The 72,089-nt window shown below is 42.9% G+C and overlaps 1 protein-coding gene across 4 annotated transcripts; it reads left to right on the forward strand.

Moving 5' to 3' along the window:
- The first annotated feature begins 11,419 nt into the window (after positions 1 to 11,419).
- LOC126035314 (arrestin domain-containing protein 3-like) lies at positions 11,420 to 46,606 on the forward strand. Of its 4 annotated transcripts, XR_007504894.1 has the most exons (9): positions 11,444 to 11,950; positions 17,389 to 17,470; positions 27,619 to 27,766; positions 29,014 to 29,116; positions 29,607 to 29,863; positions 30,889 to 31,051; positions 34,191 to 34,345; positions 34,598 to 34,700; positions 36,143 to 46,606. XR_007504894.1 is itself a non-coding variant. In XM_049793795.1 (8 exons), the coding sequence occupies exons 1-8, from the start codon at positions 11,671 to 11,673 to the stop codon at positions 34,607 to 34,609; spliced, it is 1,200 nt and encodes a 399-aa protein (XP_049649752.1). In that variant the 5' UTR covers positions 11,420 to 11,670; the 3' UTR covers positions 34,610 to 36,017. The 4 variants fall into 4 exon arrangements, 3 of the variants coding, with proteins under 3 accessions (XP_049649752.1, XP_049649751.1, XP_049649753.1); XM_049793795.1 differs by lacking the exon at positions 36,143 to 46,606 and having other exon boundaries at positions 11,420 to 11,950; positions 34,598 to 36,017; XM_049793794.1 differs by lacking the exon at positions 34,598 to 34,700.
- Positions 46,607 to 72,089: the final 25,483 nt, after the last annotated feature.

A 72,089-nucleotide genomic window follows, 5' to 3' on the forward strand; every position in this document is an offset into this window, starting at 1 on the left:
ATGATTCTCACCATCATCTATATTAGTTTACATAAAAATGCATACTATGTCTATTAAATTTAACCTTTCTAACAATTGGTCCTTCAGTCACACCATCTTATTAATATTCTTATGTTAAAACAATCATTGGTTAATCTCACTTAACTCTACTGATTGGAATCCTCGATAATTAGATCGAGGTGGGAAGGGTAAGGGGTTTCCAAGCAGCAAACTGCTGTCCATAATGGTTTCCTTTAGTTTCCTAAAACAAAACACTACAAATCAACAAATCTTTGTCAAAGTTTCTGTGGTTAAATGATTTTAGACAATACTTGAATTCTTATGGTTACACATAGTACATTTTCTAAAGTTCCCATGACTACATTTCAAACTTAACACTCCCATACCTATGCTTCACAATTTTCTACTTCTTAATCAAACCAAACTCTTTTATGTGATTAAATTTTTATTTCTTTACCAGTATATTTGCAACAAAGGGATGAGAAAAGGAAATCACAGGATAGTAGCGATTATAATTTCTATTACTGTAGTATGCATTGCCGTTAGTTGTGTTAAAAGTATGACCAATACATCGGTCAATGATGACATGCATGTGGTTGAATTGTGACTCAGGTCACAGGGTGGATTGTATGGATTGTCCAGCTCAGTTCACAAACAAGTTTCACCATGTCTAGTGCACACAGGTGACTCATGGAGGGTTACAAAAGCAACCCAGCCTCAGATTGCCTTGAGGCCCTGTCTCATGGGGAGCTGTGTAGACAGCTTAGCCCTGGGCTGTCTGATAAACCCTAAACTAAACAGAGCAGTGGCTGCACCATTCAAAGAACCAAAACCTGAACTGAGCCTTGAAATCCCTTAACAAATAGTATGCCCTGAGTCTCAATCCAACCACTATTCAGTTGCCTGAGGAAGAAGGAAAAAAATTTAAAAATAAATATGGGAAAGGTAAAGGTATCCTGTGCACTATTTTTGGAGCATGTCTAACTTGTGCACAGGAGGAGGCACTGAAATCTGAGATGGCAAAGATAATGGGTGCAGCCAATCTCAATGAAGCTACAAAATTCAGTGCATTAGAAACTGAAGCTTAAGTGACCAAAACTGCTTTAGAGGCAGAACGGAAGATAAATGTGGCCTTGAATGGTCATAACGGACAAGTGGAGGTTGAAAAGATGTTTTTGAAAGATGAATTAAATTCTGAAAGGGAGAAGAACAGAAAATTGCTAGAAAAATTAACTTTGTTGCTATGAAGACCAGCCCACTTGCAGCTCAAGAGCAGGGAGTGAGAATTTTAGCCCAATCTCAAGGAGAATGAGGGGACAGCTGCGGGAGCATAATAATGGACTCAACAACAGATCAATATGATCATAGTTGAAGACCCTTTACTAGAGCATCAGACATCATTTTTATACATTGGTTACATCCGTACATGCGTTTAGCTATTTTACTATTGGTTACACACATTATTCACACGCTGTCCACGCGCCTAGTTACACTTAATGATTGGTTATATCAACACTGTACACGCGCATAAACATAGGACATAATTGGTTATACTAACTAAAACATGCAAAACTTGTCTCAGTCTAATTGGTCAAGATAAACTGCCGAATTGAGGTTCTTTGTGCCAAGTTCCCTTTATCGTGGAATGCGCACCTGTGTTCTTCTAATTGGCATCTTTCTTTTTTTGTCTTCTTGTTTATTCTGTTCAAGGCCTTCTAAAGGTGTCTGGCATGGTCTTGTGACTGTTACCTAAATATGTGTCCACAGACAGCGTCCCATTATACAAGCTCCCTTTAAACAGGCAATTGGGGTGGAGGGACAGCCAGTATTTGTATATGTCCCGTTCACTACCTCAGATCTATTGAATTGGAAGCAATCAGTGGGGTCCTACCGAGAAAATGGAGATGGAATGCCCACAGAAAGAAAAATTATATTTGCTGAATCCTCAGGAAAAGGGGGGCCAGAATCAAATACTAACCTAATTATGCTAGGGACATCTGATACTGAGTAAAGGGGACCGGGGAGAATATTGAGATTTCCCCAGCCAATCCCCTGGTTCCCGTAAAGCTGGGGAAGGAAGTTATAAATTTCCTGATAGATAGTGGGGCAACCCATTTGGTAGTAACTAGCTGTAAGGGGCCTTTAAGTAAAATGTATATGCCAATTGTTGGGGTCATGGGAAAGCAAGCTTTTAGGCCATTTTTAAAACCTATGGAACGTACAATTGGAAATACTACTTTGACTCATGAATTTCTATATGTGCCAGAATGCCCCCTCCCATTTTTGGGACGAGATCTAATGTGTAAACTGAAAGCACAACTAACATTTTTTGATAAGTCTATTCAGCTACACATGCCTGAAGAGACAGCTCAACTGTGTCTATTGACTGAAAAGAAACAAGAAGAGACCAGACTCCCAGAGGAAATTTTGGATGCTGTAATATTTCTGGTATGGGCCTCCAAGAAAACTGGACGAGCCAAGAATGCTGCTCCGGTAAAAGATGAATTTAAACCCAGGAGCCCAACTGGTAAGAAAGAAACACTTGAGGGTATTTTTCAGAATGGCCGGATGGTGCTGGCTATGGATTCCTAATCTTGGACTGATTGCTAAACAGTTATACACTGCTCTAAAAGGACCTGAGGGAATCTTGGAATGGACAGCAGAATGCTGTACAAGTTTTGATGGAATTAAAAGGAAGTTGATGGAAACTCCTGCTTTGGGACTACCAAATTTAAGAAAACCCTTTGAATTATATGTACATGAGAGACAGCAGGTGGCTCTGGGAGTATTAACACAGAAATTGGGGAATTAAAAGAAACCAGTGGGATACTTTTCCAAACAAGTAGATGAGATAAGCAAAGGTTGCTGCCTGCTTGAGGGCAGTAGCGGCGACTATAACCTTGATTGAGGAGTCTCGAAAACTGACACTGGGCCAACCAATTACCATGTTTGTACCTCATGCTGCATCATCCCTCCTTGACAATAAGGGGCATCACTGGATTTCCCCAAGTAGACTAGCAAAATATCAAGCTGTGTTACTGGAACAAGATCTCCACTTTGAATCCTGCCACCTTGCTCCCAGTCTCAGAATCTGATGAATTACAACATGATTATCTAACCACTACTGAACAAGTGTATTCCAGCAGACCAGACCTACAGGATGAACCCCTGCCTGATGCGGAAGTAGAGCTCTTCACTGATGGCAGCAGCTATATGCTGGAAGGAAAATGAAGAGCTGGATATGCAGTGGTAACAAATGCCCAACCACCAGAGACTAAGGCACTGCCTAGCAACACATCCACTGAAAAGGCTGAATTGATAGCATTGACGCGAGCTCTGGAATTAAGTCATGGAAAAAGAGTTACTAAATATGCATTTGGGGTGTGTCCTGGGTTCAGCTGGGATAGAGTTAATTTTCACAGGAACCTGGGAGGGGGCACAGCCAGGACAGCTGACCTGAACTAGCCAAGGAGCTATTCCATACCATGTGACATCATGCTCAGTATATAAATGGGGAGCAGGCTGGGGGGTGCTCTCAGCTTTTGGTGGGGGAAGTGGCAGATAGTTGGGTCCCGGGTGGTGAGCAGTTGCACTGTGCATCACTCATTTTGTATATTCTTTTATTAGTACCGTTGTTGTTGTAACTTCTCTCTTTGTGTTGTCCCAGTAAATTGTCCTTCTCTCAACCCTCGAGGTTCTGGTTATTTTTTTTCTTTTCTCCTTTCTGATTCTCCTCCCCATCCCACCGGAGGGGGGTGGGAGGAGTGAGTGAGCGGCTGCATGGTGTTTTGTTACTGGCTGGGCTGAAACCACGACATCCAGGAAAGCAGGGCTCCATCATGTGTAATTGTTGGAGTGGCGGAGGAATGCACATAAGTCGACCCAATATGAGTGATAGAAGTGATTCAACTTTATTTGCACGGCTAGCTCATATTTATACAGTTTGCGATAATTATGCCTACTAGTCCTAATATGATTGGTACATTGCTAATGTTTATTCATTACTAAAACACACCCACTTGTGGCTGGCAGCTATGCGTGTTCAGTAACTTTCTCATGAGAACTTCTTCAAAAGTTACTTGTGAAGTTATGCCAAGGTCACACTGTTTTTACCTTTCTCCCGATAACGGCAAGACCAGCTGCTGTTTTTCTCCTGCTATCAGTAAAGCCAGCTATTTTCGGCCAAGGCCTAATCTTGTTGCTCAAACTGACATTCTTTCACACAGAACTCTGCTCGCACAACTTTTCCACAGGCCCATGTCCCTTTTCAGCAAGCCAGCTCCCAACATGTAATGGTTACTTGGGAAGACTAATGCCATCACTCTGAACGTCCCCCCTTCCTTCTTCTTCCCAGCTTTATATACTGAGCATGATGTCATATGGTATGGAATATCCCTTTGGTCAGTTGGGGTCATCTGTCCCGGCTGTGTCCCCTCCCAACTTCTTGTGTACCCCCTGCCTACTCACTGGTGGGGTGGTGTGAGAAGCAGAAAAAGCCTTGACTCTGTGTAAGCACTGCTCAGCAGTAACAAAAACATTTCGGCATTGTCAACGCTGTTTTCAGCACAAATCCAAAACATAGCCCCATACTAGCTACTATGAAGAAAATTAACTCTATCCCAGCCAAAACCAGCACAGCTCTGTAATAATTCATGTACAAGGATGGGTCCCCAAAATTTCTTACCACTACCATTTTGGTGTGGTTTCTTAAAATATCAGAGAATTCGGGGGCCAAAGATACAGCTTCACACTTTCTCAAAGTGAAATGAGATCTGCTTGTTCTTTATTTCAGTGCTGATCATGTCGATGTGCTGGCAGTTTACAGGCACATAGCGTGACTTATCATACATCACCGTAACCTCATTGTTATTACCGTCAGTGAGAACACAGCAGAATAATGGAACTAAAATGTCTCTGAGAAGCTGGTGCTATACAAGATCTGTATAGAGGTAGAGTGAGTTAAACCCACTGGTTATGTCCACCACAAAAGGAAATTTCTTAGCAGCAACATCCAGAGAAGCCCCCAAAATATGTGCTAGATCCCCAGTAATAGAAAAAGTGCAAGGCTTTTCATCCATTTTGAGCTTTGTTTTTCTTGACAGGGTCATAGACCAGGCCCACTGCTGGAGAATCAATGGCTGAAGCTTTGTTTTGGGGGTTAATAAGATGGTTCATACGTTCCATCAACATGGAGAGGGACAGATTTTCCTTAAGTATACTACCATGTCTTACCCTGCAGCACTATTTCAAAGATGGTGTCTTCATTGATGTCATTCCAGCTGTGCGGGTACTGTATTTCTGCCAGCCCCACCTCCCACTTCCTTGAGAACTCCAGGGACGTCACCAGCTGTACAGTAAAGTTTGAGCTGGTGTTTTGTGGGAAGACAGCTGGCATTGCTGAGTAGCGTGATGTAGAAACTGCCACCCTTCTCCCTGTCCGTGCATCTGTCCCTCCATCCCCCCGTCGTCCCCCCACCCCCGCACTAGATGTCCTGAACTTGGAAGGCTTCTATTCAGCTGCTAAATTTCTGGGGCCAGCAACCCCACTTCACCAGCAGCTGTTTCTTTCTTCCTTTCCCTTTTGCAGCAATTGTATTCTCAATTTTGTAGATTCTGTCCTCATCAGGATTCACTTTTTGAAGTTCTTAAGGGTAAAATGTCCCCTCAGTTGTTTCATGACCATAGTCTATTAAGTGGTATACAGGTATCTGTCCCCTTCTCACAATTTCAGCTACTATGAAAATTCTATATGTGAAAGTCTGCTCATAACCTTTCTCAAATCTCTCTTTTGTTCTAGACACCCTGATGTGGTCTCCCTTTTTGAGCAGAGGCGTAAGTTCTTTAATTTTAAACACAGACACATATACGGTTTTCCAAACCCTCACAGAGTTTAAATAAAGGGTTCATGTCCACAGGCCTGGCTCTGATAGTTCTGTGGAAGCTATGGTTATATCTCTTTATAAACTCCGACAACACATCAATGTAGCAAAAATTGTTGCATGCTGTAAAATATCTCCACAACTTGGTTTTGAGCATCCTGCTAAAACACTCTATGACAGAGGCTTTTACTTCATTATTATTAACAAAATAGTGAACATTGCACTGCTTTAACAGCTTGTTTAAAGGCTGGTTTAAAAATTCTTTTCCCTGGTGAGTCTGTAATTTCTGAGGCTTCTGCCCCCTGCTAAAATTTGTTTTAAAAGCCCCAGCTATTTCAGAACCTGGTTTGCCTTTTAGACCAATAGCCCAGGCATGCTTGGATAATGTCTATCACCGTTAAGAAGCACTTAACACCATCGTTGTTTCTGGAAAACTGTTGCATATCCACTAAGCCTGCCTGCTACTGTGCATCTACCTCTGCCACAATCATCCTGTTTCCTTTAAAGTGCTTTCTTGCCACTTGGTTTAAGCTCTAATCATCCTGGCTTGCAAGCCAGGTTGCCACTTGGCCTCTGCTCAGAACAGCAATTCTCCTTTTAGCACCTTCAAAAAGGGGATTTCTACCCCTAAAGCTTCCCACCTCCCCAGGAGCATAGTAAATACCTTTTAACAGAAGTGGCGGTGTAGACTGTGGACATACGTACACAGTTGTTTCTCTCACATATTCACACTCCTCTCTCTCACAGCTGCTGTGCAGCGTTTTTTTACCCTTTCTTAAATATGTTATCACAGAGGTGCTACCAATGTCACTGATTGGTTCAGCTTTGGCCAGTGGCAGGTCTGTCCTGGAGCCAGCTGAAACTGGCTGTCTGACATGGGGGCAGCTCCTGGTGTCTTCTCACAGAAGCTACCCCTGCAGCACCCCCCCCCCCCCCCACTACCAAAACCTTGCCACGTAAACCAAATACAACAAGATGTAAGGAGAATGGAGGGGAATACGGAGGGGCAGGTGTGTCTTCCTCTGTAGGGTTGGAAGGGGGTCAGGGTCTGGTCTGGGGCCAAAAATGTCCCTGTCCCAGTTATCATCGTCTTGGTAGATGGTGGCCCTAACTTGGGCTGTTGTAATAGGACGATCGCTCTGGGCCTTGAGGGAACTGGGCCCCACTGGGCCAAGGGGGCTTACTTATGCTCCAATAGTGATACATGGGTTTGAGAGGCCAGGCAGTTGGATCACCGTTCTGCTGCGTCCCTCTCGTCCTCTTGGCTAGCTTCTTCCTCCCATTCAAGGGCACCATGCAGCCCAGTAATTTAAGCTCAGGCAGCATCTAGGGCACAACTCAGGAGGCTGATCAAGGCACCTTTGCCTTTACCCTGTTTGCAATGGCTGGCCTCATGCCACTGTTCAAATTCATCCCTGATAGCCTGGTCGTTCATCCAATTATCTCGGACCCAATCCTCTACCCAGCAGGGAGAGCTCCAACCTCACTCCTTTCCTAAAGTCTCCATCAGGTGTTGGAAAGACTCCATCCTGCCGACTATGCTAATTAGCGTGGTCCAAACAGTAATGGAATCTGACAACACATTATAAACCAAACTTTACTGAGGCAGTAGGAAAGATGAGCATCAATGCGCCCACGCAGCGACTCACCCAATCACTGATGGCAAACACAGGATCGTAAGCGATGCCATGGCTCCGGCAGACTATCAGGGACACAACGTCCGGGTCATCTGACAGCAACAGCCAATCACACTATATCTTTATAAATGTATATAAATATCTTGTCCTAGTTTCAGCTGGGATAGAGTTAACTGTCTTCCTAGTAGCTGGTACAGTGCTATGTTTTGAGTTCAGTATGAGAAGAATGCTGATAACACTGAAGTTTTCACTTGTTGCTAAGTAGTATTTAGACTAATGTCAAGGATTTTTCAGCTTCTCACGCCCAGCCAGCGAGAAAGCTGGAGGGGCACAAGAAGTTGGCACAGGACACAGCCAGGGCACCTGACCCAAACTGGCCAACAGGGTATTCCATACCATGTGACGTCCCATCTAGTATAGGAACTGGGAAGTGGGGGCAGGGAATTGCCGCTCAGGGACTAGCTGGGTGTCGGTCGGCGGGTGGTAAGCAATTGCACTGCACATCATTTGTACATTCCAATCCTTTCATTATTGCTGTTGTCATTTTATTAGTGTTGTTATTATCATTATCAGTTTCTTCTTTTCTGTTCTATTAAACCATTCTTATCCCAACCCACGAGTTTTGCTTCTTTTCCCGATTTTCTCCCCCATCCCACTGGATGGGGGGGAGTGAGTGAGCGGCTACGTGGTGCTTAGTTGCTGGCTAGGGTTAAACCACGACGTATCTATATATAGATACACATATACATATATGTGTTCTGGTTTCAGCTGGGATAGAGTTAATTGTCTTCCTAGTAGCTGGTATAGTGCTATGTTTTTGAGTTAGGTATGAGAAGAATGTTGATAACTGATGTTTTCAGTTGTTGCCAAGTAATGTTTAGTCTAAAGTCAAGGATTTTTCAGCTTCTCATACCCAGCCAGCAAGAAGGCTGGAAGGGTACAAGAAGTTGGGAGGGGACACAGCCAAGGCAGCTGACACAAAGTGGCTAAAGGGATATTCCATACCATGTGACATCACGTCTAGTATATAAACTGGGGGGAGTGGGATCGCCGCTCAGGGACTAACTTGGCGTCGGTCGGTGAGCAATTGCATTGTGCATCACTGGTATATTCTAATCCTTTTATTATTGCTATTGTAATTTATTAGTGTTATCATCATCATTATTATTTTCTTCCTTTTTGTTCTATTAAACTGTTCTTATCTCAACCCACGAGTTTTACCTTTTTCCTTCCGATTCTCTCCTCCCCATCCCACTGGGCGGGGGGGAAGTGAGTGAGCGGCTGCGTGGTGCTTAGTTGCTGGCTGGGGTTAAACCACGACAATAAGGATACATAAAAAATAGTGTATCTATGTATACATAAATAAAATTCATATATATATTTGTACACTGCTTTATATATATTTCTATATATGTATATATTGTATACATTGTATATAAAAGTATATATTTTTATATCTGAACATTTCCTGGTCCAAAGAAAGCAGGCAGCCAACCAGAGGGAGAACTGAGAACAGGTAGGTATGACAGTGTCAAAACCAGCCCTCAGCCAATCATAAGCCAGTACGAAAACACATGGGGAGTGAGAGAGGGCTTCCTTTTCTGACATGCTTCTGTAAACAGAAAGGGGTGGCTGGTCCTACCAGCCAATCACAGGGCTGCCTTAGAACACGTGGGTATGACAAGCTCAAGAAATGGCTGTCAGCCAATCACACAGCAGTATGAAAACACATGGATTTTGATGTTTAACAAAATGGCAGCTCCCTGCCATAAAATGGCATCTGAAAATAAATAAATAAATAAATAGTGGCCTTCTGTGTATGTAGGGGGAAGGGACTTCCTGGTATGATGTACTTATGGGTAAACTAGAAGGGGCAACTGGTTCTGCCACCCAATTGCAACAGATCACGTGACCAGAAGAGGGGATGTGACCTCCAGGGAAAAATGGTACACATGGTTGCTGGGGGGGGGGGGCGCTACCCATTACTTCTTATCTTGGACAAAAGTTGTCCCTATACTACTAACTAGTCTTGAAAACTGGGACACTTTCATGTAAATCAGTACATCTGATCACTTCAGGATATCTTTTAATTAACTCAGAACAGCAGCATATCAATATATGCAAATTAGAGAGCTTCAAAGATTGTGGATTTTTGCATTGCATAGAAATCCAAATTTCCCAGAAACTTAAATTGACTCAATTCTATGTGTTTAGAAAAACTTCCAAGAAGTCTGAACTATGCCTGCAGCCCCAGAAATTGCTCTGAATTGCTGCTGTGCTACTGTTGCAGTGAAACAGATTTATCAGTGCTGTTCTCAACATATCCAATGTGTCCGAGAAGTAGGGTTACCATTCACTGTATTTTCCTCCACACTATAATCCAGAAAATGGAAAGAGCTGTCTGCTGCCCAGTGTAACATATGACCAGGATTCCAACAGTCTGCAAATTGCTCAAATCTAATATACTACAAGTTGGCTCACAAATGAAATTATCTTCCTAATAGATTACTCACGTGAAATGCTTAGAACACATCCCACATCATGACAGCAGCCATGTCACTCTGAAGTTGTGAGTCCAAAAATGGCTTGGCAAGAGACAGCAATTCTACTGAGAGAGGAAAGCAAGTTAGGGCTACACATATAATGCGGGGGGGTGGGGGGGTGTGATGTTACACCAGCAAACCAAAATGTTTTATCCATCTCCAACAAGCCTGGAATAGGCGAACCTAGCAAGTATACAAAATACATCATCTGTATTAAAAAAATAAATGAGAAAACACCATAATGTCATATCCAAATTATGTAAGAAGGTCCCCTTCCTTATCAACACGTATAAAAAAAAATCCATATGAATATCCACTTGGTTAGCAAGATTTGAGTCTTTAAACTTCACGGATCTTCAAGGACCTGCAGAAGGTAACTGCTGTGCACTTTAAATTCTGTGAAGATCCACACTGACAGAGGTACATGGTGACAATGAACCCAGAACTGGAAGGACAGGAATTGTGACCCTCCTGTCTGAACTCCATGAATGGAAGAAATGGTGCCATTTCCTTACCCAGGAAATTTATTCCCACAGGGAAAAAAACCCAACAGCAGCAGCAAGCAAACCAGACCCCAAACTAAGATACTGTAGAACAATTATATTTAAAAGGATTAAAATAGAAAACATCACCTTGATAGAGATTTATATGTTTACTTTTGCATAATGCCTCGCTTTTATACCCTCACCCCTCAGTGAATACGGCAGGTGCTGCTGGGGGGGAGGGGGGAAGAGGGGGAAGGGCCAGGCCGGCAAAGGCGGCCGTGCCCCGCTTAGCTGCCGGCCTCGGCCCGGCTCCCTGCCTATAACCTGGTCAGGACTAGCCGCTTCACGAACAAAAGCCTTGGGCGAGATCTGTAACTGAGCGATATGCCGAGCATTACCCCGACAGAATCATTGCTATTTTTGCTGTTAGCCAGGCAACCCGTGGCTGAGAGGGAGAACCCGTGCCGGCCGCGGCCAGACTCCGGGGCCCGGCGCTCACCGCCTGTTGCCCGATTGCAGCTACCAGCTCCTTCCGAGACACCTCCCGGCCAGCAGGCCAGCCGGCCAGCCAGCCAGGGCCCCCAGGCCGTGCCAGGCAGTGAGACGAGACGAGACGAGACGAGACGTCGAAGCCCTCCGGACGAGCAGCCCTCACACCCCCCGCCACAGACGTTTTTCTCTCAGTTCTTCAGTACCTATCTCAACACCGCATTGCGAGCTCGCAGTAGAGCCCTGGCTCCACCAGGGAGTGCTCCGTCTCTCTGCACAAGACGGAAGCAATAACACAAGAAAAACGCACACAACAGGAAAGATACGCGCAAGCGGCGGAGGAAACCGCCGCCACGACTCGACTCGCGCATGCGTGACGGGGTTGTTTTTCACAAAGCTGTTCGCAAAGTGAGCTGGTAGTGTATGGGCAGCTGTCTTTGTGAGGAGATCACAGCGCTGGGAGCTGTCGTCTCCTCAGTAATTCCGATGAAGCGTTTGTAGGGGACACGCTGATCTTGTTGGCAGGCTCTTTGCGTGGCAGAGGCGTTGTTCAGTCTAAAGTGAAGATCGCATTTTGTATGAGACCTCGACTTTTTTTTTTTCTTACAGTATATTTTTATAGACTTTGTTATAAAATATGGTGCTGGGAAAGGTGAAGAATTTGACGATAAGCTTTGACTGTCTCAATGACAGCAATATCCCTGTCTATTCTAGTGGGGACACAGTCTCAGGAAGGGTCAGTTTAGAAGTTACTGGGGATATTAGAGTAAAATCTCTTAAAATTCATGCAAGAGGACGTGCAAAAGTACGTTGGACTGAATCTAGAAATGCTGGATCCAACACTGCCTATACACAAAATTACACTGAAGAAGTAGAGTATTTTAACCATAAGGACGTTCTACTCGGGAACGAAAGAGGTAAGCTTTTCACTTATTCATTCACTACATGCAGACATTTTTCCAGAAAAAGGACATATCTTTGCATCGTCTTGGTTTATCCCTTTTTAATATGCAAGTCTCATAGAGTTCACTGTTTCTAAAGATGAGGAAATGCTGGCTATGTTCTTGGGTTTTATTTTTGATTATTTGAACGTTTACTTAACATTAAAACCGTGTTGAGGTGTATTTTCAAAGTACCTGCAAACAGGGCTTTCTTAAAATACTTGCCTTTTAACAGAGTCTTTTCGTAAGGATTTGCATTTTTTAATACATTTTTTTATATGCAGGTTTTTTTTCTTAGTGTTATTAGTAGGATTTGTTTCTCTATGGGGAAAATAACTGTTAAATCAAAACCAGATATGCAGTAAATTACTTTCTTGATAGCATCCTATCGAATCACAAGTGTAATTAAAATATAACACTAGACTTTTTGATACATAATAGATACAGGTCTGACTTTCAGACTGATATGCAATGATTTTTAAAGTTGGTTCATTGTTGGCAGATAAAAGATTCCCTGTGGCTTACCTTGACATACTATCACCACCCCACCTGTAATTTTCCATCTCTTCCTTTGTTCTAAACTAGTATACTTGTAAATTACTTTCATTTCTTTTATTCAACCCCTCTATGGGGGACCCAAATGTAAAAATCTGTATGAAAGGCCAAATAAGAGGTCATGGTTGTACGATCAGAGCATCACTTCTTAGTTGGGGAGTTCTGGAACCTGCATTCAATAAAAACCTGGTCTGCTAAGTCCCTATAGAAATGGAAAGTGCCCTGCAAATTTCCTTATTTTGGGTATGGAAATGGGGTATTACGCTGTGAGCAGGATTGTGGGTCTTAAGTTTGCTAATCTATTGTTCACGTAGTTACGTTGTGAAAGTATAAGGGACTCTAAGCTTGTTTTTTTCTGAAGTTTCTAGCCTTTGTTAGAAGCGGTTCAATCCTGTTTGGGACCGGTCCTGGGAAGAAGGGAGGGAGTACTCCTCTCTGCAGATTGGTTGCACACGTCAGGTGGTGGCGATGACTTAATTTCTAGCACAATAAAACGTTAAAACTGATTACATAATTTGTGTCGGATGTTTTGGTGTGTTGTTTTGTGTTTGGTTTTGTTGTTTTGTTTTGTTTGTTTTTTTTTTTTAAATATGCAGCATACTTACTGCAGAGATCCTCTGCAGTAAAATGCAATTTTTAAAGAAGTTCGGCTACAGATTGCATTGAGCCTTTTATTAAGCACTTCTGAAGTAAATATTGTAGCAGAGCGGAGTTGTTATTGATTTTAATTATGTCATCATAATGCAAGCAAGCACAGGTCACTCATGAGGTGGCTTTGTAGCTCAAATGTTCTTTATACTGCCGCCTTGGAAATAATTCTCTCATGTGAAAGTTCGTTCACCTCTGGTTTGCAGATGACAGAAACGTGCAAACATGCACGAGTCGTTCATAGCAGGATGTATGCTTACAAGTAGGAGGGCGACCCCATGCTTCTAACTGTCTGCTTAAGCACCAGCAATGACTTTGCATGTGGATTGTAGATTCAAATGCTGACCCCCATAGTAGGTGCTTGGTTTTGGCTGGAAAGGGAACAAAAGGTGGCAGGGAAGGGACAGATCTGACACGTTCCGACACCAGAAGCGAGACAGGGTGCGCACCACTGCATGTGCGGCACGTAAAAACTTAAGCAGATGTCCCGGGACACCGCTGCCCCTCTCCCGGCTGCAGGGGCAGGACTGCGAACACTCGCCGCACGGAGTGGAGTTTAACTCAACACCTCGTACCCTAGCATAGTCTGGAAGGCCACTCCCTGTCCCCACCTTGTCATTGGCCTGCTGGGGTTTGTTAGCCTGTTGCTAAGGCGATGCCAGCCGCTGATTATAGGGGGCTGGGACGTGGGGGAAGAGCGAGGCTGAAGGAGCAGGTTCCCTTGCCTACACTCTGGTGTGTGCTGGGGGCGGGGCGAACGGGCTCTGGCCATCCCGAGGTCAGCCCTGTGCTGGATTGGGCGTGCTCCGGGCCCTGCTTCCCTGAGGAGTTAGCAGAATACGCACGGGGTGGGGGCACTAGCTGTGAAGTGAGGAGTACAAGTTTACCTTGCTGGGAAACCGGGGGGTGGGGTGTTTCAATTCAGCAGTTACTGCTTTCTCACATGCTTGCCTGCCTTTCCTCCCACCCCTCGGTTATGGATCCGATCGCGGCCTTGGTAGGACGCTGGGGGCGCTGCGCTGCTAAGGGGGAGTGCTGTCACCCTGGTCACTTTTTGTTGGGAACAGGGTCTGCCTGGGAATGTCGGCCTTGATGGCTCAGAGGGCATACTGCCTTTCTTGGGAAAGTCCATCTCTGGGGACAGACAATAAGCATTCAAGCTCCTGCCACACACATCCACTGGGCCATCAAGGGGCTGTGAGCAGGGGTGGCCATTGGGACATAGCCCTGCAGCCTCTCACATACCTCACTCGGTTGTCTTTCCCCACCCGTGCCCCTGGCCAGCACTATCCGTAATCGCGTTTCAGTAATGGTCAGCATGCGCTCCTGAGAGAAGTGCAGGACTGGGGTGTCACCTTGTGCATGGTGCAGGGCAGGCCGGAGCAAGCCAGCAGCATGGCCCTGTGGTATGAGGAGATGAGATGGTGAGGCATAGGCAGTGCCCCTCCCTCTCTCCTTACCTCTGTGGTAGTCATGGTGGGGCATAACGTATACTGTATGCATATGAGTAGCTGGAAGGAGATCTGCTTGTGCCCGTTTAGGCCAGTCCTCTCCTGCTCCAGCCTAGTCTGTGATTGACAGCTCGGTACTTGTTTACCACAGTTCTGCTGCTGCTGCTCAGGCTCAATGGGACTGCTGATCTGGCAGGAAGGAAGTGAAGAAGGGATGAAAAAACTCGTGTGCAAGGAAAATATTTAATTTTTCTAAACCAAACAAAAACTTCCAAGTGTTTTTTAGCAAAAAAAAACATTATAGACATTGTTTTGCTCTTTCAGTGTATTGAAGATTGTTATTTCATGATGTTACATGCTGAGGATACACTTGTATAGTGTTTTTATATTTTTGCATAGGTTTGTTTCAGCATTTCTGGTGCGCTAAAGAAATTAGAGCATCAGCGTTTTTGTAGGACAATGGGAACTAAACAAACAAAAAAATCTTAAAATGTACCAACATTCCTTCATGATGTTTCAGACTATTAACAATAGGTAGTGTCTTTTGCATAATCCCACTATATGTGTTTTTATTACCCTGTGGTGGGTTGACCCTGGCTGGATGCCAGGTGCCTACCAAAGCTGCTCTATCGCTCCCCCCCTGAGCTAGACAGGGGAGAGAAAATATAACAAAAGGCTTGTGGGTCGAGATAAGGACAGGGAGAGATCACTCAGCCAATTACTGTCACGGGCAAAACAGACTTGACTTGGGGAAAATTAACTTAATTTATTGCCAATCAAACCAGAGTAGGGTAATGAGAAATAAAACCGAATCTTAAAACACCTTCCCTTCCCCCCACCCCTCCCTTCTTCCCAGGCACAGCTTCACTCCTGAATTCTCTACCTACTTCCTCCCCAAGTGGCGCAGGGGGATGGGGAATGGGGGTTACAGTCAGTTCATCACATGTTGTCTCTGCTGCTCCATCCTCTTTAGGGGCAAGGCTCCCCACACTCTTCCCCTGCTCCAGCATGGGGTCCCTCCCACAGGAGACAGTCCTCCATGAACTTCTCCAACATGGGTCCTTCTCATAGGCTGCAGTTCTTCACGAACTGCTCCAGCATGGGGCCCTTCCACAGGGTGCAGTCCTTCAGGAGCACACTGCTCCAGCGTGGGTCCCCCACAGGGTCATAAGTCCTGCCAGAAAACCTGCTCCAACGTGGGCTCCTCTCTCCATGGGTCCGCAGGTCCCGCCAGGAGCCTGCTCCAGCGCAGGCTTCCCACAGGGTCACAGCCTCCTTTGGGTATCCACCTGCTCTGGCATGGGGTCCTCCACGGGCTGCAGGTGGATATCTGTTCCACTGTGGACCTCCATGGGCTGCAGGGGGACAGCCTGCCTCACCATAGTCTTCACCATGGGCTGCAGGGGAATCTCTGCTCTGGTGCCTAGAACACCTCCTCTCCTTCCTTCTTATAGAATCATAGAACCATTTAGGTTGGTGAAGACCTTTAAGATCGAGTCCAACCATCAACCCAACACCACCATGCCCACTAAACCATGTACTGAAGTGCCTAATCTATGCATTTTTTGAACACCTCCAGGGATGGTGGCACCACCACTTCCCTGGGCAGCCTGTTCCAATGCCTGACAATGCCTTCACTGGCCTTGGTGTCTGCAGGGTTGTTTCTCTTACATGTTCTCACTCCTCTCTCCGGCTGCAGTTTCTGTGCCGCAGCAACTCTTTTTTTCCCCCCTTCTTAAATATGTTATCCCAGAGGCACTACCACTGTTGCTGATTGGCTTGGCCTTGGCCAGCGGTGGGTCCATCTTGGAGTCGGCTGGCATTGGCTCCATCGGACATAGGGGAAGCTTCTAGCAGTTTCTCACAGAAGCCACCCCTGTAACCCCCTCCTCCCGCTATCAAAACCTTGCCACACAAACCCAATACGTACCCCAACCCTTTTGTATATGAGATGCTCAATTGTTTTGTCTAAATAACTTTCTATTTTGATGGAATCAGTGTTTTTCTGGTTTCATGGTAATTATATCAGAACAAACCACAAATTTGTTGAAGCATTTAAAGCAATACAAGGAATCATGACTATAAACCAAGGTCAGCTTTCTTGTTGAAATTAGGAAATGTTTGCATCTGCTATCCAAGCAAAATTGAGCTAAACTTTGAATTTTTGATATGTTAGCTCTAAACAACATTAATTGGACAGCTTGCTGCCTTTCTTGCCCCTGAATTTGTTTGGTACTTTCTAGGTGGTGCTTGTGCACTTTTTTTAAAAAAAATCAATTTTTGGACACTTGCTAGGCAGGAGATAGAAGGAAGCTGAATTACTAAATTTAATCTATTAATCTAGCAGACTTAATACTAAGATCACTCTAATAGTATTAGAGAGCTCTATTTCATTTGACGTTTTAACTAGAAATCATATTGGAAAACATAGTTTCCATTACAGATCTTTCAGGCAGACCTTGAAATGGCAGTAGTTACAACTATGTCAGTACTTGGAATCAAGATCATAAATTAAAACAAGTTAACTTCTGCTTTTATGTAAGGTGAATCTTGGAATCTCGCCTAACCTTAAAAATTCTGCAGCCATACATCTAGCAGTTAATACAAATGGACTGGAAAGACTTGTTTCTGGGATGCTGTGTTCTTAGTATTGTAAAGAATGTATAAATCCCTCTTATTCTGGAAAAGAAACCTATATAATGTATTATGCTGTGTAAAATGTTCACAGGTGGAATAGCATATTGGGTTTTTCCCTCCTAGATGATGACAATTCTGAAGAAGGCCTTCACACCATTCATTCAGGAAGGCATGAATATGCATTCAGCTTTGAGCTTCCACAGATGTAAGTACTTGCATGCGGTACACAGCTTGTGTGAGAGAAGACTAAGATACATACCTGCTTAAGAAAAATTCTTGTGGGTGGAGAGGAAACCTTTTCCGTGGTAGTAGGAGTTGTGCTCAGACATGCAAGAGGACATAATCTCATTAAACTGAAGAGGTTGCTTTTAAACTGGTTAAGAGTTTTTCACAAAACAGGAGCTCATTGTTGCCCAGTTGGTTACTCTCTGTTTTGACTGAGGTCTGTTGACTCATTATGTCTTTGTAGTATTTTACCCCTTCACAGGAGAAGGGAGGGGAAATTGTGTCATTTGAGTCCTGCAGAGTGGCTGAGGTATCTTTTAAATGAAACAAGATTTTACTGGAGCCATGCAGGCCATCAGAACTAGTGATAAGATAACAGCTTAACTGTTTGGGCTCAGTCTGAAACAGATGTGGCAAGCTTTAACCATATTTGAACAAAATAAGAGATTTTTTTTCTAGTTTAAATAGGATATATGTACTCAGGCTAACCTTTATGCAAAAAGCCAGGATGGAAATAAGCAAATGGATGGGTGGATGAAGGAAGAAACATTCCCATACCTAATCCCACTTGTCTCAGAAAGCAAAGGTGAAGCAAGAGTGATAGCAGAAGTCTTAAGATAAATTCACACACACACATATACACAAAATGTTTGAGGTGTCTAATGTATACATTGTGAAGGGAAGATTTATAGGTAGAGGAGTTACCGATGTGGAAATTAGCTAAAACACAAGTTGCAGGAAAATTAAATATAAAGGAACAGAGAGAGTCTGGAAATAGATGAAAGAAGGGAGGCAGGAGGAGCCTTTTACTGTAAAAGCCAAGCGCTGAAGTAATTAAGGTTAAAAAAAAGTTGGCAGAATATTAGACTAATACCTAATATTAAAGCTAATAAACCATCTGCTTATTAGAGGGGCTGGCTTTAGCAGAACCTGTAGATAATAAATGCTTTTACGGATCGGTTTCAGTGAATAGCACAGGGCTTTACAGTAGATATTATTGGAACACTGAAGAAGACCCATATATATGGAGACATTTAGAAGTCAGTTTAAGGTTCAGGTGAAAATCTCATCTATAAGAAGTGATAAGGATGATACCGATATTCCCTTGAGTTGGAAGGGATGTTCAAGTGGTGTTCCCCAGGGCTCAGTATGGGGGTCAGTTCTCTTTAATATCTTTATCAATGATCTGGATGAGGGGATCGAGTGCACCCTCAGCAAGTTTGCAGATGACACCAAGTTGGGAGGGAGGGTCGATCTGCTCGAGGGTAGGAAGGCTCTACAGAGGGATCTGGACAGGCTGGATCGATGGGCCAAGGCCAATTGTATGAGGTTCAACAAGGCCAAGTGCCGACTCCTGCACTTGGGTCACAACAACCCCATGCAATGCTACAGGCTTGGGGAAGAGTGGCTGTCGCGGTAGAGACGGACACGACAAGTAATAGATCATGCAAAATGGCTACTTTATTGTTCTAACACACCTTTTTATCCCCTTCTTCAGAGTATGTGTTAGTATATGATTGGCTTAGTAACTAACAATTCATGATTGGTGAGTTTGTCAGGACGGTTCTTCTTATCACTATCTTGTTTTCGTACTGGTCTTCTCGGATCTTTCCAGACTTCTCAAGGATATACTACAAGCTGCTCAAGGTCACGCTGTTCTCGAACTGTCAGGAATTCCGTAGACTTGTTGCATCCCCCGACAATTCCCCCTTTTTGTATTTGTGCTAAAAATATCATCCCAGCTGCCCTCTGCAGGGCCCTTTGCAGAAGGCCGAAAAGACAGGGCAACATTAGAAGCATAGTTATCACAATCAAGATCACTACCCCCACAGTCTTGAGCAGAGATATCAACCATCCAGATAATCCCCAACCCTCAAATATCTTTGTCCTTGTGCTAAAAGCAAGAAATCAATTGCAGCTCTATTTTATAGCGTAGCTTGTCTGACACGATCAATGTCTAGCAGTAAATCTGATAATACTACACCAGTCTGTATTCAGGGACCCCAGAATTTGTGATTCCTGGGGTGGCAATGAGGGTTAATGCCCGATCCGTGAAAACCAGGCATTCCCATCCATTGAGTCCATGACCTGCTGCACAGGGGTCTCCATCAATAAGTTCTTAAACTTTGTCGACGTCAGCGTAACCCCCTATTAAACCTGTGAAAAAGGGATAGCTTGGTGTTGTTGTACTAAGGTATAAGAAATCTTGTCCGGTCACGTCAGCCAGGGTCATCCAGATGTTTTCTTTGGTTTGCGGTGGTATCCATGCCTACGTCCATCCGAGGACTGTGAGGTAGATGAACCATCTGTACATTCTCGTGCTGTCTTGCTCCGCAAATTCAGCCCAGCAATCGGTAGGTGCCAGCTTTATGTGGGCGTCCCCACGGAGGCAACGATGGCCTTGCCGTACACCAGTCCGATGCTCTTCGGAAAATCCCGGTATTTATACATTTGTAGAGGAACGGATTTCAGCACACGTGGCCAGCAGGTGCCAAAAATCCGCCTCATTTGCAACCTATGACGCATGCGCTCGCTGGCCAGGCGCGCTGCATGAGTCATAGTCATCGTCTCTATTGGTTCATGGACTTTGTGATGTGGTTGCAATGCACAGAGAATCTTGACCTGTTATATTGGTCAAGGTGACCTACACTTAGTTTTTGGTTGAGGTGGTATTCATATTGCCGCACCCTCTGGGATGTTCCAGATGATGATGGTCATTCAAATCAAGCGGGAGTCCATTGTGGGCCTGTATCTGTAGAAACACAAGCATAACCTTGCCCCCAGGTTAACAGCTCACATGGTCCACTCCACTGACCAGTAACTAAATCTTTAACATGTACTTTGATGCCTCTTTGTAAATTCTGTGTTGAAAAAAGAGAAGTGTTGAAAAAAGGAGGTAGAGAAGAATTATCCCCATAATAGAGAAAGCTAAGAACATAAACCACGTTATCTAAACATGCCTGTGGTGGTTCCCCAATCATTCCCCCTTTTTGTTTTTGAAGCTGCTGCTTCAGTGTGCCATGTGCACGCAGCTCTATTATTTGTGGAGAACCATTTTGATACACTACTTTGCTGTTCCAGTTGTTGTTTTCATACCATACTACTGGTGCTTTACCTGTTTTTCCAGAACCATCTGTGAAGACAGTAGGGCCTTTCACAGGTTCCAGCTGGCTTAAGTTTTTCTGACCAAATGGTATTTCTCGAGCAAATTTCAGGAGCGGGTGCGACAGTAGATGATACGAGATCTGTCCTTGAAAACCCGCCATAGCCACTTGCAGCTTGTAATTGTTTGCCAGACACCATTCAAAGTACCAATTTTGAACAGGTAAAACAATAGTAGCTGGATCACGTCCTGTTAGTTCTACACATCGTTTTCTGGCTTTTATGATTACATCAGCAATAAGTTCAAACAAGCCAGGAGCAGTTTTTCGTGGTCGGAATGACAAAAACATCCATTCTAAAATATGTAATGGGTCATCCCACTCAGAATTCCACTACACCAAAGCACCAAATGGCACAGTTTTGTCAATTAGTACAAAGAATTGTACCAATTGAGACAGATCAATTTGAGAAACAAATTTCTTGTGTATACATTGTTCCACCCTGTGAATTACATTTAACACTTCCTTATTCAATATTCTGGGTTCTGTTGGATCATTGGAATTTTTTAATAAGTCTAATAGAGGTTGTAACTGCGAATTGGTCAGTCCAAGATAGGGCCTGATCCAGTTCAAGGATCCCATTAATTTCTGTACATCACTGAGTGTCTTAACTGCAGGGTTAAGTTTCACAGGTTGGGGCACAACCTGCTTATTTGTAATTGTCATTCCCAAATATTTCCAGGGTGCTATTTTTTGCTCTTTTTCAGGGGCAATAACTAACTCATATTGTTGTAGCAAATTCGTGGCCAAATTGTTCATGCCATTCAACTGCTCCTTGTTGTCTGACGCTAACAGAATGTCATCCATATAGTGATAACTATAACTAGTAGGGAATTTTTCCCGTACAGGTGACAGAGCTTGTGCAACAAACGATTGACAAGTGGTTGGTGAATTTTTCATGCTCTGTGGCAGAACTCTCCATTGATATCTTTTTGCTGGTTCTGCATGATTGATAGAAGGCACAGAGAATGCAAAAATTTTTATTTTTTTTATTATTATTATTATGTTTGTTTGTTTGTTTTGGTTTTGGTTTTGTCTTGGGAAGCTAATGGAATTGTAAAAAACACCAACCCTTAAGGTCCATGACAATGATTTCCCAATCTTGAGGGATCATGACAGGTGAAGGCATGCCTGGTTGCAGAGCCCCCATCATGGCCATGACAGCATTGACTTGCCACAGGTCATGCAAAAATCGCCATTTTCCTGATGTCTTTTTTTTTTTTTTCTTTTTTTTTTTTCACAAACACTGGAGCATTCCACAGACTGTGAGATGGTTCAATGTGTCCGGCAGCTAGTTGTTCTGCTACCAATTCTTGCAGGGCCTTTAATTTTTTCAAGTGGTAGGGGCCACTGATCCACCCACACAGGGTTATTTGTTAACCAAGTTAAAACAAGCATGGGTTGTCTAACACCCTGCAGCACAGTGGCCCCCATTAAAAATCTGTGATAATTCTCACCCCCTGTTGCGACAAGCAATCCCTCCCCCATAAATTGAGGGGAGCTGCCATCACATATGGTTTAATAACTGCCTGTTGGCCCTCAGGATTGGCAATCGGAACTGGAGTGGCTGCCATCTTTGCACGTGTGGATCCTCCCAGCCCCACTACTCCCATACCAGCCTCCTCTGTTGGCCAGGTAGACGGCCACAGATAATCGGCAATAATAGTCACATCAGCTCTGGTGTCCAGGAGCCCTGCAAGCCTTACTGTAGTCGGAGATCTTCCGTGATTCGACAGTGTGCACGTCATATGTGGTCAGGATGATGAGACAGTCTGAGACCAGCAGACCTGAGGGGGTCCCGTGGAGCTGAAGCCTCCAGCGCATCGCAGTCGCTGTTCTGCTTTTGAAATAGAACTCGAAAAAGGAACAAGTTGAGCAATGCGAGTACCTTTAGGGATTGGTACTGGTGGGTAGGGGGTCAAAATCATCGCACAAATTTGACCTGTTAAAGCAGCATCAATAACTCCCACATGCATGATTATTCCATTCAACGTGCTACCTGATCTTCCCGGTAGCAATGCATTCAGTCCCTGTCCTATAGGACCCCTTGCATTAAGAGGGACCTTAACGATGTCTTTCGTGGCTAGAGTTACTGTGTCGGCGGTGGATACATCCAACCCTGCTAAGCCAGCTGTCGCAGCTGACAATTGTTCGCAGAGAGGAATTGGCCGGCTGTCGGGAGGGGATTTGTTCTCCTCGCGCGCCCTCTCACACTCATTTTGTGGTTTTCCTGTAGCGGCTGTCCATTAGCATGAAATTTGGAATGACACTGTTTTGCAAAGTGTCCTAATTTCCCACATTTCTTGCAAGTAATCTCCAGTGAGTGGTGCACTGGTTGTTTACCTGGTGATGTTTTGTGTGGAGAAGTTACCATGATGTGCCCTTCACTGCCACACCCAGAGCACTTTCCAGAATTTTTCATAGCATTGGCTATGGTGGTCACTGTGTGTGCCAGTGTCCCAACTTTAGAACATGCAGCTACCATGTCAGGGACAGAAGGATCTCCTGGCAGAGCCTGTATGATCTTTTGACAGTCCTCATTAGCATTATCTTTTACCAACTGTTTGCATAGCATTTGTCTTAAGACCTCATCTTCCACCTGTTTTTCCAGGGCAGCAGATATTTTTTCTACAAATTGTAAAAAGGGTTCTGTGGGGCCTTGACGGATAGTGGCATATTTTTGCTTCGGAGCTGCCATATCCATGGTTCGCTTTATTGCCATAAGGCCTATATTTCGTGCTTGTTCGAGAGCCAGCGGAGGCCATGTAGCCTGTAGCTGAGGGTTACTATACTGCCCTTCACCAAGCAAAGCATCCTCTCCAAGGCCTAATCTCGGGTCACCCTGTGGCAGTCGTGAATTATGCAGCGCCGTCGCGCGTGCCGTCTGCCTCCAGGTGGATTGAAATACTTGCAATTGTACGGGCTGAAACAGCACTTGTGCTAGATGCATAATATCATATGGACACAGCAGATCTGTGCTAATTATACGAATAAGTTGCATTACCTCAGGAGAATTGATTCCAAATTTTTGTACTTTATTCTGCAAATCCTGCACTACTCTCCAGCCTATGGGATTGTGCTCATCGTGCCGGTTTGTGCCTGCAGTAGCTTTGAAAACAGGAAATGTAACAGGAGCCTCTGCTGCGTTATCTAGAGGCATTAGAAATGCAGGTGTTAGAGAGCACGGGCTGAGGCGTTCTACTAGATCCCAGTTGCCGGAGTCGGCAGCATATCTTCTAACTCCCTCCCAAAATTGATCAGGGGATCTCGGGACCACAGTTACTGTGGATGGAGGGAGAGTCCATGGCAGGGGTTCTTTTGGTATGGTTTTATCTGCAAGCTGCAGGGATCGCATAGCGTCAATTAGAGATTTTTCTGCCTCAGGTTCATCTTTGCTCTCATTTTCCGTGCGGCCCTCACATTCGGTTTGAGTCTCACCATCCTTTCGGCCCTCACTTTCGGTACGGCCCTGGCCTTCGTTACGGCCCTGGCTTTCCGGCTCAGAGTTAATCGCCACATTTTTCTCTTCGAGGGGGGGCTGATGGAGTCACCCCTTCTGCCGCTGCACCAGTAGGTGAGAAGGGCCCCTCATCGCCCGGTAAAGTAATTAATGGCGTAGGAGGAGGAGGTGAATAAGGGTATGATCTGTTTTTGCTCATGAGGGGTTTTCTGCCCACAACTGCTGATATTGCAGCATCGGCTGCAGCTGTTACTTGAGCAGAAACTGTTTCATTGATAACATTTTCTGAATTCTCATCTTTCTTTTGCTGGTCTTTCGCATCACATTCTGCTTTCCATTCCTTCAGGGTCTCACGTAATAGACGCCATACGATCGCCAACTTACAGAGCTCTTTCTGTCCTTTAGAGATCTCATCAAACATTTTCCAGCCCACTGTTTGCCATGCATCCACACTGAATGCAGTAACTGTTGTGGCTGTAAAGCCTTGCACCTTACACCGTATTAAAATCCGTTTCAGGCTTTGTTCTGGGGTTTTAACCCCTTTTCTTTTTAATAGGGCTTTCCAGGTAGACAAAATCGTCTCCTTTTCTTTTGTTAATTTCTGCCCCATTCTAACAGTTTAGTCCCCGGTGGCTCACCTTATTATGTGTCTAGGCTCAGGTCCGGACCAGGCAGATTCCACTGCTCTCAGCTTCACCGGGCTCCGTCTCCGCAGCTTTTCTCGCTGCCGGTATACTCTTTCGCAGCTCTTGTTGCCGCTGGTATACTTCTCTCTAGTGCTGGATTTATCGCTGTTAGATGATCTGTTCACTCAGGCGCATCGGGGTCACCATTTGTCGCGGTACAGACAGACACGACAAGTAATAGATCACGCAAAATGGCTACTTTATTGTTCTAACACACCTTTTTATCCCCTTCTTCAGAGTATGTGTTAGTATATGATTGGCTTAGTAACTAACAATTCATGATTGGTGAGTTTGTCAGGACAGTTCTTCTTATCACTATCTTGTTTTCGTACTGGTCTTCTCGGATCTTTCCAGACTTCTCAAGGATATACTACAAGCTGCTCAAGGTCGCGCTGTTCTCGAACTGTCAGGAATTCCGTAGACTTGTTGCATCCCCCAACAAGTGGCTGGAAAGCTGCCCAGCGGAAAAGGACCTGGGGGTGCTGGTTGACAGCCAGCTGAATATGAGCCAGCAGTGTGGCCAAGAAGGCCAATGGCATCCTGGCCTGTATCAGGAATAGTGTGGCCAGCAGGCTAGGGAAGTGATCATCCCCCTGTACTTGGTACTGGTGAGACTGCAGCTCAAATACTGTGTTCAGTTTTGGGCCCCTCACTGCAGGAAAGACATTGAGTTGCTGGAACGTGTCCAGAGAAGGGCAACCAAGTTGGTGAAGGGCCTGGAGCACAAGTCTTATGAGGAGTGGCTGAGGGAACTGGGGTTGTTTAGTTTGGAGAAAAGGAGGCTGAGGGGAGACCTTGACGCTCTCTATGACTATCTGAAAGGAGGTTGTAGTGAGGTGGGTACTGGTCTCTTCTATCAAGTAACAAGTGATAGGATGAGAGGAAGTGGCCTCAAGTTGCGCCAGGGGAGGTTTAGATTGGATATTAGGAAAAATTTCCTTACTGAAAGGGTTGTCGGGCATTGGAAGAGGCTGCCCATGGAAGTGGTTGAGTCACCATCTGTGGAGGTATTGAAAAAGCGCATAGACAGGGTACTTCAGGACATGGTTTAGTGGGCATGGTTGATGGTTGGACTCGATCTTGAAGGTCTTTTCCAACCTGAATGATTCTATGATTCTATGAAATATGAAAGAGAAAAACAGTATATGTGAATATGGAATATTATGTTTGAGATTAAATAGATGACCAGTAAAATAGCACAAGCATTGATTAAAATACTGAAGTTCTTTTCAAGTGACTTGAAGTAATAGCTATGAAGCCATCTTTGATAATACTGAAAAAATGAAGGCTGGTAATAAAAGGCCTGAAGAACACTAGTTTGACACTGCCTTCTTACTGTTTTTTGCTATTTTGTATCCATAGAATATTTCTAAAATTTATTTAAAACAAAACCAATGTGGTGGGTTGACCTTGGCTGGCTGCCAGCCCTCCATGCAGTTGCGCTCTCACTCCCCCTCATCAACAGGACAGGGAGAGAAAATAAGATGGACAAGCTTGGAGGTTGAGATAAAGGCAGTTTAATAAGAAAAACAAAAGCCGTGCATGGAAGCAAAGCAAAAATAAGAATTCACTACTTCCCATCAGTAGGCAGATGTCTAGCCACTTCCTGGAAAGCAGGGTCTCAGTATGTGTAGTGGTTGCTTGAGAAGACAAACACCATAACCATGAATGTCTGTATCATCCCTGTCATCTCTTCCCTCCCTCCCCAGCTTTTATTGCTGGGCATATGGTATGGAATATCCCTTTGGTCACTTTGAGTCAGCTGTCCTGGCTGTGTCCCGTCCTAACCTCTTGCCCACACTCAGCCTATTGGCCTTTGGGAATGGGGTGTTGGAGAGACAGCCTTGATGCTGTGCAAGCACTGCTCAGCAATAGCTAGAACATTGGTGTGTTATCAACACTGTTCTAGCCACAAATGCAAAGCACAGCACTATATGGGCTGTTATGAGGAAAATTAACTCCATCCCAGCCAGACCCAGTACAACCAAATACAAAGCAATATTAAAAAAACCAAGACCCTGGCTGCCCTTACTGATTTTGCCTTAAAGGATACTGGGGCAGGATGAAACATTGAAGACTGATTAGAAAATCCTTTCATTTGCATTATTAAGAAAAAAAAAGTAAGCATTTCAGATGTACAAATAGAGATGTGAAACCTGTAGCAGAAAGAATCATTCTAGTAAAGTACTAGCACAGCTAGTATTATTCCCTATAGAAGTTAGGGAGGGAAGCTTTGCCCGTAATTTGTCTTTTATTATGATGCATTTCAAACATGGTGCAATATAAAAAAATTCTTCCTTTGAGATTAAAGGCAAAAAATGTTAGGAAAAGACAAGTTACAGTTAACTGGACATGACTGGAATATAAAAATCTTGTGTCCTTCATCTGATGATGAGGGGGGGGAAGGAGAAAAGGAAAAAAGGGTAATGCTGCAAGGTTTGGAGTCCCTTTCCACATCTTTTTTTTTTCTTCCCCTCCAACTCCCTAAAATGACTTCCTTTGTCTTTCAGCATTCAGAGCAGAATAGTCTTTATCTTTTTTATATATATATATTTTAAGATGGCCTCATCAGGGTAAAGGAAAATTAGAAGATGCTCAAAATAGCCTCTATTCAGAACTCTAAATTGAAATATTTAACTACCGTACTTAAGGCAAAACAAACTACAGAAGCACTCAGTTATACCTAAAATAAACCACTGAGATACCAGCCAAGTAAATAATACACAATTATTTACAGAATACAATATCCCAATCTGATCAATTGTATTGTTATGGGAAAGAGAGAAAAATTTTACTCAACTTTGACCTTTGTCCTGCACAGACCACTTGCTACCTCATTCGAAGGCAGACATGGCAGTGTGCGCTATTGGGTGAAAGCTGAATTGCATAGGCCTTGGCTTCTACCAGTAAAATTAAAGAAGGAATTTACAGTCTTTGAACATATAGATATCAACACTCCTTCGTTACTGGTAAGAACTAACAGAATTACTCATTCTTTTTCTGGCATAAAAATAACAAAGTATAATAACTGAAACAACATCAACATGTAATTTTACCTCATATTTATTTGCTAGTTTAACTACAGCTCTTCTTTTAAGTATTATATCAGTTTAGCAACTCTTTAACTGCTGGCATTTTGAAAGCTAAGTTATCCTGTACTTGGAGTTGCTTGATTTTTACGATACATAAAAAGCATTTGATGATCTAAATTGATACTACTAAATTGTAGAATCTCATTAAGGAAGAAAATTTGGTGAACTGTTCCTCTTCAACTATAAATAAAGAATAATCTATGGAAGGAACAGTGCAACTCAATATTTTAGTGAGGAACTGTTAACTTAAAAATGCAAAGTAAAAAAATTTACTGCAGTGCATAATTGATAATTTCCATATGGATAGTTTTCTACTGATGGGGAGAAATGATCACAATTCTGTATAAGTCTTTCCTGAAATTTCATTTTATTAAAGTAACTTTAATATCACAACTGCTTTCAATGAGGATTTGATTTCAGTCTGGCCTAAAAATCCTTTATTTTATCCCTTCCTCAAATTTTAATCTAGAGGAAAAAAAAAAATTTAGAAGTCCATTGAAATAGGTTTCTTGTGTGTATGGGTGAAAAATCAGGCTTGCAAAGGGACCTTGCACAAACTCCATTAAAATCAAAGGTCTCCCATTTGACTTTAATGGGCTTTGGATCAAGCCCTAAATCCTGATGTTGTGTAAAATAAGTCTTTTTAATATAGATGAAACAGGATCATTCAGAAACCGAAGAAATAGCAGGAGTCAAGATTACAGTAGTTTAGCTTGGTTATTTTGTTTCTGAAATACAGCTTAATGGAAAGTGTGAAGATGTTCTAATTTACTGTTAGTTAAATGAAAAGCTCTGCAACAGTATGTTGGGATATGTAGGCTATGAAGCTTTTTGTTTTAAGCTATACAGTATTTCTTTTTAGTATTAAAAACTGTTTTAAGTATGGCTGTAGTATGGAGGATGGCAGAAAAAGCAATACTAATACAGCAATGGAATTGGGGCAAACGTATCTGTACAATGCTGTTTAAATTGCTTGAGACTTTTCCTATGAAAGTAGCTTTGTTTATCAAAATATGTAATAATAAGCACATTATGAAAATGATTATTGTCCTGTGTTGATTTAAATATCTGAAGAGATTCATGGAGCTCCTAATTTAATGGACAGTATTTTTCTCTTCTTGCAGTCACCCCAAGCAGGCACAAAAGAAAAGACTCTCTGTTGTTGGCTTTGTACCTCAGGCCCTATATCCTTAAGTGCCAAAATTGAAAGAAAGGGCTATACCCCAGGTATGTAATAGAAGTAATTATAGGATATGTTTTTCCTTCCCTTTTAAAGCTAGAGTTTCTACTTACTGTTTTTATATAAATGAAACATTAAGGATATTTTTACCACCTCAGTCTGCATTTAGCAATCTTTACAGTATACTCTGTTAACTAAGACAGCACTACTTGTATCTCTAGATTGTTAAAGGACCTCATCTATTAAACTGGTATGTTTTGGGTTGTTTTTTTTTGTGGTGTGTGTGGTGGTGGTGTTTTGTGGTTTTGTTTGGGTTTAGGATTTTTTGTTTTTGTTTTGTTGTTTGGGGTTTTTTTTCTCCTTTTAGAACAGCTTATGGGGATCTTGCTTCTATTAGTATCAGCAGATGTTTTTCCAGGTAGAGCAGTGATAGCAGCATCTGGTGCATTTTAACAGTATACAGAATGTGACAGTTTGCTTAAGCTGCCTTGTAAATTTAAAGAGAACTTGAAATTCTGGGGTTTTTTTTTGTTTCAGGTGAATCAATTCAGATCTTTGCTGAGATTGAGAATTGCTCTTCCCGTATGGTGGTGCCAAAGGCAACCATTTACCAAACACAGGCATTCTATGCCAAAGGGAAAATGAAGGAAGTCAAACAGCTTGTTGCCAACCTCCGTGGGGAATCCTTGTCATCTGGCAAAACGGAAACCTGGAATGGCAAACAGTTGAAAATTCCACCTGTTTCCCCTTCAATCCTTGACTGTAGTATAATCCATGTGGAGTATTCATTGATGGTATGTTGGGTGGTCTGTTTCACTCTTGAGAATGAGTAGCTTCCAACATTCCATACAAATTCCTAGCACAGCATTTTGTGATAATCAGTTATGAAAGAAATACGTGTTCTGGTATTACTGTCCTCACAGGAGATCTGGTAAGTAAATTTAGTTTTAAATCATTGTTGTGGTTTAACCCCAGTCAGCAACTAAGCACCATGCAGCTGCTCACTTGCTTCCCCCCCACCCAGTGGGATGGGGGAGAGAATCAGGAAAGAAAAAAAAACCACCAAAACCTTGTGGGTTGAGATAAGAACAGTTTAATAGAACAGAAAGGAAGAAAATAATAATTATAATAATAACAATAATAAAATGACAACAGTAATAATAAAAGGATTGGAATATACAAAACAAGTGAATGCACAATGCAATTGCTCACCACTCACTGACTGATGCGCAGTTAGTTCCCGAGCAGCGATCCTCCCTAGGCCAACTCCCCCTAGTTTATATACTAGGAATGATGTCACATGGTATGGAATATCCCTTTGGCCAGTTTGGGTCAGCTGCCCTGGCTGTGTCCCCTCCCAACTTCTTGTGCCCCTCCAGCCTTCTTGCTGGCTGGGCATGAGAAGCTGAAAAATCCTTGACTTTTAGTCTAAACACTACTTGGCAACAACTGAAAACATCAGTGTGTTATCAACATTCTTCTCATACTAAATCCAAAGCATAACACAATACCAGCTACTAGAAAGAAATTTAACTCTATCCCAGCCAAAACCAGGACAATCATGCAAGTTCTTAAAACAGTTGTGTGTCAACTAAGCAAGCATTTTATGAGTAGACTGTGTTTCCATGTGAGGCCTCATGTTAAGACTCTTCTCTTAACTTGAAGAGTTCATGTCTCCATAGGGGCATGGGCCCTAAAAGAGACTATTAGAAACAAGCTCCTCATGGAAACTTCCATAGAAAGACAACTTAGACTAATACTTATGAAGTGCTGATAAAACCCCACATTTTAATCATACTCTTGTTTCATTTTTCTTCAGGTATATGTTGATATTCCAGGAGCCATGGATTTATTCCTTAACTTACCACTGGTCATTGGTACCATTCCTCTACATCCATTTGGTAGCAGAACATCAAGTGTGAGCAGCCAGGGTAGCATGAACATGAATTGGCTTGGTCTGACACTGCCTGAAAGACCAGAAGGTAACTTGACAATACAAATCCCAATCAATTTGCTAGTCTGTTTTGGTTTTTGTCTGCTTTATTCATTGCAGTCTTGCTAACAGTCGAATGACATCCTTTTGTAATAAAGCCCACAGGCTTTAATACTTACTTATTTAAGCTAAACGACTAGTATTTCCTAACAGTGTCCTTCCTTTGTTTTTATTAAGCATTCCTGCTAATATGTCAAAAAGAACTCTTGAAGTCTTTCAAGGCGTTTCACCTACTGCCCATAGTCTTATACAATATTATTACAAGTAACAGACATAATAGAATCAAAGCTAACAAGATCATCACTGGGTCGAGCATGTGATTATAGATTCCCATAGCTGTTGGTGACCACCCAAAGAGTTTCCCACCAGCAGTGTTCTCCATCCTTCTTCACTCTTTCCAAGACATGATGTATCTCTTCTGCATCATAGTGGACAGGGATTAGAACTCTGTCCATCATCCCTTGCATGTTTTAATACTCGTTGTAATTTGTTATGCTGTAATAGTTTCTTTACTAGTGTTAGTTTCGTTCCTATGGGAGTGGGCAACAAATCTTGGTATAATGTATAGTTAGACTGGAGCAACTGGTGGGATGTGACAGGAGCTGAATAATTAAAGTCACATCCCATAATTTCAGTAAAGGTACAAATATTTGTATTTGAGTGATTACTTGTATCTACAGTAATGTCATCTATGAATAGAGATTCATGAAGGGTTCTCATACAAACATCCCTTTCCAATATACACAAGTACAGTTTTGGGGTTTTCATTGGGATGTATTTCAAAATGGCAGGCTTTTTGTTCAGTATCAAGACAAATGTCTTGGGCTTTGATGGTGTTGCTTTCACAGACAAATCCTCACTGGTCTCGTGCAACACAAGTACCAATATCAACAGTTTGCCACTTGTTCCCAATCTGTTGGGCCCATACTCTATTTTCTAATGGATAGAGTACAGTTCTATTGTGATTTAATCCTAACTCAACGATTGGGTATATGGTGTACACCGAAGTCTCGTGTATTGTTAAGACAAAAGCAGTGGCCCTATTGTTGATGGGGTCATAAGTAAAATTGACTAAATACCACCAGGATTGGAATTATCTTTCAAATTTAGTTATATTGTCCCAAATTGCCTTTTGAATCTCTGTGGGTAAAATGCCTTCTTCACCTTCTCTTATAATTGCTGCTACTGTAGACTGCGTCCACAGTTGAGCTTGGATACAGCTAAGGGCTAGCGAAACATTGCCTTGGATTGTTCCAAGTGCATTTACAATAACCTGGTGGTCTTTTTCATTAATTTTTTCCCACTGAGGTAGGATATCAGACACAAGCCATTGATTAGTCCCTAACGCCAACAGAGAGGATTGCAATGGGTGTTCTAATTTGCTTAAGTCACTTGTGGTTGTGCTCAGTTTGTTTACAAGTACTTCAGTGTTTATGTTATTTAAGACTCCCAATCCTGTCCCTATGATACCAGTTGCATCTTTTTGTTTGTCTGAGGGGTTAAAGGTTTGCTCATGTAACCATGCTAACCATCCTGCATAGGATGTACTTAGGAATGGTGAACAGGTCGGTTTGATTGTAGAAACATTAACTTGTATCAACAGTTCTACTTGTTTCAGTGACCATGAGGGATTAAATAACACTTCTTGTTGCCCTACGTGTTTGATAGCATATGGTCCAATTTCAGATATTTGTGGGATCAATGCTTTTCTTATTAGCAGAGTCGAGGTTGGATTCATTGTGGTAGTTAGAGGGACTGTAGTTGATATCGGGTCAATTCTTTCACAAGATAACATTAGTTTGTACATTGCCAACTTCACCATTAACCGCCACACAACACCTGAAATCAAGTGTTAAACAGCAACTGGTATCATTGGGACAACGAGATCTAATTTTTCTGACTACCTCTGTCACGGTTACATAATATGCCTTATCTGATTCACAACAAAAAATGAGAGTCCCTTCTTTAGGCTTTTCAAGAATTGAGAAACTGGGTCCTGCATACTTTGTGTGGATTATTTTCTTTTCAAATGTATCGCTTTTCCACCACTTTTTAATTTCATACTTAGCCATGCTGTAGTAGTCACTAGAATCGACAGTATCAGGAGTAGTGAAATATCCCACTTCATTCTTTGCTGATTTTCAGGAATCTGTCAGCTGGTTGGCTATTCACCACTTATTTGACGTGAGAATGGCGTATCCAATTTTCTTTTCTCTGCTGGTGTTAGTCCTATGGATTCTTGCAGTGTGTTTTGAACATTCTATAGGACTAAGTTTAATGCTTCTGGCCATTTTAAACCAGTGTGTGCACATACTTTTGCTATCTTTTCATGTTCTGTTCATCCTTTCTACTTGTCATGAAGACTGTGAGTGATAGGGGGTATGTAAATTTCTCTCTATTCCCAGTGATTTGTATAGTTGATTGATTATATTTGCTGTAAAATGAGCACCCCTGTCCGACTCGATTGACTCCAGAACCCCATATCTAGGTGTAATGTCTTTCAATAAAGCTTTTATTACTCCCCCTGTGTCAGCTTTTCTTGTCGGGAAGGCTTCTACCCAGCCAGACAGTTGATCTGCCATTACAAGCAAATGTTTGTATCAGTTTTGCATGCATCCTTGGTTATAAGTCATTGCAACCCATAATAGCAGTTTCTGGGGTCTCTCACCAGCCTTACTAGCCAAGGCTTTGTGAAAAGATAATATTCTTTTCTATGGGAAGTCTCTTACGGCCAAAGAAAGAATTATATATTTCTTTCCTTCTGTTTTCACATATCTAATATCCTGGGTTTTTTTTAAATACAAATCCCAGACCTGGGACTTCTCGAGTCCAGAGGACTGCAATGTTCTGTCATTCCTACCTGTACAGAAATAAATTATGTTTGGTATGCCTTAAACTTTAAGGGGATAATTAAGCCACAAAAAACAGTGGTCAGTCGGTTTTTGAACATAAGCTTAATATTAGAATAAAATGAAAGTCTAGTCTCCCTTTTTTTTGTTTAACAATTTTTTTAAGAAGTCACCTGCCTGCTGGTGAATCTTACAGTGATTAAAGTTTAATATTTGTCATGTTATGTGTTTTGACGTGCTTAAGAACTTGTTTGAACTGCATGTACCTTCTCCCTTCAGCACCTCCCAGCTATGCAGAAGTGGTCACAGAGGAAAACAGACAGTCCAGCCTTGCACCTATAGCTGCTTTTGATGATTTTGAGAGAGCCCTTCAAGGACCATTATTTGCATACATCCAGGAGTTCCGTTTTCTGCCTCCGCCCCTATATTCAGAAGTAGGTATATCTGTCAGAACATGATGATTCATGTATTGTTTGTGTCTGATTTTTTTTTTTTTTTTTTTTTTGAATAAGTTTAGGAAGCTGTTTCTCCTTCCTAAAATTAGGAGAAACCATTAAAATGATGAACATGGAAAAAGTTGGTTTTGGGAAGGATTTTTGTTTGTTTGTAAGATGCAAATGAATTGCATCAAGAGTTTTCCATGCCTGTTTTACAGCATGGGTTACCCTTTTTTTATTTTTTTTTAGGTTTATTTTTAACATGAACTCTGCAACCTTAAATTTAAAAGGTGCTCTGTGAGGTGCCTTGGCTTCTCTATCATGCTATTTCCTGCAGCTGCAGACCTGGAAGGTAATTTTCCTTGGCAGCACTCTTCCCTAGTCTAATACTTTCTTGAAATTTTCAAAGTGGTGTTTACCATTTTAGCAACGTCTTTTTTTTTTTTTTTTTTTTAATTTGTGTATTAAAAATAAAAAAATAAGGTTTCAACTCTTTCACCTCTACTGCTTCCTAACATTTTATAGCAACCACTAAACTGTTTTACCTGCATGTGTGTTTAAGTTCTGTGGATGTAGGGCTTTCAGAAGCTTCATGTAGAAGTGACATATTGGTATTCATTTCTGACTTAAGTTTTCTGAAGTATACAGTTCTTCAACGCTTTTGGCTTTTACAGAACTAAAAATGTATGAATGAGATGCAAATTTCAAAGCTTTTCATGTTTGTTTTTCAAGAAAAAGAAGTGATATAGGACAAAAGAGAAAAACGTCTTCTCTGACCAAATTTTGCCTGAATTCACCAGCTTTAGGAAAATAGCATTATGTAGCATGATTTCCCCCCCAACCTTGAAACACTACTGTGCTAACGAGCGGGCAGAGGGGTGTTTTTTGTGTGCTAGACACTTTCCTAAGAACTCTGCTATAGTTTAACTCTAGAGCACAACTCCTGAGTCCTTTTCTTTCTAGGTACTTTAAGATTTAGAAAGAAGCTTTTTTTTTAAAAAAAAAACCAACAAACAAACCACAAAAAAAGGCTATATGAAGTTAACTGATGCAACATTATCGAAGAGATGCACTGTACACTTAAACTATTCTTACCATCCAGTTTTTGAAACCTAAGTTAGCAGGCTGTACCCCTCCTTTCTCCTATAGCAAGGAAGAGGAGGTAAGGTTTAGAACACATGACCTTTTTGAAACATCCCATAGGATATTTGAGGATTAACTACTTTTAATTAAAAAGTAGAATGATTTTTTTTATTGATAACTTTCTGCCTTTTCAAGCACAACTTCTCTGCTTCTCTCAAATCAATTAAATATTTCTTAAATTATGTTTCTAGTGATATGTCAACTTTTGTGTATATCATAATTCAAAAGACTTCTGTGCTAGTAAAGCAGAATTTTTTTAAGTTTTATATTGGTTATTCATGCTTATCTTTAAATTACCATCAACCTGTAGTTTAAAGTCTTCCACTGTATCTAATATTAATATTTCTATTAATTTTTATCCAAAGTTTTGTCTGACTGGAAGTTTTTCAATTACTTCAATAACCTTTGGACTGGGAGTGCCATATATCATCATAGTTGTCTTTAACTTGTGAATTTTCATTTTTATTTCTAGCAGTTGATTCTAAAACACACTGGGTTGTTTTGGGGGTTTTTTTTGTTTGTTTTGGGGGGGTTGTTTGGGGTGGTTTTTTTTGTTTGGGGTTTTTTTTTGGGGGGGTTGTTTGGGGGGTTTTTTTTGGGGGGGTTGTTTGGGGGTTTTTTTTGTTTGTTTGTTTGTTTTCTTTTGGTTAGATTGATCCAAACCCAGATCAGCCCACAGATGAGAGACCATCTTGCCCCTCTTGTTGAAGGAATCCATAAAAAGCTGACTTGACTTGGGTTTTGAATCACACCTGCTGTGCTGAAGATCAAGGTGTCATAGTGGAGACTTGCTTTTAAAGGAAATGGTATTGCTATGCTTGTATAGTGAATAAATGAAAACAACCTGTGATCATACTTTGACACCTGCAGCACATCATAGGACTGTTCCACATGCTTGAAAACCTGAGGCCCCCTCCCTTAAATAGTGGCACATACTAGGAGCAACCTTACTAGTGTACAGTTGTGTTTCAAAACACTCAAACCACGTTGTAAGAGAGAAATGGCTGCTTCTTATGATTTGAAAATTTGCACATGCTTATTGCTTATGTTATGCAGTTCAGTGTCACTACAGCTTTTTCTCATTTATGATGGACTGTTGTTACCCCCCCAATTGTTTGTGATCTGCACAACAAGGAACAAAAGAAAGCTTTGACAAAAAAAAAAAAAAAAAAGGTGATGAAGACTGACAAATGCACTGACTTTATTTAAATTTAATGTAGCCTGGACTTTACCTGCATATGCACATGCTCAGAATTGTCCTAGTAGGCTGATCATATATCTTCTCTTCAGCTTGGATCCTATTGTGGATTTATTTACAAACATCACATGCCTTTAAGCCAATCCTTCTTGCTGTATGTTTTGCAGCTAACTGTAGTAGACAAGCAACAGATATGTGGGGGTGGGGGCAGAGATAACAGAAGAAAACCAGTAAGAGGCTTTATCAAGATTGTATACATTCTTGATTTCTTTTAATAATTTGTTGCCTTTCTGCTATTATTGCAAAGCCACATTTTTGTTACAGACTGCTTAAAGATCACTTAATCTCAGGTGAACTCATCGCTTGCCAAACTGTTAGAATGCTATTTGTTTTGTTACATTGCACTGTTGAGTTATTTCTTTTTGGTTTGTGTTCATGATTTGGTTTTGTTCTTTGAGGGGGATTCTGAATGGGGACATGCACAGAACTTACTAAGTGAAAGCAGCACCAGCAGCCACCAGTAAAGTGTGAAAAGAACTTTAAAAGGGGATAGTCGTATGCCGTCCAGGGTTCATAGGCAGAGAGATATCTCAACTAGTAAGGATGGGAAGGAGAAGGTTTGTTTGTTGGTTTGTGTTTGTGTTTGTGTTTTTAAAATAATATGTAGTTACCTAATCACCAAAAATTATATGTAAAATGAGTCTCCAGTAGAAAGTATATTTCAGACTGCAAGAAAAGTTTGAACTATGGCAACAGCTCAGTTTGTGCACTTTGTATTATCTTCAGGGTTCAAGATACTGTATCGTAGAATTATAGAATACCAGGTTGGAAGGGACCTCAAGGATCATCTGGTCCAACCTTTCTTGGCAAAAGCACGGTCTAGACAAGATGGCCCAGCACCTTGTCCAGCCGAATCTTAAGTGTGCCCAATGTTGGGGAATCCACCACTTCCCTGGGGAGATGTCGCGGTAGAGACGGACACGACAAGTAATAGATCACGCAAAATGGCTACTTTATTGTTCTAACACACCTTTTTATCCCCTTCTTCAGAGTATGTGTTAGTATATGATTGGCTTAGTTAGTAACTAACAATTCATGATTGGTGAGTTCATTAGGACGGTTCTTCTTATCACTATCTTGTTTTTGTACCGGTCTTCTCGGATCTTTCCAGACTCTTCAAGGATATACTACAAGCTGCTTGAGGTCACGCTGTTCTCGAACTGTCAGGAATTCCGTAGACTTGTTGCATCCCCCGACAATTCCCCCTTTTTGTATTTGTGCTAAAAATATCATCCCGGCTGCCCTCTGCAGGGCCCTTTGCAGAAGACTGAAAAGACAGGGCAACATTAGGAGCACAGTTATCACAACCAAGATAACTACCCCCACAGTCTTGAGCAGAGATACCAACCATCCAGACAATCCCCAACCCTTGAACATCTTTGTTAGCCAATCTAATTCATCGCTTTCTGTCAGCTTCCTGACTCCCTTCTTTAATTGTTGAATACTACTGAAAATGGATTCTGAATGGTCGGACAGATTCATACAACACATCCCTTCAAACTCATTACAACCGTGTCCTTGTGCTAAAAGCAAAAAATCAATTGCAGCTCTATTTTGCAACGCAGCATGTCTAACGCTACCAACATCAGTTAGAAGGTTACTTAAAGCTAAAGAGGTAGCCTTAGATTGCTTACTAAGCCAACATCCTAACTTATTTAAAGTTCTTAAGGCATTTGCAACGCCAACTCCTGGTGCCAATATGGAGGCTGTTAAAATCTGGCCTCGATTCCAAAATTCGATGTCATCTTGACAGGAACTGCTAAACTGATGAACAGACCTTTGGACTCGTCTATGCTTTCGAGTCATGTTCAGAATCGTTAACATATTTGGTGTTAATAACGTGAGGCGTCCCAGGCTACACGGGCCTCCATTCAGTTTAGATGGAATGCCTCCCCAGGCACGATCTCCACAGATTAGAAACACGCCAGGAGGTAGCGCAAGAGGAACAACAGAAGATCGCGAAGCATTAGGTGCAGTATAATTACACCACGCAGTTGCATTGCGATAGAGAATACCAGTTGCATTAACATTTTGACCCTGGTGAGCAATATTGCTATAAGAGTAATTAAAGAACACACAAGCATCCATCATTACAGATCCTAATAATTCTAACTCTTGGGGTTCCTGGGTGACTGGCAAAAGATGTGCATACACACGATCCCAGTTTTTTGTACAACTTTTTGGAGAATCACAGAGATTCGGGATCCGCAGTGGGTTCGGCCAGGTGTCCACGGGTAGTCCCACCAAGCATGTAGAGAATGGATTTTCAGGGGTTGCTGTGGCGAGACACAAGGTGTCCTGATGTGTCATGTTTGCTAAAGTGACCCAGACATTTTGTTTAGGTTGTGAGATCACCCATCCTTCACCCTGAGGCAGGTTCCAATACAGGCCGAACACACCGAGCAGGAACCCAGCGAGGACCAGCATCTGTGGAAACACAAGCATAACCCCTTCCCCAGGTTAATAGCTCACATGGTCCACTCCACTGACCAGTAACTAAATCTTTAATGTGTACTTTGATACCCTTTTGTAAATTCTGTGTTGAACAGAGAGAAGAGAAATGTTGAAAAAGAGGAGGTAGGGGAGAATTATCGCTACAATGGAGAAAGTTAAGAACATAAACTGCTTTATCTAAACATGCCTGTGGTGGTTCCCCAATCATTCCCCCTTTTTGTTTTTGAAGCTGCTGCTTCAGTGTGCCATGTGCACGCAGCTCTACTATTTGTGGAGAACCATTTTGATACACTACTTTGCTGTTCCAGTTGTTGTTTTCATACCATACTACTGCTGCTTTACCTGTTTTTCCAGAACCATCTGTGAAGACAGTAGGGCCTTTCACAGGTTCCGGCTGGCTTAAGCTTTTCTGACCAAATGGTATTTCTCGAGCAAATTTCAGGAGCGGGTGCGACAGTAGATGATACGAGATCTGTCCTTGAAAACCCGCCATAGCCGCTTGCAGCTTGTAATTGTTTGCCAGACACCATTCAAAGTACCAATTTTGAACAGGTAAAACAATAGTAGCTGGATCACGTCCTGTTAGTTCTACACATCGTTTTCTGGCTTTTATGATTACATCAGCAATAAGTTCAAACAAGCCAGGAGCAGTTTTTCGTGGTCGGAATGACAAAAACATCCATTCTAAAATATGTAATGGATCATCCCACTCAGAATTCCACTGCACCAAGGCACCAAATGGCACTGTTTTGTCAATTAGTACAAAGAATTGTACCAATTGAGACAGATCAATTTGAGAAACAAATTTCTTGTGTATACATTGTTCCACCCTGTGAATTACATTTAACACTTCCTTATTCAATATTCTGGGTTCTGTTGGATCATTGGAATTTTTTAATAAGTCTAATAGAGGTTGTAACTGCGAATTGGTCAGTCCAAGATAGGGCCTGATCCAGTTCAAGGATCCCATTAATTTCTGTACATCACTGAGTGTCTTAACTGCAGGGTTAAGTTTCACAGGTTGGGGCACAACCTGTTTGTTTGTAATTGTCATTCCCAAGTATTTCCAGGGTGCTATTTCTTGCACTTTTTCAGGGGCAATAACTAACCCATATTGTCGTAGTGAATTTGTGGTCAAATTTTTCAGGTCATTCAACTGCTCCTTGTTGTCTGATGCTAACAGAATGTCATCCATATAATGATAGCAATAACTAGTAGGGAATTTTTCCCGTACAGGTGACAGAGCTTGTGCAACAAACGATTGACAAGTGGTTAGTGAATTTTTCATGCTCTGTGGCAGAACTCTCCATTGATATCTTTTTGCTGGTTCTGCATGATTGATAGAAGGCACAGAGAATGCAAAAATTTTTATTTTTTTTTTATTATTATTATTATTATTATTATGTTTGTTTGTTTGGTTTGGTTTTGGTTTTGTCTTGGGAAGCTAATGGAATTGTAAAAAAACCCAACCCTTAAGGTCCATGACAATGATTTCCCAATCTTGAGGGATCATGACAGGTGAAGGCATGCCTGGTTGCAGAGCCCCCATCATGGCCATGACAGCATTGACTTGCCACAGGTCATGCAAAAATCGCCATTTTCCTGATGTCTTTTTTTTTTCTTTTTTTTTTTTTCACAAACACTGGAGCATTCCACAGATTGTGAGATGGTTCAATGTGTCCGGCAGCTAGTTGTTCTGCTACCAATTCTTGCAGGGCCTTTAATTTTTTCAAGTGGTAGGGGCCACTGATCCACCCACACAGGGTTATTCGTTAACCAGGTTAGAACAAGCGTGGGTTGTTTAACACCCTGCAACACAGTGGCCCCCGTTAAAAATCCATGGTAATTCTCACCCTCCATTGCGACAAGCAATCCCTCCCCCATAAAGTGAGGGGAGCTGCCGTCACATATGGTTTAAGAACTGCCTGTTTGCCCTCGGGATTGGTAATCAGAACTGGAGTGGCTGCTATCTTTGCAGGTGTGGACCCTCCCAGCCCCAGTACTCCCACACCAGCCTCCTCTGTGGGCCAGGTGGACGGCCACAGATAATCGGCTATAATAGTCGCATTGGCTCCGGTGTCCAGGAGCACTGCAAGCCTTACTGTATTTGGCATTCTTCCATGATTCGACACCATGCACGTCATATGTGATCAGGATGATGAGACAGTCTGGGACCAGCAGACCTGAGGGGGTCCCGTGGAGCTGAAGCCTCCATCGCATCGCAGTCGCTGTTCTGCTTTTGAAATAGAACTCGAAAAAGGAACAAGTTGAGCAATGCGAGTACCTTTAGGGATTGGTACTGGTGGGTAGGGGGTCGAAATCATCACGCAAATTTGACCCGTAAAAGCAGCATCAATAACTCCCACACGCACGATTATTCCATTGAACGTGCTACTTGATCTTCCCGGTAGGAATGCACTCAGTCCTCATCCGATAGGACCCCTTACATTAAGACGGACCTTAACGATGTCTTTCGTGACTAGAGTTGCTGTATCGGCGATGGATACATCCAGCCCTGCTGAGCCAGCTGTTGCGGCTGACAGTTGTTAGCAGAGGGGAGTTGGCTCGTTGTTGGAAGGGGATTTGTTGTCATCGCGCGCCCTCTCGCGCTCGTTTTGCGGTTTCCCTGTAGCGGCTGTCCATTAGCATGAAATTTAGAACGACACTGTTTGGCAAAATGTCCTGATTTCCCGCATTTCTTGCAAATAACCTCCGGTGAGTGGTGCACCAGGTGTTTACGTGGGGATGTTTTGTGTGGAGAAGTTACATCGACGTGCCCTTCACTGCCACACCCAGAGCACTTTCCAGAATTTTTCATAGCATTGGCTATGGTGGTCACTGTGTGTACCAGTGTCCCAACTTTAGAACATGCAGCTACCATGTCAGGGACAGAAGGATCTCCTGGCAGAGCCTGTATGATCTTTTGACAGTCCTCATTAGCATTATCTTTTGCCAGCTGTTTGCATAACATTTGTCTTAAGACCTCATCGTCTACCTGTTTTTCCAGGGCAGCAGATATTTTTTCTACAAATTGTAAAAAGGGTTCTGTGGGGCCTTGGCGGATAGTGATGTATTTTTGCTTCGGAGCTGCCATATCCATGGTTCGCTTTATTGCCATAAGGCCTATATTTCGTGCTTGTTCGAGAGCCAGCGGAGGCCATGTAGCCTGTAGCTGAGGGTTACTATACTGCCCTTCACCAAGCAAAGCATCCTCTCCAAGGCCTAATCTCAGGTCACCCTGTGGCAGTCGTGAATTATGCAGCGCCGCCGCGCGTGCCGTCTGCCTCCAGGTGGATTGAAATACTTGCAATTGTACGGGCTGAAACAGCACTTGTGCTAGATGCATAATATCATATGGACACAGCAGATCTGTGCTAATTATACGAATAAGTTGCATTACCTCAGGAGAATTGATTCCAAATTTTTGTACTTTATTCTGCAAATCCTGCACTACTCTCCAGCCTATGGGATTGTGCTCATCGTGCCGGTTTGTGCCTGCAGTAGCTTTGAAAACAGGAAATGTAACAGGAGCCTCTGCTGCGTTATCTAGAGGCATTAGAAATGCAGGTGTTAGAGAGCACGGGCTGAGGCGTTCTACTAGATCCCAGTTGCCGGAGTCGGCAGCATATCTTCTAACTCCCTCCCAAAATTGATCAGGGGATCTCGGGACCACAGTTACTGTGGATGGAGGGAGAGTCCATGGCAGGGGTTCTTTTGGTATGGTTTTATCTGCAAGCTGCAGGGATCGCATAGCGTCAATTAGAGATTTTTCTGCCTCAGGTTCATCTTTGCTCTCATTTTCCGTGCGGCCCTCACATTCGGTTTGAGTCTCACCATCCTTTCGGCCCTCACTTTCGTTACGGCCCTGGCTTTCCGGCTCAGTGTTAATCGCCACATTTTTCTCTTCGGGGGGGGGGGGCTGATGGAATCACCCCTTCTGCCACCGCACCAGTAGGTGAGGAGGGCCCCTCATCGCCCGGTAAAGTAATTAATGGTGTAGGAGGAGGAGGTGAATAAGGGTATGATCTGATTTTGCTCGTGAGGGGTTTTCTACCCGCAACTGCTGAAATTGCAGCATCGGCCGCAGCTGTTGCTTGAGCCGAAGCTGTTTCCGTGTTAACATTTACTGATTTCTCATCTTTCTTTTGTTGATCTTTCGCATCACATTCTGCTTTCCAGTCTTTCAGAGTCTCAGTTAATAAACGCCATATGACAGCCAACTTGCACAGGTCTTTCTGCCCCTTAGAAATCTCCTCAAACATTTTCAAGGCCACAGATTGCCATGCTCCCACACTAAACGCAGTAAGTGTTGTGGCTTGAAAGCCTTGGGTCTTACACCATAATAAAATCCTCCTCAGGTTTTGTTCGGAGGTTTTAACCCCTTTTCTTTTTAACAGGGCTTTCCAGGTAGACAAAATTGTCTCCTCTTCCTTAGTTAATTGCTGCCCCATTCTAACAGTTTTAGTCCCCGGTGGCTCATCTTATTAGGTGTCTAGGCTCAGGTCCGGACCAGGCAGATTCTACTGCTCTCAGCTTCACCGGGCTCCATCTCCGCAGCTTTTTCTCGCCGCCGGTATACTCTTTCGCAGCTCTCGTCGCCACTGGTATACTTCACTCTAGTGCTGGATTTATCGCCGTTAGATGATCTGTTCACTCAGGCGCATTGGGATCACCATTTGTCACGGTAGAGATGGACACGACAAGTAATAGATCATGCAAAATGGCTACTTTATTGTTCTAACACACCTTTTTATCCCCTTCTTCAGAGTATGTGTTAGTATATGATTGGCTTAGTTAGTAACTAACAATTCATGATTGGTGAGTTTGTCAGGACGGTTCTTCTTATCACTATCTTGTTTTTGTACCGGTCTTCTCGGATCTTTCCAGACTCTTCAAGGATATACTACAAGCTGCTCAAGGTCGCGCTGTTCTCGAACTGTCAGGAATTCCGTAGACTTGTTACATCCCCCGACAGGGAGATTATTCCAATGGCTGATTGTTCTCATTGTGAAAAATTTTCCTCTTGTGTCCAGTTGGAATCTCCCTAGAAGGAACTTGTACCCATTACCCCTCGTCTTTTCCATGTGACTCCTTGTAAAAAGGGAGTCTCCATTTTCTTTGTAGCCACTCTTTAAATACTGGAACATGGTGATAAGGTCTCCCCTAAGCCTTCTTTTCTCAAGGCTGAACAAGCCCTGTTCTCTCAGCCTTTGCTCATATGGCAGGCTTCCCAGGCCTTTGATCATCTTTGTGGCCCTTCTCTGGACCCTTTCCAGCCTGCCCACATCTTTTTTGCATAGCAGGGACCAAAACTGAACACGGTATTCCAGGTGTGGCCTGACAAGCGCTGAGTAGAGTGGGATAATGACTTCTTTATCTCTGCTGGTGATGCCCTTGTTGATGCAACCCAGCATCCTGTTGGCTTTCTTTGCCACAGCAGCACACTGTTCGCTCATATTGAGCTTGTTGTCCATCAGGACCCCCAGGTCCCTTTCCACAGAGCTGCTCCCCAGCCAGGTAGATCCCAGCCTGTGATGCACTCCTTGATTATGTTTTCCCAGGTGCAAGACCTTACACTTGTCTTTGTTGAACTTCATAAGGTTCTTGTTAACCCACTCTTCCAGCCTATCCAGGTCTTCCTGCAGGGTGGCTCTCCTTTCTGAAGTGTCCACTTCCCCACTCAGTTTGGTATCATCGGCAAACTTCATCAGGATACACTTGATCCCATCATTCAGATCACTTATGAAGGTATTAAACAGCATTGGGCCCAATATTGATCCCTGGGGGACCCCACTTGTGCCAGGTTGTCAGCTTGAAAAGGAGCTATTTACCACCACCCTCTGGGTGCGGCCTGTCAGCCAGTTCCCCACTCACCACACGGACCACTTGTCTAGACTGTAATGCATCAGTTTCTCTAGGAAGAGGCTGTGGGAAACCATATCAAAAGTGTTGGAGAAATCCAGGTAGACAATGTCCACCGCTCACCCCACATCAACCGAGCAGGTTACTTTGTTGTAGGTGGCAATCAAGTTTGTCAAGCACAATTTGCCCTTGGTGAATCTGTGCTGGCTTTTCCCAATCACGTGCTTCATTTGACTTGTGATAGTCCCCAGGAGGATTTGTTCCATAACTTTCCCAGGGACTGAAGTAAGACTGATGGGCCTATAATTTCCTGGATCCTCCTTTAAGCCCTTCTTGTAGATGGGCGTGACATTAGCCTTCCAGTCTTCTGGGATGTCCCTGATCTCCATGACTTCTCAAAGATTATGGAGAGTGGCCTCGCAACAATGTCAGCCAGCTCTCTTAACACCCTCAGGTGGATATTGTCAGGGCCCATCAATTTGTAGGGGTCAAGCTCCTGTAATAGTTCACATACCAACTCTTCCTTCACTGATGGTGGGTCTGTGTTTGCATCAACGTGAATTTTTGTTCCCAAGGCCTGGGGCCCAACAGTGCTGATAAAGACAGAGGGGAAAAAAGTGTTGAGAACCTCTGCCTTTTCAGCGTTGTTGGTGACTAATTCACCTCTCCTGTTTAACAGTGGGTCAATATTTTCCTTCTGTTTCTGCTTGTTGTTTATGTACCTGAAGAACCCTTTCTTGTAGTTGTTGACATCTCTGGCCAATTTCAACTTGAGCTGAGCTTTTGCTTTTCTAACTGCATCTCTGCATGCCGTGGCAATGCCCTTGTATTTGTCTGCTTTTCCATCTCTGGTACGCTTCTCTTTTGGTTTTGAGCAGACTCAGAAGCTCACAGTTAAGCCAAGGGTGTCTCTTGCTCCGCCTACTTCCCTTACCTTTAAAGGGGATGAACTGCTTTTGTGCTTCCAGGAGAGGGGGGTTTTGTGCTCAGAAGAGAGGGGGAGAGAGAAAGCTGGTGTTTCTGCATTGTGCTCATTCTTACAAAGTTCTGCCTTATTTTAAGGCTTCATAAATATGACAAAATAGGCTTTTCATAAGTGGCCTTTATGAGAACATGAAAGATATTTCATGTTTAAAAAATTATGACAGGGTGATTACAATGAGAGTCATGTTTTAAGTGATTCAGTTCAAAGGCTTGGGCTTTGATAAGCAAGAATTAGAAATTGGGTGATGTCTTATGATGGCCAATTTTGTGAATGTCCCTTCCTTCTACCCTCTCCAACCAGACAAAATTTTAAAAGTTGGTAAGATTTTTGAAATAAAAGGGCATTTGGTAATTTTTACTGTTTTTCTTTTTTTGTTGTTTTAACAGACTAGGGAACAATTGCTGATATACATAGCATTAAAGTACTTATCCCAGTATAATGGAAAACTATGAAGCAGAATTGACCAATGTTGTAGTAATTGACATTGCATCACAGGCTGTGATCAGAGTGAAATATTCTAAAACCTTATCAAATAAAGACTTCCTATTTAAACTTTTTTCTTAGTTGTTCAGAGGCATTACAGGTTCATAGTTGTAGCCCAATATTTGATATAGAATCTTGTTCTGAATTAGGGGGGGAAAAAGTAAAATCCAAGCATTAGAGAAACAAAGTGCAATATTAAATGTTTGCTTTATAGATTATATTCTATGGCTGTTTGTGTGTATATTTATATAATTTTGTTTTGATTTGGTGCTGAATATGTCCTTATGGACTCTGGTTTAAGAAAACTATGTGGAAAAAAATTTAATTTTTCCTATTGTTCTTCCTTGTGGAAAATAAACTTTTTTTTTTTAAATGCTTTAACTGTAAGCCATAAGATTGTTTGTGACTTAAACATTTAATATGTGTCTTTGTATAAAATAATAGCCATAAGGATCAAATTACTATAGAAATACATATGCTATGTATCAACTACATAGGGAAAAAACTATTTCTGAAGCTACACCACTGATTTGCACAAGAGCTATGTTTCAGCACCTTCAGTTCCTTTTTCTTGTTTATATCAATGATTTCTTGGGACTAGGCTCCAGATGGGAAGCTACAATGCAATCTCCTAAATTTAGAAAATACCAATAACTTACAGGATATGAATGTCTTTCCAGGACACTGTTTAAAAATTATTGTAACTAGTGATCTCTGTTCAAGTTGTCTAGTATTTTCCAGTACATATGGTAGGGGCAGGGATTGCACATTTTGGTAGGGGTGGGAGGAAATTGGGGAAGGGGAATTACTTTAAAAGCCAGATAACTCAGTGGTTTGCAGTTGGGATCTGAATGTTGGTTTGTTGAACTGGGGTCAATAAGGTGTGTCTTGCTGTTTCCTTGGAAGTCTAATGTTACCAGATGTTGAAAAACACTATCTGTTATTTGTGTTTTGGGCAGTAGAGCTTTGCAAGATATTAATACAGCTCTTAAACGTTCCAGAAATAAAGCACTGCTATAGTATCTTGTTTCTGCATACTGCACACAGCTGAACCTCTGACAGAATGGACTATTATCATTGTTTGGTATCAAAATGTCATTTGACCTAAGGCAAGGTTCACTAGGCTAGCAGCCAGGGACTCGGGAGTCCAATATATGCTGTTCCTGTCTGTTGGTGTTAAAGGTACTGAAGACCACTAAACTCTCATGGTACCGTTACAGTAGGTTTTATGGTGTATGCTACTGACATAGACAACCCAAACATTTGATCTAACTCCTTGCATAATGCAAACAGTAGACTTCCTGAATGTGTGAATTCTTGTGTGAAATAAAGCATTTTGATTTAATTTTGAATTTGTAACTGCCAACTATGGAGAATCCAGAAAGATCTTTTAGGTTTTTTGCCCATTAATAACACTGTTAATCATTTGTGCCTGAGTTCTGGTTGAAACTAATAGGAAATATAAAAAAAATAAGGTTGTCTCTCATTATAATCATATACTCAGAACTCCTTTATAGCTGAGTGACAATGATTAGAATATTTTTTTTCTAATAACAGCACAACCCTTTTTAATAACTAAAGTTTCTAATGCTATGTGGCAATGTTAGAATTAAAATTGTCATCAGTGTCATTTAAGGGACATACACTTCAAGCATTTTTGTGCAACATTTTCTTGAAATCACGATTTTAGACCAGAACCACTGCTTATGATTTTTTTACCTTTAGGTTTATTGTTAGCATTAATAAAAAATTGGAAATTGCCAAGTTTTATTCTTTGAGATGTGAGTTTTTCTTTAAAAAAAAGGAAAATGTTTCATATTTCTGAATATTAAAATACCTGTGCATGCATACAAATCTGTGCTACACCAGGGTATAAAAATAATGGCTCTTCTACATCAGCTATCCATAAAAATATACAAAAGGGTGATTAATTATAAAACTCCACTATCTGAGAGATATTAGGCAATATTGCAAAATTGATTTTTTTTTTCAATTATCTAGCTAAAATAGTGCTGCTTAATCCCTTTTTAAATTGAAGCCTTTCATGTTTTAGAAAAATCAACCAGTAAATCGCCATAAACTACAACTACTTTAGTTTTTCACAGCACAGCAACACTCACGAAAGTTCAGGTACAGAATCAAAGAATAGTCTTCAGAACAAATAGCGTAAGCTGGGTGTTTGTCCAGTAATGAACTTTCTACAGGAAAACTTCTTTGCTAATGTGAATGTTGCTGATTTGAACTGAATCCTGTGAATCAGACTATATGGCTATATGCAACTCTGCAAAGAGTCAAGTGTCCAACATAAATTTTCAGTAGGCTGGTGTTACAAGAGGATGGCTGCTCCTAGGAATATTGATTTGGCTGGAGAGTCCAGCCTGACTCAAAGAGTCCAGTCGCAGACTTCCCATGTTCCATGGATTTGGAGCAGAATCTTCAGAGGTTCTCAGAACTTTAGGAGGTGCCAAGGACTTGTACTTGCATGATGGATAATTAGGATTTTATATTTTTTCTAGCAAAAGCAACATACAAAGACATGTCATCAGGCATGTTTCACCTGCCCTCCAGATGATATCCTTGAAATAGGGGAAAAAAGTAAACTATTTGTTCTCTAAGTAATCATTCACTCCCTATCAGCTACAGCCTGCTATTTTTAGAGCTGCATTTCCATATCTCCTGACCTAGTGGTAGCTTCAGAGTAGAGGCCAGATGATGCTGTGACATACAAGTTGAACAGTATACCTTTAATCCAGTTCATAACAGGGAAGATTCAGAATTTAGAAGGATGCTGTATTCTGAGTTGGTTTCAGGTACATTGCTATAAATGTTTGTCATATTTAGATGAAAGACAGTAACTTACAACATTGAAGGTGAGAGCATGCATTTTTAAGGGTGTAGGAATATACAATCACAGAAAACCAAACAAACCTCAAACCCATATCCAGGAACTAATATTGAAGTGCAAAACCAAGTATTAAGCATTAAGTCTCTGTCTCTTCAGCAATAGAGTCTGATCCCCTTATAAAAGAAAAACAAAAATCTAAGATAGTGAATCACCGTGTATGACAGCACTGAGGTCTACCATGAAATCCCTGTATGGGCTTCCACTAAGGACAATGGAGGGAATTATGAAATGAAAGATGGTTCTTTTGTTTCTCTGCATCAGGCTAGTCTAAAGTATGCCTTTGACTTGCCCACTCTTCAACAAATGTTGGGAATGGGGGAAATCAGAACCTGTTAGCTGTTCATTGATTTAATAAATGTTACGTCTAAAATGATTTTATGAGTGGGGTGTCATTCAATCTTTCTCAAAAGAGAAATGACACTTGTTTTCAACTGAATACAATGGGGAAACATAGGAGGATGGAAGATCACTACAAAACCTAATTTTTTTTATTTTTATCTGAAAATTCATGCAGTTATCTAAAGATAAACAATGCCTTAGTGTCATCAAACTGCCTAGAATCCAAATTAAACTTCCCACTAGAGATGGTCATATTAATATTCAAGGCAAGTTTGTCATGCTTGTCCATCAGTTAACAGAATATAATAAATTTTTCCATGGTTCATTTAGCTCTGTAGAAGATATAGACCATTTTACTGGGTAATGATTTCTGATTAATAAATTAAATTTTTATTATTTACACCCTAGTTTTGGGGCCAATTCTAAATCAGTTGAAGTCTGTGGGGTTAACCAGTCCATTTTTACTGGTTAGCATTGCTAAGTTCAGAAAATAAATTACCATGACATATTAAAGTGTGCCGGGGAAGATTATGGATCAGATCATCTTGAGTGGTATGTACAGGTGATCCGGCCCAGTCAGCATGGGTTTATGAAAGGCAGGTCCTGTCTGACTAACCTGATCTTCTATGACGAGGTGACCCGCTTAGTGGATGAGGGAAATGCTGTGGATGTTGTCTATCTAGACTTTAGTAAAGCCTTTGACACTGTTTCCCACAGCATTCTCCTGGAGAAACTGGCTGCTCATGGCTTGGATGGGCATACTCTTTGCTAGATAAAAAACTGGCTGGATGGCCAGGCCCAAAGAGTTGTGAATGGAGTTAAATCCAGTTGGTGTCCGGTCACAAGTGGTGTTCCCCAGGGCTCAGTATTGGAGCCAGTTCTGTTTAATATTTTTATCAGTGATCTGGACAAGGGGATTGAGTCCACCCTCAGTAAGTTTGCAGATGACACCAAGTTGGGTGGGAGTGTTGATCTGCTTAAGGGTAGAAAAGCTCTGCAGAGGGATCTGGACAGGCTGGATTGATGGGCCGAGGCCAATTGTATGAGGTTCAACAAGGCCAAGTGCCGGGTCCTGCACTTGGGTCACAACAACCCCATGCAATGCTACAGGCTTGGGGAAGAGTGGCTGGAAAGCTGCCTGGCAGAAAAGGACCTGGGGGTGTTGGTTGACAGCCAGCTGAACCTGAGCCAGCAGTGTGCCCAGGTGGCCAAGAAGGCCAATAGCATCCTGGCTTGTATCAGAAATAGTGTGGCCAGCAGCAGCAGGGAAATGATCGTCCCTTTGTACTTGGCACTGGTGAGACTGCAGCTCAAATACTGTGTTCAGTTTTGGGCCCCTCACTACAGGAAAGATATTGAGTATGTTCAAAGAAGAGCAACGAAGCTGGTGAAGGGTCTAGAGAACAAGTCTTATGAAGAGTGGCTGAGGGAACTGGGGTTGTTTAGTCTGGAGAAAAGGAGGCTGAGGGGAGACCTTATCGCTCTCTACAACTACCTGAAAGGAGGTTGTGGTGAGTTGGGTGTTGGTGTCTTCTATCAAGTAACAAGTGATAGGATGAGAGGAAGTGGCCTCAAGTTGCGCCAGGGGAGGTTTAGATTGGATATTAGGAAAAATTTCTTTACCAAGAGAGTTGTCAAACATTGGAACAGATGTGTAGACGTGGTGCTTAGGGACATGGTTTAGTGGTGGACTTGGCAGTGTTAGGTTAATGGTTGGACTCGATGATCTTAAGGGTCTTTTCCAACCTAAATGATTCTATGATTCTATGAAAGTCCAGCTGTGATTTCCAAAATTAGTTCAGTATTAAATATGTGGTATAAACAAAGAGAAATTTGCATCAGTGTTTTAGAGCTATTTAATTATCACCCATAAATTAAAGTAAATGATCTTCTTACCAGTCTTAACAGCTTAAGACAGGAAAGAAAATTTTACTGCTGCCCTTTCTTTTTAATCCATCAGATGCTATATATATCGTGACCGACTTGCACACCTCTAAAGCAATACAGTGATTCATTGGTTGTACCACATAAGGCTATCATCTCAAAGAAAGCAAATGAAGAAAGCAATACCTGGTCAATGCAGAAGTAAACCAATATAATTTAAGTTTAAATGAACTTTCAAATCACATCATTGTGTTTGCTTTTCTACTTTCTAATTTTTCCCTATTTTTTCCTTTGTAATTCAAAGTAATTCAAAGAAGGTAACAATCTTCTCTTAGTCCCTTCACAGTTGTTGACCCCAGCCAGCATCCAAACACCTACCCTGCCTCTCGCTCACTCCCCTCTCCCAGGGGATGAAAGTAGAAGGCAGGCAAAAAGACTCGTGGATTGAGATAATGACAATTTAATAAGGAAAGCAAAAGCTGCCTGTGCAAGGAAAGCAAAAATAGGAATTAATTCCCTACTTCCCATCAGCAGGCAGACGTCCAGCCACTTCCTGGGAAGCAGGGCCTCAGCACATGTAGTTGTTGCTTAGGAAGACAAACACCATAACCATGAACATCCCCCCTTCCTCCTCCTTTCCCTGAGCTTTTATTGCTGGGTGCAACATCATATGGCATGGAATATCCCTGTGGTCAGTTTGGGTCAGCTGTCCTGGCTATGCCCCCTACTAACCTCTGGCCCACCCCTAGCCTAGCCAAAGATTTGCCAAAGCAAGTCTTTCAGGGGAGGGCAGGGGGAAGAGAGAAAGCCTTGACGCTGTGTGAGCACTGTTCAGCAGTAGCCAAAAGACTGGTGTGTTATCAACACTGTTTTAGCCACAAATGCAAAGCACAGCATCATACCGGCTGTTATGAAGGAAGTTAACTACATTCCAGCCAGACCCAGTACAACTGTCTTCCCTTTTTTATATCTTATTCAAACTTTAATGCTCCAAAACATCCTACTTTTAGTGCTTGTATTTCTTTTTATATCCTATACCACCAACAATGCCAAATATAATGCTTGATTTCCTCCAAAAAAACCCTTTCATCTACCTTCTTTACCTTAAATGCCTTCCTAGAATGCACTTGTGAAGCCATTATCCATTTTCTCCCCGAAACAATGTTTTTATTAAAAAAATGCCAAAAGTAATGATTAGATAGAAGACTTGTGGGGATTTCTAGTATAAAACTTACTTTTATTCATGGCATGACCTAGTAAATAGGCAGTTGCAGTATGGTGACTATTTTATGATATTTCCACAGCTTTACCCAGAAGTAATCATAATGAATCTCATAATGAATGCAAATTAACTTATCTTCTGGGGGCAATTTTATCATAGATTAAAAGCATACACATAGCAGATTAATATCAGAGTACTGTGCAGTAAACTTATATCCTTGCTTTACCTGTGAGATATCTTACCAATGTCTTACAATTACCCCTTATCCCCACAAAATTACTAATAAAAGCTTTAAATAGTTTATAAACATAATTTATATGTAGCTAACATATGGAAACCCTTTTCTAATGAAAGGTTATATCATCCTACATATGCTGATACTTTTTGTTTACAATATCCAATTATAAAGTAATTTTAAAGTACATTCATTCCTTTATCATCTTCTGACTGATCAACAAACCCCTACAATGGAAGAAGGCTCAGAGGAGATGGACACAAGCAACGTGCTCATGAAGCTCAGGGAAGAATACAGGGAGTGAACGTAACTATTTGTTTGGGATTTGTGTGGTGAGGTTTTTAGTAGCAGGGGAGGGACTGCAGGGGTGGGTCCTGTGAGAAGCTGCTAGAAGCTTCCCCGGCTCCAAATCGGACCAGCCTCTGGCCAAGGCTGACCCAATCAGCGACAGTGGTAGCGCCTCTGGGAGAACAGATTTAAGGACGGGAACCTACAGTGGGGGAGGAGATTGGAATGCGAGAAAAACACCTATGCAGATGTGAAGGTCAGTGAAGAAGGAAGAGGAGGAGATGCGCTGGAGGAGGTGATGCCCCTGCAGCCCATGGTGTTGGATGGTGGAGCTTATGCCCGCTTGCAGCCCGTGGAGGACCCCACGCTGGAGCAGTTGGATGCCCCCAAAGATGACCGTGACTCCATGGGAAAGCCCGCGCTGGAGCTTTCTGTGACTGAAGATCGGTCCACGGAAAGGACCCATGCCAGAGAAGTTCATGAAGGACTGCAGCCTGTGGGAAGGACCCACGCTGGAGAAGGTTGTGAAGGACTGTCTCTTGTGGGAGGGACCCCACGCTGGAGCAGGGGACAAGTGAGGAGTCCTCTCCATGAGGAGGAAGGAGCAGCGGAGACAATGTGTGGTGAACTGACCCCAACCCCCATTCCCTGTCCCCCTGCACCGCTAGGGGGAGGAGGTAGAAAGAACCGGGAGTGGGGTTGAGCCAGGAAGGAGGGAGGGGTGGGGGGAAGGTGTTCTAAGGTTTAGTTTTACTTCCTAATAGCTTTGTCTTGATTGGTAGTAAATTAAATTGATTTTGTTTCTTCCCCAAGTTGAGCTTGTCTTTTGCCTGTGACCATAAGTGGTGAGTGAATCCTCCCTGTCTTTGTCTCGACCCAGGAGCTTTTCTTTATATTGTCTCCTCATCTCGCCGGGGGGTTGAGGGGGGAGTGAGCGAGCAGCTCCGTGGTGCTTTGTTACCGGCTGGGCGTAAACCATGACACTGTTGTAAAGAAATCTGAATTTAAAAAGGGGACTGGCGGGTGGCCGTTCTTTTGGATAAATGGATCAGCTGGCTCTCATCAGTTGAGTGGATCAGCTGGTTGTGTAAAGGACCTTCCCTGAGTTAATAAAAAAAAGCGTGAATGTCTTCCTGAGCCAGCAACAACAGCATGGCGGAAGTGTATACGTGGCTGTGGCAGTACACTCCCCCCACCCCATCCTGCTAGCAGGGAACAGAACTTCTCCAGGAAGGGAGAAGGGGAAGGAAATCCTAGAGGCCGCAGGTTGAAGTTTGAACTGGCCAATCGAGATGTACCAGGTACACCGAGGTAACCCTCCTAGCCAATAGGATTAAATGACAACAGGTCAGATTCAACAGGGGTATAAATGAGGTCCCGCCGGAGGATGTGGGGGAATCAGTACTCAGAGCAGCGGGTCTGCAGTTGGGGACTCCCCCTTAGGGCAGGGCACTGCACCGCCTGAGGTAACTCCTCGAGGGAGAGAGCCCTCAGCTTTTAGGTATGATACGCGTGTTTTGAGCCATCACTTTAAATCTCGGGGATTCTTAAGTCGGCCGTGTAGTATTAATTCTCTTTACATCATTGAGCCTGTGGTTTTATAGAATGTTACCGGACTTCTAACTAACTTTTTCTGACGAATACATCTGAGTTTTAACACCTGTTGGATTTGGTTAGTCGTGCATCCGTAACATTTTAAATGGGTGTAGTCGGCAGGATGGTGTTAAAGGAGGAATTATTATGGAGGCACGGCTGCAGCCCTTCTCCCCCAGGTCTGGACTGGGCGAAGGAGAAGGGGTCCGACCCGGCAGCGGTCGTGGAGAGAGTAGAACTATGCCGCGGAAGTAGTCGAGACAGGCAAGGCAGTGTGTGCGCCCTCCTGGGCGCCTGCTTGATTCAAGCACAGAACCGAAAGAGTGATTCTGCTAAAAGGCAAGGGGAAATAGATTGTCTGAAGGTGGAATTGGAGGAAAGACACGTGCGACCCCTTATTGAAACAGAAAGGCACACGGGTCCGCACGGTGGGAGCCCCCGAAGTGCTGTTTGCATGGCCCCTTGGTCGGGACCCGAACTCGGCGAGTTACAAGCTAATTTTTCGCGCAAGCCAGGTGAAACTGAGTATTTGTGGAGAGTTTCACTAACGGGGGAGAATCGGATACTGTTGAGTGATGAAGCGAGAGGTTACTGGGGACCGGGAGTGTTTCTGAGTGCTGGACCAGTGGGTGATCAGTCGATAACGTTCCGAGTAGCCTACTGAGCTGGGGGTGTGGACCCCAAGGAGAGAGGAGAATCTTGTTACTATCCGGGAAATAGCAGGAAGGTCCGCCCAGCCGGTTGTAAACCCCGCCCCGAGCGGTCTCGAACTCGCGGGCGGTCGGGTCGGAACTACTATCCCGGAAGGAACGCTCTCTGGCGGAAGGTACTGGGGGAGCCCCGAGCCGTGCTGCACGGGCAGTCCGCTGGCGGCATCCGGAAGCTGGTGGAATTGCTGGAGGGGAAAGCTAGAGACCAAAGGGAAGCGCCAGCAGCCCCGCCCCCTCGCGGCACTGCGAAAGGAACTGGAAGGGCTAAAAACTAGGAGCTGCGGTTTGGGGTTCAGGCTGCCCAATCTGTATGGTGAATACTCTGCTACATGGTGAATGGTCTGCTGATAAAGAGCCTTATATACACATTCCTGTGGGCCCAAAATGGATAAGTTTGGAATTCTTAATCGATACAGGAGCCCAAATTAGTGTTTTAAATGAATGACAAGCTAGTGAGCTGGGAATTAAGCCATCAAGAAAGGCTATAAACATTAGAGGAGTAACAGGGGTGACAGAAAATGTCTATCATAGCTCGAATTCAACTTTGACTACCTGGGGAAAAGAGAATGACAGATGTGGAAGTGGCTTTAAGCCCCTATGAGGGAAATCTACTGGGATTTGATGTGCTGGCAGGCAGACAATGGGACCTACCCAATAGCAGGTTGTGGAGCTTTGGGGGCAGGGAGGCAGAGGCTATTCATGTGAGAACATTGCAGGTTGCTCCTGTGCTACTGCAATCTAAAATAACCCGTGTCCCTCAATACCCACTTCCAGCTGCAGCCAAATGGGGCATTTTGGAAGTAATTAATGATCTGGAGAAAAGAGAGATCATCAGTTGCACACGTTCTCCTTATAGTCCTCCTGTTTGGCCAGTCCGTAAATCAGATGGAAGGTGGTGACTAACAGTTGATTATAGGAGATTGAGCAGTAATACCCCACCATTAACTTCTGCTGTCCCATGTATTACCTCAGTGATTGCCCACCCTCTCTGTGACTTGCTCCGAAAGAATAGGAAATGGGATTGGACTTTGCAACATACGGAAGCCCTTAACAGTCTGAAAGATGAGCTTAAGGCTTATCAGAGACTAGGTCCGGTCCATTGCACCCATGAGAACCATTAAGGGTGGAATGGGGATTTGCTGCACATGCCTCATACTGTGGCGTGTTTCAAAAGGGGCCACAGGGACCAGCTAGACCGTTATTGTTCTCCTCCACTGTGTTTAAAGAGACTGAGTGATGATATTCAGATTGGGAGAAGGGGATTCTCCCTCACTAGAGCAGTTAAAGAGGCTGAAAGCTGCGTACCTCACAGGATGTTATAGTGCAGGGTCCTTTCCCTCTCTTAAATTCAATCCTCAATGGGTCACCTCCTCCAGAGGGAGTAGCCCAAAAGGCCACAGTTAGGAAATGGTATGCATACCTAGAAGGGATAAGCCAATTGCTCCCACTAAAGGAGGGTCTGGTTAAGGTTTTCAAACTACAGCAACCTGTAAACCCTGACCCATCCTTGTTGTGTCGATCTTATAAACCTCTGATTGAGGAGGCACCTGAATTCGTGGCAGGCTCAGATGTGCAGGGAGTGTGGTTCATGGATGCATCTGCCTGTCGAGTGGGATCAAAATGGCAATGTAAAGCAGTGGCGTTGGAGATTGGTACTGGGAAGACAGTCGAGGAAAAGGGTGAAGGTAGTGCACAAGTAGGAGAACTACAGGCTTTATTACTGGCCGTAGAGAATGGTGCTGCCATCGTCTATACTGACTCTTAAGCAACCTTTAAGGGTGCTACAGAGTGGATATGTCAGTGGGAAGTAGGTCATGTGAAAGTGTGGAGGACAGAGGACTGGCAATGTCTCCTGGCAATAGGGAGGTCCTGACCTTTAAAGGTGGGATGGGTGAAGGGACATGCTTGGGATAGAACCCCAGCTGCAAAATGGAATCTGCAGGTGGACCACCTGGCCCAAATCGGGATGATCACCAGTGAGAAGGAAGATTGGGATAGACTAGGAGAATGGTTGCATCAGGGAAAGCATATATCCATTATGAATGCTGATCTCGGGGTTGGTCAGTGTCTATGAAAACCTGTGAAGCAATTCTTACAGCTTGCCTGCAATGCTGAATAAGGCTTAAAGCTAATCACCCAAACCAAGCTCCGGCCCAGCATATCAGACAAGGCAAGGCTCTTTGGAGCATGTGGCAGGTTGATTACATTGGTCTTCTGAGACAATCTCATGGGAGTGGAAAGACTCGTATCAGTTCCCGGTGGACAATACCGGACTTCTAACCCTGTGACCTGGTTTTAAGACCAAGGCCTAGTTTGTGCTTTCTTACAGGACCATGAAGGAACGAGCTATTCCAGTGCTGCTTCTGGCAGTGATGATGGTGGCAGGCGTGGATGGTGAAGATCTGGATGATAATGTCGTGGCAAAAATGATGGACATTAATATATCGTGAGTCCTTGACCTCACATGAGAGCAATTTAACAATTATAGTTGGAGGCTCAGATTGGATGGGGGAGGAGGTTATACTCATGTTGTTTATAGTTGGTCACCAGGTGCAGTAAATGCTAGTTCAGTATGAAACACCAGATGTGACTATATCTTCCAACTAACCCATGGGATCACGGGGTGGAGTTGGAATGGTGCTATGCTATGCCCTGAAATTCCATGGGGGCAACTGTGTATGGTACTTGAGGAACATCAATAGAGCACCCTAGAACTGAGTTTACAGCTATCAACCTTAGCCAACGTTACATCTAACAATTTGGGGACTCAACCAATTGGTTATAACATATCGGTAAAATGACTATCAAAAATTGGGCTGTATTGGGTTAGATGCCAAAGAAAGAGAAGGGTATATGTAAAGTTTTGAACATGTCAGTGGACAACTGCTGTGTTCACTCCAAATGTGTCAATGTGGCTTCAAGACTAAATCAATGAGAGAATACGCCAAGAGACTCAGAGGCGATTGCTTCTGCACCAGGGACCAGCTGGTTGGGAAAAGTTTTGATATGTTCAGATTTTCTTTCACGGGGTGAGCGACCAGCCTTCTCTAATCTTTAATAATGCTTGTAGTTATGATTACTGTAATCTATATTGCAATAAGTTCTATCAAACGCTTGGTAGTGAAGCCTGTACTAATGGTTAAGTATACTCCCTTAAAACTGTCCATGCACTGACTATTCCTGTGTTTCATGTTCCACTTGAATCCTAGACCAGAAGGGAATGATGGCCCACAATGAGCGTCAAACTCACCAAACTGCACCCCTTTTTAACTTTGGAGGCAAGAGGTGACTGTACCACCACTTCAAGGAAACCAGTTGAATCATGACTGTGGTCACGGGGTGCATTGTGGCAGTATGCTCCCCCCTGCCCCCATCCTGCCAGCAGGAAACAAAACTTCTCCAGGAAGGGAGAAGGGGAAGGAAACCCTGGAGGCTGCAGGTTGAAATTTGAACTGGCCAATCGAGATGTGCCAGGTACACTGAGGTGACCCTCCTGGCCAATAGGGATTAAATGACCACAGGTCACATTTGACAGGGGTGTAAATGGGGTCCCACCGGAGGACATTGGGGAATCAGTCCTCCTCAGAGCAGTGGGTCTGCAGTTGGGGACTCCCCCTTGGGTCAGGGCAGGGCACTGCCCAAGGTAACTCCTCGAGGGAGAGAGCCCTCAGCTTTTAGGCGAGTGATATGTGCATTTTGAGCCATCGCTTTAAACCTTGGGGATTCTTAAGTCGGCTGTGTAGTATTAATTCTCTTTATATCATTGAGCCTGTGGTTTTATAAAATGTTACTGGACTTCTAACTAACTTTTGCTGAAGAATAAATCTGAGTTTTAGCACCTATTGGATTTGCTTAGTCGTATATCTGTAACAATGTCTCAGCCCAACATAGAGTATAAAAACTGAGCAACTAGCAAAATGATCTTTAAAAAGAGTAATGGACTTGAGCTGGCTTTAACCCATATATTCCTCTCCAGCAATTGGGGATGCTCAGTGTCATGATGGTGAACATATAGAGATTGGTAATGGGAATAACATCTGTGTTGTGATTCAACCATATACTACAATTGCTATATTGTGCTTGTGTTGTGATTTCAGTACACTGCTGTATCACTCTGCTGAATCAAGATCCCATGTAATGTCAAACATCTTCAAAAAAGTAAATTTGGTTTTAAAACATTAAACCCTACTTATGTGGAATATCTAAAGGAACCTAGTCAGAGAGTATTGGACTCTGACATGTATATTTGATACTCTCTTATGATTTTGTGTGCTCCAATACTAACTATGTTTCTGGAACTACTGGAAGAAACAAGAAAAAATATACTTGAGAGAATGCTTAGAACAAATTGTTGAAGCAGAGTACAAGTAGTACATTGCTTCAATTTATTTGCTGCTACAAAAGGCAAGCTCCACTATGCTAAACCTTACTCTCTTGGCAACTAGTTCATAAATACAAAATATTCCAACAAATAATTTCTTTCTCCTTGGTGCACTGTGAGCAGATCTGAAGGGAAAGAAGAAAAGTTGCTATTATTACATATAAAGAGTATTACAGGGAGAAGGAAGAAGCCCAAATTTTGCACTAGCTACTGCCCCCCCTACCCAAAGCCGCTTGCAACCACAGAGAGAGAAGCCAGTCATCTCGTCACTGATGAATATAGGGATATTTAGCTAAATAATGCAATCTGCAGTTTATAAGTGCATTTTAACAGGAAAGTCCCTCACAGAATGTAGTGAAAACCCTCCTGGAATGTCTTGTATAGCAAATTCTTAGCCAAGCTGAATCGCCTCTGTCACCTGTGTAAGTCTGTAAGGAACATGAACGCACATACACACACAGAGTAGACTCTGGATTAGGAGCAGCTTTGATTTATGTAATTCAGAGTTCTTCCAAGTTCAAACAAGGACATTTTGGACTTAAACACACTGTTGTATTTTCTAACCTTATAAGAAGATGTTCTGTTTCTGCAGCTCCTAGATCTTTCTAATAAGGGTTTTCAAAACATTATTATGGGATTATTTTAGGATGCTCAGAATATTACCCAGGAACTAAAGTAAATGCTTTTCCAGCTCTAGTATTAATGCAAATTGTTGAGATGAGGAATAAACACTTTAGTGATCTTTAACAAATTTCAAGTTCATAATTTTAACTTGGTCACCCCAAAAGTCGTCCTGTTGTCCCTCAAACAGGGTTCATTTACCCCGTGTGCAAGCGAATAACACACAGGGTTAAGGTATTTTCAAATTTATTGATGCACATGACTGAGTGCCTGTCTCAAGACAACACACCCTTGTCTCAAAAATTCTCATATTTATACACTTAACTAATACATATTCATTATTATTTCCCTAAATGACTGGTTCTTTCTTCACCTCTCATGTAAATTAGTGCACAGACTCTATCTTCTTCCTTCATTGTTTTCTTTTGAGTAGGTGGTATAATTTGAGTAGGTGGCCAATGAGTCGGTGGTCACAATCTCCCCCTGTAGGAATTGCCTTTTACCTACTTCTTCCCTAATCTTGGCAGTTCCAAGCAGTTCTTCAAGGTTTATTGACCAGACCACAATCCATTAACTTTTCTGACATAAACATAAAGCCACATTGTCTAGTAGTTGGTTCCTAACCCCTAAATCATGTCTAGTTATTTTTTCCCTATTTTAAATATTAACTGATAGGGGCTGTATACAGGACTTTAGCAGCTCTGTGGTTATTTCAATTATATTATACATATTGATTGATAACATTATGTCTAGTGCTGTTGCAAAAGGACAAAGAGTAAAACAAAACTAAGAGCCATGTAACTTGTAAAAAAAATAAAAACTACCATGATTCACCAGGTGCAGTAGTATGTGCCACAAAAGTAACTGGTACTATGTAGTGAAAAACTGTTCTTCATGCTGCCATTTCATTCGTTCCAAGGCAAAAGATACCATCTATCTGCTGTCAGTGTAGTCCAGTGTCAGTCAGCAATGCTGAACAAGGACAATACAATAGCCAGATTTTGTAAATTGGGCTGCTCTAGAGATGACCCTAATTACAACATGCAAATTGTTGGTTAGTACAGAACACACTATATTGAGCAACATAAACATGGATATCCCTTTTTAAAGGTATACTATGAGAACAAAGTGTCTTGCAAACAGACTCCAAACACAGGCCCATTGAAGTAAGGATAGTGAAAGCACATCCTCATCAGAAACAAGGCTGGCTGACTCTCAGGAGCAGCTGTAAAGAAAATCCATCACTTGTCTATTCATATGATTTGGGTAAAAGGTGCTGCTGATACCAACATACTTACTCTGTGTGAGTGGGGAGAAGGGGGCTGTATCACTGTCTTCCCTAAGAGGGTCAAATCTGTTCACACTTTCATTGGCTTAATATTCTTGGTTTCTCCGCTAGAATTTACAGCTGACACTAGTTATTTCTAGGAGTTTTTCCACTCCAAAAGGAAAAAACAAGGGTGGGCAATTGTTTAAATAAATAGCATGTAAGCAACTGTTCTTATTAAAGAAACAGAAATAATAGGCACCTTGCTCAGCCTTTTCAACGTTTGTATGCATATATGGATTATAACAAACCCAGACCTGCACACTTACCTTAATGACTGCTGTATTTGGAATATGTGGCAGGGTTTTGGTAGCAGGGGAGTGGTGGTGCTGCAGGGGTGGCCCCTGTGATGGACACAGCCGGTTCCAGCTGTCTCAGCAACAGACTCACAATAGGCCAAAGCTGAGCTAATCAGCGAAGTTTGTGGTGCCTCTGTGAAAACATATTTAAGAAAGTGTAGAAAATGATGGACAGAGAAAGGAGGAGAGAACAAGAGTGGGAAATAATAGAGGGAATACCAAGGTCTGAGTAGGAGGAGGAGCTTCATGGTTGAGCAGATATTCCCTGCTGCCCGTGGAGAATCCATGCCAGAGCAGATTTTTCCTAACATGACTGAAGCCTGTGGAGAACCCACACCAGAGAAGAGGAAAAGTGTGAGAAGGAAGGAGCAGCAGAAAGAAACTGTTATGTAGTGACTGTAACTCCCCCCCCATTCCCCCGTACTCCAGAGGAGTCTGGAGTGAAGAAATGAATTTGAGCCTGGGAAAGGGGGAGGAAAGGTGTTGTTTTAATGTTTGTGTTTTCCACTGCTCAAATCAGTAATTAAATATCTATTTTAATTAGTAATAAGTTAAATTAATCTTTCCCATTTGAGTCTGGTTTGACTGCAACAGTAATTGGTAAACAATCTCCCTGTCTTTATCTTGACCCACAAGCTTTCTTGTTCCTGTTCTTTCTATTTTTCTCCTGTCCCCCATCCTACTGAGCAGGGGGAGTGAGCAAGCAGCTGGGTGGGAGTTTGGCTGTTAGTCAATGCTAACCCACCAGAACTGGACATTTTACTTCTACATAATGTTATAAAGATGCATATAGATAGCTTCTTTTTTTTTTTTTTTTTTTTTGTTTTTTTTGCTTCATATTGCTTATACACAGGACATGGAAGAGGGAAAAATGATAATCAAAAGTAGGATTTCTAATTCACTGACTTGTTTATTCAGTTAAAGAGCTAAAAGTTTGTTCCATTCTGCTGATTTGTTTGTAGTTCACTGACTTTATTTACTTTTAGCTCTAACTCAGTTTCTTCTAGCTCTGATTTATGACTACTATATTAATAAACCTGTGTATTGGTTTTGTGTGGCAAGGTTTTGGTAGCGGGGGGGGGGGGGGTTACAGGGGTGGCTTCTGTAAGAAGCTGCTGGAAGCTTCCCCTGTGTTCGAGAGAGAGAGAGCCCATACCAGCCGGCTCTAAGACGGACCCGCCGCCGGCCAAGGCCGAGCCAATCAGCGATAGTGGTAACGCCTCTGTGATAACATTTTTAAGAAGGAAAAAAACGTTGGGACAGGGAGAAACAGCTGCCGGAGAGAGGAGTGAGAACATGTAAGAGAAACAAGCCTGCGGACACCAAGGTCAGTGAAGAAGGAGGGGGAGGAGATGCTCCTGGCGCCGGAGCGAAGATTCCCCTGCAGCCCGTGGTGAAGACCCTGGTGAGGCAGGCTCTCCCCCTGCAGTCCAGGGAGGTCCACGGTGGAGCAGATGTCCATCTGCAGTCCATGGAGGACCCCATGCTGGAGCAGGTGGGTTCCCGAAGGAGGCTGTGACCCCGTGGGAACCCCGCGCTGGAGCAGGCTCCTGGCAGGACCTGCGGATCTGTGGAGAGAGGAGCCCACAGAGCAGGTTTTCTGGCAGGACTTGTGACCCCATGGGGGACTCACGCTGGAGCAGTGTGCTCCTGAAGGACTGCACACCGTGGAAAGGACCCATGCTGGAGCAGTTCGTGAAGAACTGCAGCCCGTGGGAATGGCCCACGTTGGAGAAGTTCATGGAGGACTGTCTCCCGTGGGTGGGACCCCGTGCTGGAGCAGGGGAAGAGTGTGATGAGTCCTTGCCCTGAGGAGATGAAGCAGTAGCTCAGTCGGTAGAGCATGTGCTCTTAATCCCAGGGTCGTAGGTTCGTGCCCCGTGTTGGGTGCCAAAAAGGACTGTGGTGGGTTGACCCTGGCTGGGCACCAGGTGCCCACCAAAGCCACTCTATCACTCCCCCTCCTTAGCTGGACAGGGGGGAGAAAATATAACGAAAGGCTCATGGGTCAAGATAAGGACAGTTTAAGTGAAAGCAAAGGTCGCATGCAAAAGCAAAGAAAAACAAATGATGTTACTCTCTACTTCCCATCAGCAGGCGATGTCTGGCCACTTCCTGGGAAGCAGGGCTTCAGTACGCGTAGTGGTTGCCCCAGAAGACAAAAAAATGCCCCCCCTTCCATCTCCCTTTACTTAGCTTTTATATCTGAGCTGACGTCATATGGTATGGAACATCTGTTTGGTTAGTTTAGGTCAGCTGTCCTGGTTATGTCCCCTCCCAAGATCTTGCCCAGCCCCAGCCTGCCGTTGAGGGGGGCAAAAATGTTGGAGAGACAGCCTTGATGCTGTGCCAGCACTGCTCAGCAGTAGCCAAATCACTGGTGTGCTATCAACACCTTTCTAACTACTGATGCAGAGCACAGTGCTATGAGGGCTGCTATGGGGAGAACTAACTCCATCTCAGCCAGACCCAATACAATCTGCAAAAAAGGAAATTTTTAGCTTCCCAAATCATCTTTATTTCTGTGGAAGAAAACTAATAGAGGACTGCTGTACTCAAACCACACAGAATCGACACAAAGCAAGACAAGTAGCCTCACCAGAAAAAAAAGGCAGTTTTGGGGAAATAACCAAGCACTGATCTATTAAAAATCATGTATTTCCTTACACCAACATCTAAACAGTCACTGACAATATGCCTAGATAATTTGGATGTTGTATGTCTGTCAAATAAATCAGAGATCCACATGCAAAATCTAGCAATGATGACATTCTGCTGGTGACTTTCAATCTGTAAGCTAATGAGTAGGACACAGTGAAGCATAAATATCATATTTTTTAATCAGAGGTGTTATTTTGGGCAGCTGTGCTAAAGGAAAATTAATTTTTATTTCTTTCAGTTTGTCAAACTGATATTTCAAACATGGTATCAATCTTCAAAATATCATCTCCATAGAATGACAAGGAGGGAATGGTTTTATGTTGTATATGAAATAAGTTAATGAAATTTAAACCATTTACTTCCAAACTGAAAGGAATACAGCATCCTACAGTGTAGGACATAGTGCAGAATTAAGAGACATAGTCTAGGTAGTGCCATAATCATAGAATCATAGAATGGTTTGGGTTGGAAGGGACCTTTAAAGGTCATCTAGTCCAACCCCCCCCCTGCAATGAGCAGGGACATCTTCAACTAGACCAGGTTGCTCAAAGCCCTGTCCAACCTGACTTTGAACATTTCCAGGGATGAGGCATCTACAACCTCTCTGGGCAACCTGTTCCAGTGTTTCACCACCCAGTAAAGAATTTCTTCCTTATATCTAGTCTAAATCTACCTCCTTTTAGTTTAAAACCATTAACCCTTGTCCTATTGCAACAGGCCCTGCTAAAAACTCTGTCCCCATCTTATAAGCCCCCTTTAAGTATTGAAAGGCCGCAATAAGGTCTCCCTGGAGCCTTCTCTTCTGCAGGCTGAACAACCTCAACTCTCTCAGCCTTTCTTCGTAGGAGAGGTGTTCCATCCCTCTGATCATTTTTGTGGCCCTCCTCTGGGCCCACTCCAACAGGTCCATGTCTGTCTTGTACTGAGGACTCTAGAGCTGGATGCAGTACTCCAGGTGGGGTCTCATCAGAGCAGAGTAGAAGGGGAGAATCACCTCCCTAGACCTGCTGGCCACACTGCTTTGTATGCAGCTCAGGATACAGTTGGCTTTCTGGGCTGCGAGTGCACATTGGCGGCTCATGTCCAGCTTTTCATCCACCAGTACCCCCAAGTCCTTCTCTGCAGGGCTGCTCTCAATCCCTTCATCCCCAGCCTGTATTGATACCAGGGGTTGCCCCCACCCAGGTGCAGGGCCTTGCACTTGGCCTTGTTGAACTTCATGAGTTTCACATGGGCCCACTTCTAGAGCTTGTCCAGGTACCTCTAAATGGCATCCCATCCCTCCAGTGTGTCAACCGCACCACTCAGCTTGGTGTCGTCTGCAAACTTGCTGAGGGTTCACTTGATCCCACTGTCTATGTCATTGATGAAGATATTAAACAGTACTGGTCCCAATATGGACCCCTGAGGGACACCACTTGTCACTGATCGCCATCTGGACATTGAGCCGTTGACTGCTACTTTCTGGATGCAACCATCCAGCCAATTCCTTATCCACCAAATAGTCCACTCATCAAATTCATATCTCTCCAATTTAGAGAGAAGGATGTTGTGGGGAACTGTGTCAAAGGCCTTACAGAAGTCCAGATAGATGACATCTGTAGCTCTTCCCTTATCCACTGATGTAGTCACTCCATCATAGAAGGCCGCTAGGTTAGTCACGCAAGACTTGCCCTTGGTGAAGCCTCATCAAATAATGCAGTACAGGCAATTTACTAAAACCAAGCTTACTGGATGTATTTTGTGTTTCATTTCATGATTGTTTTGGCCTAAACCTCAGAATTCTGCAACCAAAAATGCAGAATGCTCTATGAGAATTGCCAGCTTCACAGATCTGAAGTGGTGCATCCAGCACACCCGCAATTACTCTATACTTATCACAGGAAGTCTAATATAACTCAGTCCTACTGCACACAGATTATGTAATTGGTCTGTGCACAGTGATTTGTTCTGGACATGCTCTGCCAGATTCAGAGGCATTTCTATAATTCATTAGCAATATTTTAGGTAACATTAAGAGGGTTTTTTATAGCAAAATGAACTAAACACTTATAAAAAAATTATACTATATTGGGGATTTTTGCTTTAAGCCACTGTTTCACAAAACTGGCAGTCATCTTGTCAGCCAACCTGTGCTGAGTTTTCTGACATCCACGTCATATCCTAATATACTCTGCTCTAAATTCCATATCTTTCTAAAGTGACTGGTGCTCTTGCCAATAAGTTATTTGTCCTGTCACTGTGGAAGGACATTAGTGTCTACCACTCCTGGCAAAGCTCACTGGTAAAGAAAAACAGATTGTGAATGCAACTAAGCCATAGGCAGCACTGCAGATGGCCTCTCCAGAAGCTTCAGTAAACAATGAGGCTCACCACATTAAAGACACATTTCTGGAATTATATTTACTAATGTCCCTCTGATGGTGGTGTGCACAGAAACACACTCTCTACATTTGTTTAATAAGAGGCTGTCCAAAGAATACCTGTATTCAGGGAGTACAGAAGGAAGGAAACAAGCGTGTTGTATGCACTGTGTTCATGTTCTGCAAAAAAACTCTCAAAGTACTGCAATTATCTGATAAGATACTTAAAAAGTGGCACTAGACTGAATTATGACAACCAAATCTTATAGCTTAGAATGACACTTGTTATGCTTATAATAAAACATTTTGCTGCTTTTCTCTTAAGAGTACATGGTGCTTATTACCCATGAATGTGCAATACAGATTTCAAGCAAAAGGTGACTATCCTAACACTACTTAATGACTGAGTGTATGTAAAGGACTGAGATAAGGACTTTGTCTTGCCATTGCCTGATTAATGTTGGCTCTGCCTACATGCTCTGGCTGGCCTTGCAGTTGGAAGATAAGCAGCAAAAAAGGCTTATCCTTGAACAGTCACAATGATAATGGCAGTGATTTGTGAACAGTGGTCATGGCACTTAGGGGGGGATCTAGCGCCTAACAACCCCCTAAACGAGGTGTCCGCATGCAAAGTCTGTGAGGCAGACATGCCGTTACCATGGTTTGAGCAAAACTGCTGAAAAGCAACTGTAAAACCCACTGGCGGGACTGCATAAAACAGGTACTAGGCAAGCACGGGCAGAGCTCTCCCCACCAAAGAAGAGGATGAACGGGATGCTGCTGGATCCACGGTGGTGACTATCACTTCCTTTTCTTAAGGAAATCTCTGCTTCTTTTCCCCCTTTTCTATCATTTCCCTCTTTTCTCTTTTTGTAAGCAATAAAATGAATTAACCTTAGAATATCAACATTTGACCTTGTTTGTGTTGTAATCTCACTTTGGGTGCATCCGACTCTCACACACACACACACACACACCCCCCTTCTGTACTTTTGGAACGGGACAGTATACCAGTAGGGAAAAGGCTTCTAGGGGACATCTAGAAGAAGAATGTGTCTTCTAGGGGAAGACACATCAGGACCAAATGATTAGCTCAGGGAAAAAGCAAAGAGCCATACATGCTCAGACACCTAGTGTCAATTATATTCTGTGAAATAGAGCCATTTTCTATGAAAGGAGCATGGCTGTGGTTCACCTATAGATTTTTTGTACAATAATATGGTCCAGTGCCGGAAGTTATGGCAAAAGGGCAACACTCAGCAATGCTGTATTGGCTTTGTGTGGCAAGGTTTTGGTAGCGGGGGGGGACACCCATGCTGGAGCAGTTCGTGAAGAACTGCAGCCCGTGGGAAGGACCCATGTTGGAGCAGGGGAAGAGTGTGATGAGTCCTGCCCCTGAGGAGGATGAAGTGGCAGAAAATAACGTGTGATGACCGTAAACCCCATCCCCGTCTCCCTGTGCCACTGGGGGGGGTTGGTAGAGAAACCTGGGAGTGAAGTTGTGCCTGGGAAGAATGGAGGGGTGGTGGGAAGGTGTTCTGAGATTTGGGTTTATTTCTCATTACCTTACTCTGGTTGATTTGTAATAAATTGAGTTAATTTTCCCCAAGCTGAGTCTGTTTTGCCTGTGATGATAATTGGTGAATGATCTCTCCTGTCCTTATCTCAACCCACAAGCTCTTTGTTATATTTTCTCTCCCCTGTCCAGCTGAGGATGGGGGAGTGATAGAATGGCTTTGGTGGGCACCTGGCATCCAGCCAGGGTCAACCCATCACAAATACATATCAAATAATCACTCAGGGAGCATTTATCTAGTGCCAAGAGTCAGAACACCATGGAACGTGGGTTGGTGGGAGCTCTAGGAAAAGGAGCAGTACCCTTGGGATCTTTATGGACCTGACTTTTCTCTAAGTCTCTAACTGAACTCTAGGTTCACCAAATCATGGTGGGAGCATGGTTCTCTAGGAAAGGTTGTACCAGTGTCACAGTCACGACCTATGAGGGTTACCCAACCCTTGGGTGTGTAAAGATCGTGACCATGGGTTTGTAAGATTCTGTAATACACAAGGACATGGAGGCTTTGTTTCCGTGAATTCCTTTATTATAAATTACTACAAATTACTACTAGTAAAACAAGTGTATATTACAAGTTACTACAAAATTACCACTAATAAAGCAAGTATATATTACAAGTTACTGCAAAATTATCACCAGTAAAGAAAGTATATACTTATGATCATTTACTTATATGTGTGCCTATATATATTATTTGAGGTGTTATCAGTACGACACTCACCAAAACGCTCCCAGGAGTGAGGCTAATTGACGATGGAAAAATCTCTTTTCATAGATGGTCTGTGTCACGGAGTCTGGAGTCAGCCAAGGGTCCCCAGCAAGGGTCTAGTCTGTTCGGGAGATCTTGTGCAGAGAAGCTCTTGCAGAGAAGCTTGTCTTGGGTAGATAGTGAGTTACTTTTATACCTTTCTGGTGTAGATACATAAGTGGGTGTAGGACACCAGTTCCCAGAACAGTTGTTGCTTACTTCTGTTTTCCTGGAAGGTCAGTTCGTAATCATGGTTTCTTTTTTCTGCACCCATCAAGGGTGTCTGGGCTCCCTGCTGAGCTTATCAGGGATGCCTGCTTATCAAGGGTATCTGGGCTCCCAGCTAAGTCTTTGTCAGGTTGTTTACGAGGTCACCTTTGTGGCAGCTCTGTCACCCCACCCATTGGCCTATGGCCACTTATGGGTCATTAGGAGTGAGACTACACCATATCTGGTGTGTCCCTCTTGCCTCCTGTGGTGGGTTGACCCTGGCTGGGCGCCAGGTGCCCACCAAAGCCGCTCTATCACTCCACCTCCTTAGCTGGACAGGGGGGAGAAAATATAACAAAAGGCTCATGGGTCAAGATAAGGACAGTTTAAGTGAAAGCAAAGGTCGCGCGCAAAAGCAAAGAAAAACAAATGATGTTAATCTCTACTTCCCATCAGCAGGCGATGTCTAGCCACTTCCTGTGAAGCAGGGCTTCAGTACGCGTAGTGGTTGCCCCAGAAGACAAAAAAATGCCCCCCCTTCCATCTCCCTTTACTTAGCTTTTATATCTGAGCTGACGTCATATGGTATGGAACATCTGTTTGGTTAGTTTAGGTCAGCTGTCCTGGTTATGTCCCCTCCCAAGATCTTGCCCAGCCCCAGCTTGCCATTGAGGGGGGCAAAAATGTTGGAGAGACAGCCTTGATGCTGTGCCAGCACTGCTCAGCAGTAGCCAAATCACTGGTGTGTTATCAACGCCTTTCTAGCTACCAATACAGAGCACAGCACTACAGGGGCTGCTATGGGGAGAATTAACTCCATCTCAGCCAAACCCAATACACCTAATGTGTGAGGCAGAGGAGACTTATTTCTGCGTCAAGCCCACTGTTGTGACTTCTGAGAGGGTTTGTCAATTGAGACACGAGTATACAGTACCAGTTTAGATAGAAGTGATGCACAGAGTGAATTGATACAAGATATAATCCAAAAAAGCACAATTCCAACAGCCAAAATGAGAGCTAATATCATTAAACTGCCTATACCCATGTTCTGAGGTCTTGTAGCGAAGACCATAGCCATGACTAGTCAGCTGGCAGACCCCCGAGCAGAGACTGTTCTTGAGCTATTTGTTGAAAGGTACGGACATGTTGAATGATATTTATATTGTATTAGAGTTGTTTAGATTTGTTAGTGTAAAAACAATTGGCAGTATTTATTAACACACAAACACCTCCTTGTGAGGCCCAGTGATTTTGATAGCTAGTTGTGAGACCGAATTAATTTCAGATTGTAGATTCTATAAGTGACTATAGTAGCATTTTGGGCAGTTTCAAGTGTAGCAGAAATGTTAACAATAGCTCATTCTAATTCAACACTACCCAAAGTTGGAAACATCACACATACATACTGGTAAAACTTGGTCTTTCTACTAAGGGGTTAGACACTTCACACTTATTACATACAGGGTAATGGTTTTGTAGAAAGTTAAATGTTAAATTTTTAGACTGAAATGCATAAGGAACAAGACATGCTATTGTTGCCGAAAACCTCGGAATAAAGAACTTATCAACACCAATTTAGTGCAGATAAGCAGACACTTCTTTATTAACGGCCGGGTGCGTGGGTGAGTCCTCTCAAAAGACCACGCACCCTGAATACCAAAATCATACACCTTATATTGAACTTATTCATTCATATTCATTAGATTTCCGAGAAAGGTTATACATATCCATTAGATTTCTGGGAAGTCATTAGCATATGTTAATGTCCTTTACGCATGCGCATTGAAGGTCTCTGGTGGTCTTCTAGAGTCCTCTGGTGGTCTTTCATAGTCTTCCTCACCTTGTCCGATAATTGACCTCTCAGGTGATTCTGCGCAGTACGACTTTCGCCATCATGTATTTGATTACATAAAATACATTCAATGTTAATTCTTAAATTTAACCTTTCTAATGATTGGCTCTCAGTCACACCACTTCATCAATATTCTTATGCTAAAACATTCATTGGTTGATTTTACTTAATTCCATTAACTGGAATCTTGACCAAAGTGGGGTTTCTAAGCAACAGAACTAAGGTCCATAACGATCTCTCTTAGTTTCTTAAGACAACACTGTAAAACTAACAAATCGGTCAAAGTTTCTATGGTTAACTAATTTTAGACAATACTTATTCTTTTGTGATTGTATACAGCAC

Source organism: Accipiter gentilis, chromosome W, assembly GCF_929443795.1.
Source record: "Accipiter gentilis chromosome W, bAccGen1.1, whole genome shotgun sequence".
NCBI lineage: Eukaryota > Metazoa > Chordata > Aves > Accipitriformes > Accipitridae > Astur > Astur gentilis.

Excerpts from the sequence above, each read along its gene's own strand:
- LOC126035314 (XM_049793794.1), top strand. The coding sequence starts at position 11,671 with ATGGTGCTGGGAAAGGTGAAGAATTTGACGATAAGCTTTGACTGTCTC. Across the intron at positions 17,471-27,618 it reads AGCTTTGAGCTTCCACAGAT|ACCACTTGCTACCTCATTCG; the intron begins GTAAGTACTTGC and ends TGTCCTGCACAG. Across the intron at positions 27,767-29,013 it reads TCAACACTCCTTCGTTACTG|TCACCCCAAGCAGGCACAAA; the intron begins GTAAGAACTAAC and ends CTCTTCTTGCAG.